The 60,948-nt window shown below is 38.6% G+C and overlaps 6 protein-coding genes across 6 annotated transcripts in view; 5 read left to right on the top strand and 1 right to left on the bottom strand.

Moving 5' to 3' along the window:
• Positions 1–4,487: 4,487 nt before the first annotated feature.
• LOC309512689 (histone H1.5) lies at positions 4,488–5,147 on the top strand. The gene has a single exon (XM_082188403.1). The coding sequence runs from the start codon at positions 4,554–4,556 to the stop codon at positions 5,046–5,048; it is 495 nt and encodes a 164-aa protein (XP_082044529.1). The 5' UTR covers positions 4,488–4,553; the 3' UTR covers positions 5,049–5,147.
• Positions 5,148–6,806: 1,659 nt separating this feature from the next.
• Positions 6,807–11,867, top strand: LOC309512667 (uncharacterized protein). The gene is made up of 9 exons (XM_082188375.1): positions 6,807–7,377; positions 7,472–7,617; positions 8,942–9,118; positions 9,756–10,382; positions 10,482–10,576; positions 10,818–10,865; positions 10,970–11,348; positions 11,439–11,615; positions 11,730–11,867. The coding sequence occupies exons 2-9, from the start codon at positions 7,530–7,532 to the stop codon at positions 11,831–11,833; spliced, it is 1,695 nt and encodes a 564-aa protein (XP_082044501.1). The 5' UTR covers positions 6,807–7,377; positions 7,472–7,529; the 3' UTR covers positions 11,834–11,867.
• Positions 11,868–19,988: 8,121 nt separating this feature from the next.
• On the top strand, positions 19,989–22,704 carry mpeg1.1 (macrophage expressed 1, tandem duplicate 1). The gene is made up of 2 exons (XM_082188360.1): positions 19,989–20,487; positions 20,769–22,704. Exons 1-2 carry the CDS (start codon positions 20,023–20,025, stop codon positions 22,488–22,490), a joined length of 2,187 nt encoding a protein of 728 aa, XP_082044486.1. The 5' UTR covers positions 19,989–20,022; the 3' UTR covers positions 22,491–22,704.
• Positions 22,705–27,127: 4,423 nt separating this feature from the next.
• LOC309512405 (perforin-1-like) lies at positions 27,128–33,610 on the top strand. The gene is made up of 3 exons (XM_082187963.1): positions 27,128–28,144; positions 28,375–28,912; positions 30,937–33,610. The coding sequence occupies exons 2-3, from the start codon at positions 28,383–28,385 to the stop codon at positions 31,958–31,960; spliced, it is 1,554 nt and encodes a 517-aa protein (XP_082044089.1). The 5' UTR covers positions 27,128–28,144; positions 28,375–28,382; the 3' UTR covers positions 31,961–33,610.
• A 14,015-nt stretch (positions 33,611–47,625) lies between these two features.
• On the top strand, positions 47,626–50,291 carry LOC309512664 (macrophage-expressed gene 1 protein-like; the record flags this gene model as incomplete). Its single annotated transcript, XM_082188371.1, has 2 exons — positions 47,626–48,075; positions 48,453–50,291. The coding sequence occupies 2 exons, from the start codon at positions 47,626–47,628 to the stop codon at positions 49,857–49,859; spliced, it is 1,857 nt and encodes a 618-aa protein (XP_082044497.1). The 3' UTR covers positions 49,860–50,291.
• Positions 50,292–56,333: 6,042 nt separating this feature from the next.
• Positions 56,334–60,948, bottom strand: part of smarcad1a (SNF2 related chromatin remodeling ATPase with DExD box 1a) — a 10,801-nt gene continuing 6,186 nt past the window's right edge. Inside the window, exons 14-23 of the mRNA XM_082188356.1 lie at positions 60,848–60,948; positions 60,549–60,680; positions 60,307–60,402; positions 59,920–60,037; positions 59,585–59,700; positions 58,912–59,100; positions 58,184–58,302; positions 57,170–57,352; positions 56,981–57,087; positions 56,334–56,861 (exon numbers count right to left, since the gene is read on the bottom strand). The exon at positions 60,848–60,948 is cut by the window's right edge and continues 35 nt beyond it. Coding sequence (XP_082044482.1) covers positions 56,800–56,861; positions 56,981–57,087; positions 57,170–57,352; positions 58,184–58,302; positions 58,912–59,100; positions 59,585–59,700; positions 59,920–60,037; positions 60,307–60,402; positions 60,549–60,680; positions 60,848–60,948 — 1,223 coding nt within the window. The 3' untranslated portion in view covers positions 56,334–56,799. The remainder of the gene's footprint in view (positions 56,862–56,980; positions 57,088–57,169; positions 57,353–58,183; positions 58,303–58,911; positions 59,101–59,584; positions 59,701–59,919; positions 60,038–60,306; positions 60,403–60,548; positions 60,681–60,847) is intronic.

The raw sequence follows: 60,948 nt of genomic DNA, 5'->3' as shown, positions 1-60,948 counted from the left end.
AAATGATAAAACTCACACACCTTAACAACTGGTAGACATTCTGTATAGCCTACTTGAAGTATTTTCTTCCTCACAATAGTAAGTTTAACAAAAAGTGTTTTCAATATAATACTGAAAAATGTATCAACATAAATAATAATAATACAATATAATCTTTTGGGGGTTTATTTTCCTAATCTACAGAGAATGTCATCATCAGAGGTTATTTTAGCCAAATTCTAGTCGTGTTTGCCGCACGTGCTCACAACCGTCAAACAAATATGTTTGAACGTTCCCTACAGGTTATTTTGGAGTTTATGTTATATAAACTAATTAAAACATTGCATATGATACCAATATGCTACAGAGATTATTCAAATGCTGATATGTGTAATTTATTTATAAATAAAGTATTTATGCTCGGACACATTCGGTCTCTCTCGCGCACTGTCGAGCGCGTTCTCGGACACACTCGGTCTCTCTCGCGCACTGTCGAGCGCGTTCTCGGACACACTCGCGGTCTCTCTCGCGCACTGTCGAGCACGCTCGCGGCATTCGCCTCGCTTTTGTCGAGTCCCGCGCCTCATAAACACTCTCACACACCAGAGAAAAAACTTTGCAGCTCCTATGGCTGAGAGAGAGCCTACTCGGATGAAAACCGCTTCAGTGAGCTCAATTATAGTAGCCGCATTTTTATTGACAGTAACGGTAACGGCGTTGTAATGGAGGAAGCAGTAATTAGTTAGATTACTCGTTACTGAAAAAAATAACGCCGTTAGTAACGCCGTTTATTTATAACGCCGTTATTCCCATCACTGGGGGCAGACATGCTGTCTCGGGGTGGTATGTCTCCAGGAGAGTGGAGGCTCCACCCCCAGATGGTTCAGATGATTTGGAGTGTCTTCAGGAGGGCAGAAATCAACCTCTTTGCCTTAGAAGAAAACTCTCACTGCCCTTTTTTTTTTCAAAAGACAGGGATGCTCTAGCCCACGAGTGCCCCTGTACACCTTTCCCCGATCGCTCTGCTCCCTCACGTCATCAGGCAAGTCAGGGAGGACAGATGCTCAGTCCTTTTGGTGGCTCCCCTCTGGCGGAACCAGTTGTGGTTCCCCGAGATGATACAATTGCTGTCAGCAGCCCCCTGGCCAATTCCTCTGAGGAAGGACCTCCTTTCCTAGGCGAAGGGAATGATTTGGCACCCCCAACCTGAGTTGTGGAGCCTCCACGTATGGCCCCTCGACGGGAGCCTGCGTGCCTTCCCGCAAGGGTCTTGAGCACTATCTCAGAGGCTAAAGCCCTGTCTACTAGACGTCTCTATGCCCTTAAGTGGTCTGTCTTCTCTGACTGGTGCGCAGTCTGGAATGAAGTCTTGACGTCTTGTGACGTTTCACTGATGTTATGCTTCCTTCAAGAGCTGCTGGACAAGAGGTGCACCCCTTTCACACTCAATGTCTACATGGCTGCCATTGCTGCGAATCATGCTCTCAGGCCATGCTGGCCAGGCAGTTGGAAGGAACGATTTAGTAACACGGTTCTTGAAAGGGGCCAGAAGGCTGAACCCACCTTGCCCCCGTTTTCTCCCGATTTGGGACCTATCCACGGTCCTCAGGGCTCTCTGAGGCTTGCCCTTTGAGCAGCTTCTGTCAGCCGAGCTGCGCCCCCTTTTGCTTTAGACCACCCTTTTTCTGGATTCAGTGTTGGTCGAGCGAGTGAGGGACTTGCAGTCGCTCTCGGTGAGAGCGTCCTGCCTTGTATTTGGGCCAAACGACTGCAGAGTATTCCTCAAACCAAGACATGGCTGCATGCCTAAGGTGCTCCCTACTCCATTTAGTGCACAGGTTATTACCCTTTCTGCTCTTCCTGTTTCTGAGGACGAGCAAGGGTTGCACTTACTCTGCCCAATTCGGGCTCTCAGAGTATATGTCGAGTGCTCTAGCCACTTCTGGCAATCAGAGCAGCTTTTTGTATGCTTCGGAGGCCGCACTAAAGGGCACCCGGCCACAAAGCAGAGGTTATCACCCTGGATAGTGGATGCAATTGTGTTAGCTTATGCTTCTGTGGGCCTTCAGAGCCCCGTTGGAGTGAGAGCCCAATTCACCAGGGGCATGGCCTCCTCCTGAACCTGGTCCAGTGGAGTATCCATTGGCGACATTTGTGTGGCGGCCGACTGATCCTCTCCATCCACCTTCGGCAGATTTTATAACTTGGACGTCCTTGCTCTCCAAGCACGGGTCCTGTGTGTCTAAATCGGTCCTCGGCCTCGTTGTAAGTCTAACCGTTAGGGCGCTTGTCGAGGACTCCGGCCTTGTGGCCTGAGCCTTGTGTTTTTGGGCGGATGCTCTTGCCCTAATATTAGCCTTGCTGCCTTTCTGGGCCCTTAACCTTGAGTGCCCTAGGCTGGGGCTCGTAGGACGGTATTTCGTTCTACGCTTGTAGTACGGCTCTTTTGGATTGCGTCCTCATAGCATCAGCTAAAGATTGACGCAATGCGAGTGACCTGTATCAATAAGGGAACATATTGGTTACTGACGTAACCTCGGTTTCCTGAGATAACGAGAACGAGCATTGCGTAGCTGGCTGTGATACCGCGCTGCACTTGAGTAGGCGCTTGCCGCTCCTCAGTCAAAAGATTGTGAGAAAATGGCATTCTCAGCCTGCTTATATAGACGGGTAGCCACAAAGCACCATAGGTTTGTGCAGTTGCAGATATGTGATTCAGTCAGGCTTCAGAATTCTCGGAGGAAAGAGATAGCGTCAGCTAAAGACCGACGCAATACTCGTTCCTGTTATCTCAGGGAACCGAGGTTATATTAGTAAAGAGATGTTTTTCCAATGGTAAGAGGCACATAAGACAATCTCTGGCACGAACTTTGCCAAACAACACAAAATAAATTGGCTTAATGAAGATTTTGTTAAATTTTAGCAAAAGTTTTCATTTTAGTTGGTCACAAAACTTCTCACAATGTGATAATATTTGTATCAAAGTAACAGTAAAATTACTTGACTTAATATGTTGTGAGGGGCGGCTCCCCAAAAACGTATTATATCATTTTCTATTAATTATTAATTTAATATTTAAGGGGTGGTGGCGCAATGGATAAGACACATGCCTTTGGTGTGAGAGACCCGGGTTCGAATCCACTGTGAGACACCAATGTGTCCCTGAGCAAGACACTTAACCCCTAGTTGCTCCAGAGGCGTGCGACCTCTGACATATATAGCAATTGTAAGTTGCTTTGGATAAAAGCGTCAGCTAAATGTAAATATTTGTGAAAACTATTTTTTTTATTATTATTTTTTTTATTAAACAATGAAATACATATACATGTAGCTATTCAAGGTATAAGAAAAATTATTAGGCTACTTTCTGGGCCTGGTTACACTAAAGCACTGGTTTTCAAACAGAAAACTTCTAAGGGGGCTGCAGGATGAATTAAAGGTATTTAAATTAATAAATCATTATTATTGATATAAAAATTTATCTAGCTCAATTCTAAATTAAAATGCTAAAAACACATAAAATCAAGATGTAAACTAAATCATATAACTATTGTTTGTGAAGAACACAACTTGCTCACAAAGTCAGCATGTTTGATTTAAAAGCAGCAAAATCATCTATGCATAAGTAATCCTTTAAAAACTGCCAGAAAATTAAACCTTTGAAACAAGCAAAACAACCAAAAAGGTCCTTTTAGGTCATTTATCTAACAACTGACATGGCATCAAAGATAAGGTTTCAGCGTCTAGGAGACACCCTTCTGGTGTAATAACTCTAGAAGATCAAACTGTAAGAATTGAAATGCTTTTATGAATTAAACTAAAGTTTATTTTAGCACTATAAAGCCATCAGCCAAATATGGACAATGGACAAATGAATGACATCTAATAGCCTTAGATCTCAAACTATCCCACCTGACAGATGTTGGCTACTAAATAAAATAAAAAAGAATAAAAATATTTGATCAGTGTTATTGCATTATTAAATACATTTATTCAATGTGTCATTGTTTTTGTAGGGCCATAATGTATAACTGACTGAAACTGACAGAAAAAGAAAATGTGTTTTAGTAGACTGAAAATATATTATTTGTTCAAAAACTCTGCAAAATATTCGCTTTATTAATTCATGAAAATATTACATATGGTCCACTCTCACTGAACAATGGCACAAAATAAGTAAACAATGTTTTTAAATAATGTAATTAAACAAAGTCCAGAAGCTGTTCAGTCTTAAAACGGCACAGCACATCGATTCTTCACATTTGCGAATAAAAAACTAATTATTACTTTATTGTTTGGATGCTATGTACAAGTCAAATGTCCTTGTGGAACTTTCTTGATTTTCTGATCGACAATCCAAGTCTTTCTATAATTTTTAAAAGTAAAAAATATACATTTTCTGTTAGTCTGAAAACACAAATTATTGCGGCTCATAAAAAGGCGCTGAAATCATAACTACTAGAGTCTACACGGTTCTCATGTTGACTATTTTACTTGCACGCTCCCGCCCTTAAACTCACTCTCATCAGACATCTTCTTCCAGCTGATGTTCCAGCTCAAATAAACTGTCAGTCATGTCAGCTGCCACAGCATCTGCTACTAAAACGCCAAAAAGAAGGTCCAAGGCCAAGAAGTCAGGACCCAGTGTGTCTGATTTGATCCTCAAGGTCTTGTCATCTTCAGAGGAACGCGGTGGTGTCTCTCTGGTCGCTCTGAAGAAAGCGCTGGCTGCCAGTGGTTATGATGTGGTAAGAAACAACTCGCGCATTAAGCTGGCAGTTAGGCGACTGGTGGCCAGCGGTCGCCTGATTCAGACCAAAGGCACTGGAGCATCTGGATCATTTAGGATCGGCTCGAAAGCTGCTACAAAGCCAAAGAAGGCAAAGGCGAAGAGGGCAAAGAGAAAGACGGCCAAGAAACCTGCCGGGGCAAAGAAATCCCCTAAGAAGAGAAGAAGAAATTTAGGAAGTCCTGAAAAGGCCAGCGAGACAGCTGCGGTCAAGAAGACCACAAGACCCAAGAGAGCCAAACGAAGAGCATCCAAATCAAGCAAAGCAAAAACTGCCTAGAAATAATTGATACCATGATAATGGCTATTGTTCATACTTTTAAAGGGATGTTGCACCCTTTGTAAAAAATAAATAAAACAATTCGTAATTCATGAACAACTTTTAGTCTCTTGCTTGAAATTGGCGTTTTGATGATGATGATGATGATGATGAGGATAATAAAAATAAAAATAATTACTATTATTTACACTAATTTGTATTGCGTTTTAACATTTTATTTACAACAGACCAAAGTTCATTTTAGCCTAAATCCCATATTGGGTTATTAATTACTTTTTTCAACAGCTAGGTAGACCGTAGGCTATTTATTATTTTTAACATAAGCAAGAAATGTAAAAGGGCAAATAATACCAACGGATGATAAATGTTAAAAATTACGTGACTGATAGTTTTGTATCGAAAAGTGACGTGTAATTATCACGCACGAGCTTTACACGTTATTCCACTAGATGGTGTTCTCTGAAAAGCAGTAAGTAAAAAAACAACTACAACAACAAAAACATTCCGTTTAGATTCGCTGCTTTTCAGAGAACACCATCTAGTGGAATAACGTGTATAAAGCTCGTGCCTAATTACACACATCACATTCATCAAAACAAGAGATGCTCATCCAAGACTGCAATTAATTTATACAAAACATCACCAATATTTTTTTTACTTAAATTGGAAATTCATAAATGACATTAGACAGTGTTACAGGGTAAAATGAAAAAGACATAAAACATAAAATTATAAATTTGATTTTCTAAAATTCTCACTATCTGGAAACATAGTAACAAAAATGTTTGTCTGAGTAGAAATAAACGTTCCTGTGAGTGTGGATTTATTTTTTTATATTAATATTTTTCATGCTTAGGCCGATATAATTAAAGCACACTCTTTTGATCACAACTAATGAAAGTAGCCTAAGTCAATGTCCTGTCTAACAGCAGAAAAAAAGGATTTTCTCATATGAAGTAGGCTACACACATTGCTTGTAACATTAATAAATGATTACAATCATAACATGAATAATAATAAAAATAATAATACCTTTTGTTAACATATTCACCTTATTATATAAACCAAACAGGAAAACATAATACCATAAATGTACCATAAATATAACACTTTATTTTAAATTTTAAATAAGAATGATTAATTATGAATTAAAATAAGAATTGGATAAAATTGTCTGCCAAATGGATAAATCTAAATTTCCAAATCAAGTTAAAATGACCGAGTCGTACTTTTGAGTAGCCTATACTTTGTTTGCCTGTAAAGTGATTACATTGTCTATCATGTCTCCCATCTGCTTATAACGATTACTGGAAGTGAAAATAAAAACACAATAACAGTATAAAAATAGCAACAAAGCAGTAAAACAGCAGTAAAATATTAGTTAAACATTAGTCTGCAAAATGTATTCATGCTGTGCAACCCGGAAGGGAGTAACTATTTTTGAGCCTTGGGAATTTCCTATGGTCATATATCCCGGGCACTCTCATGATCGATACAAATAAAGCTGCTTTGAAACAATCTGAATTGTATAAATTACTATATAAATAAAGGTGACTTGACTAAATGAGGAATACCAGAGTGTAAATCTCTCTCTCTCTCTCTCTCTCTCTCTCTCTCTCTCTCTCTCTCTCTCTCTCTCTCTCTCTCTCTCTCTCTCTCTCTCTCTCTCTCTCTCTCTCTCTCTCTCACACACACACACACACACACACACACACACACACACACACACACACACACACACACAAGAGTTTACCCGAGTTTGAGCATGTTGATCATGTCGAAGTTGACGACATCAAAAACTTTCATGGCCTGAATCTGATCATCACCCACAGAGCAGAAAAGCGCACCCTCCGCACTGACGGAGATACTCTCGATCACACCTACGCACCAGAGACAAACACAGACAGATTATTTACACAGTTTCTGAAGGAGAAACCCACTACCACAATGCTAGATGTAAGGTGTGTAGTAACAGACACCAACCCAAGTGGCTGCGGAAGTGCTTGACAAACTCCACATCCTCCTTCTTCTTCCAGAATTTCACATGCCCATCTTGACTTGCTGTTATGATAAAATCTGTTCTAGAATGGTATAAAAATGATAATCAGTATATCTGGAGTCAAATTAATTACCTTGGCATTACTAATAAATAAAAAAATCTCTTGAATAATACATATGGAGTTACAATAATTTTAAGCTTCATCATTAAGCATAAAAAACCACCACTGTACTATTTTTAAGACAATAAGATGGCAATGCTTATAGACCATTCTTACCTGTGAATGATGTGACGGACTGAAAATATTACAGTGAAAGATAAGAGTATTGAGTTATAATAGGTACCCCAAAATTATTATTTTTTTTCTCTTTCTTCAGTTTAAGTATTTACAAGAGTCTAAAAAAGTTATTCTAATGTTATATAGATTTAAGTTGATTCTGAAATAGGCCTGTAGGTGGCGCATTGCACTAGAGCGATGAGAAATGAAGTTCTGGTCAAAGGGCAAAGTAATTAAAAGAAAGCGCCAGAACGCTGCAGACACTAATGTGTGTTTCTCATCATTTTATACAGGTTTGTAAAATGTTTTGTATGGATCAATATCGATCAGTAGTGATACTTGAGACATTCATAAATGCTTTTAGACTCTGTTTGTTCAGTTTAACTGATTGTGAGTGTTCAGATGATTATTTTATGTGTGATTCCGTCGATGCAATCTCCAGCTGAGTAAACAGTCCAAATTCACGATGCTCGTAGAAAATGTGATGTGCAAGTAAGAGAATTGAAACAATTATACAACAACAACTATATTTCCTGTGTAATCTTGATAGATTTTCCAGGTTGAGCTGTAGGCCTATGTGCTATATTGAGTTAGTCACACCATTTTGTTTATGTGGAAAAGTGAAATTCAAAATGATGTTTTTCTTTAAAAATGTACACTAGTAAGTGTAAAAAAAACATATCTACATCAAGTGAGACTGTTAATCATTATTGATTGGTTATTCCATCGAAGTTATTCTGTTTGTTTCATAGAATGTATTCTGATTTCTCTTTGTTCAGAACTTTAATATATAAAATAGATAAAGCAAAACTTGAAAGTGTTGAGTGGAAACAGTGTGATGGTATAAGACAAAACACATGTAAAGTTGTATCCAGATGTTTATTGAAGTTGCTTAAAAGTATAATATAGAAGAGAAATGGTCAAATATATTACATTAGCTGACTCAATGGACATACATTTAAATGCTGTGAGTTGAATTATGTATGCATGACCTGTTTTGAATGAGTTATACTTACCTGTACTTTAAAAGGTTAAAAAAAGGGCAAAGTAATTAAAAGAAAGCGCCAGAACGCTGGACACTAATGTGTGTTTCTCATCATAATACAGTTGCCGGTGTTGTGCCGAATTTCGACCCCCGCCAAATTATTACCCCCCTAGTATTGGTAGGTTTAGGATTAGCTGTGGGGGAGGGGTTAGGATTAGGGGTGGGGTTAGGATTAGGCAATCAGGTACTGACTTCAACGAGGGGGGTAATAAGCGAAATAAACCTAAAATTCTCGGGACAGCAGCATGTGTCCACATTTTAATCTTAACCGTTCTATTTCATCAGATACGATCTGTAAACAGGGCTTTAAGTGTAAAATACCGAACTTGTCCTTTAAGACAAAATAGCAAATAACACGATGCTACGAGTTCAGCGTCTACGCAGAAGCCGCGCCCACATGTGAAACTCGTCACTCACTCAGACAACACTGAAACGCGTCATAGAGCATGACGTCACAATCGAACACCTTGATGCACATTCATTAGTTTGCTGAAAGTTTTCTACTGGCATTGTTTTGCTGAGTAATTAGCATTTGAAAATGGGTTTACACAGTTCTTGTTTTAAATGTGTAGATGTTTCTGACAGTGTGTACAATTTACACAACTCTACACCATCACAATCAAGCAGTAATAGAGTGGAATATCATCTACATTCAGTTGGAGGGAGGGATGTAGGTGCAAAAAAAGAGAAATGGTGGAAAAAACTGAAAGGCAAAAGGAAGGAAAAAATTAAAACCAGCTCAAGTCAAGGTGAGAAAGAGGACCAGACATGTCCATGTTATTGTAACAATTGGAATGTTTTTAGTTTGAGTTTTCTGGAGGAAACCATGAAAGTTCAGGTTTTTAAAAAAATTTATACATTTATTAATTGATTATATTTTTCTACAGAATTCAGAAACATAATATACTTGACATATATACACACTACACACCTTAAATGACAGTTGTGTAAATGCATTTATACAGACATTTAAATGTATTACCTCAACATTTTTATTGAATGTATGTTTGAGACTGTCTTTGGTTTACTGCAGTTTTAAGGAGAAAATACTCGCCAATGGTGCTGACTTATGAATTTGCACATGGTTTGTCTTAAAGCATATTAAAAACACCACATAAACATTTAACAATTTTAAAACATTGATAAACTATTTTTAATGTGACACTAACAGAGAACAGAGCATTCCTGCATGTGCACTGACCAACAACTGAGAAAGCAAAATGCACAAATTGGACCTTTGTGAATGCCCCCAAAAACTCGCTTCATAATTTACAACAAGCTTAGATGCAGTAATATGAGTATTCAGTAATATATATAGTTATGCAATCATTTATTAATAGTATTTCATTAATATCATCTTTTGGTTGATATAATTTCCGTCTTTAGATCAGACTTCTCAGCATGTCACCAGTGAGCCTGAAGTCCTCCCCGTTGCAGAGGAACCTGGTCAGGCTGAAGTCAATGACGAGTGGAGTGATGACGTCCTCCAGGATTTAGTCGGAGATTTGTCCGAATGGAGTGCTGACCTCCTCAACATTTTGAGCAGTGTCATCTCCAACTTTAATGACAACACCCTCCAAACTCCAGCCTGTGTTGCGACTGACTTGAGTGTTGACATCCCCCAAGGCACAGTCTTTGGTACATCCGACTATAGAGTACCAGTCCGTGATGTGGCTGACTATAGAGCCAATGTTCCTCGAGTTCTGTTCCGTGATGTGGCTGACTATAGAGCCAATGTTCCTCAAGTTCTGGCCCGTGATGTGGCTGACTGCAGTGTGGACGTCCCCCAAGTCCCAGTCCATGCCATATCAGACTGTAAAGTCGATGTCTCTCAAGGTCCAGTCAGTACCACATCAGCTCCAGTCTTTGATGTGGTTGACTGTAACGGCAATGTCTCTCAAGTTTTAGTCTGTGCCTCGTCAGACTGTATAGTCGACATCCGCCCTGAATCAGTCAGTCTGACAGAGGATACTGTATCACATAAGCGTCAACTGGAGGATTATGAGATTATTGGTAAGTTGACTGTCATGACTCCAACATACCATAATACAGACAAACTTTTGATATAATATTTGTCTTTACTCATGTCAACTCCTATTTTTCCTTTAACAGACATCAATTCATGCAGCTATGAAATCGTCAGGAAGATCGGTGAGGGAGGCTTTGGAGAGGTTTATGCGGGGATTCGCTTGACAGATGGCCTTAAGGTATCACTTATTTTACTTAAAATATATTTTTAGCAAATTGTTCTTGCTCTGTCTGTCTTACACTTTTCTCATTTTCCTTAGTGTATCTTATGTTCTCTATTTAGAGCACTTGACCTCTCAGACCTGTTTATATTGTAAGACATGTCTGTTCAAGGTTAATGGCTGAAATTATATAAACTCTGCACACTTAATAATTGTAAATAATTCTAACACAAATGTATTTTTTTGTTTTGTTGATCAGGTGGCGTTGAAATTTGCTGACAACACGGGTATAAAATGGTTCGACATTGTAAGTACTCTGTTTCTCCTCTCAGTCATTGTTTTCAAAATACAAACTGCTATTATCCGTAGTTTAGGACTGGTCTACATCCTTTGTCATTGTCTTTCTTCTAGGAGGGGTGTGCTGAACCCGTTCCACGGGAGATTGGTCTGCTAATTCTTGCCAACAAAGGCCCCAGAGTTCCCCACATCATCCAGCTTCTGGACTGGGAAAAGCAGGCTGAACAATACATTATGGTTCTAGAGCGGCCTGCACCCTCTGAGGACTTGTTGAGATTTCTAGACCGCCACAGAGGCACCATTGAAGAGGACGTAGCATCGGTTATCATGCAGCAGGCAACACTCGCAGCTCAAACATGCTGCCAACGTGGAGTGCTGCACCGTGACATAAAGCTGGAAAACCTGCTGATTAACCTGAACACACTGGAAGTCAAACTGATTGACTTTGGGTGCGGCGAAATCCTTAAGAACGAAGGATACACGTCCTTTAGTGGTATGTATTATCTCTCAAAGCTGTAAGGTGGGTCTTAAACTTTGGTGATGAGTTAGGGGCCGTTAACAGGACAAAATGTCTTTCTTCCAGGCACAGCAGAGTACTGCCCCCCAGAGTACCATACAAATGGCGAGTATCACGGGGAACCAGCAACAGTTTGGTCACTCGGGATACTCTTGTTCACACTACTGTGCGGGACATTTCCAGAGTCAGAAGACTTGGAGAAGCTCAATGATAACATCTGGACCAAAGATGGCTTGTCACAAGGTGAGATCTTCATTCAGTAAAGGACACTTGTAATTCTAAATCAAACAAAAGAGAACCAAAAATTAAAAGCAAGTTAAAGTAATTATCAGACATCTCTCCCATCTTTCTGCACAGAATGCTGCAAACTACTTTGCTCTTGCCTGCAAACTGACCCAGAGCAGCGGATTGAATTGAAAAACGTCAGTCTCCACAACTGGTTTATATACTTTAATTATTAATTTACCTAAGCAAACATCAGCACCCAGGGACCAGACGGGCCTCCCCAGCATCAGAACTCCATCGCCACACACCAATGCTCAACCTGCATTGATGTACGGGTACTATCCAGACAGTCACAACCTACAGATGCCCAAGAAGAACCTGTGGACCAAACATGGCTTGTCACAAGGTGAAATCTTCATTTCCACAAAGATTACCTGTAATTAAGTATCATACAAAGTAACAAAAGACAGTCATGTGAATAATGCATTCAAAGAGAGCAGGTATTAAGTTTAAGGTAATAATAATAATAATAATACATTTTATTTATTTGGCGCCTTTCTGGACACTCAAGGTCGCCTTACAAAAAAGTACATTAGAACAAACTAAAAACTATGTTAAAAACTAGCATAAAACATGTTAAAATACATCAGTTAAAAAACAGTACAGGAGGATAATGCAATAGTAGTCACAGTGAGTATGCTTGTCTAAACAGATGAGTTTTGAGTGTGGATTGGAAGTGTTTGAGAGAATCGGAGTTGCGGAGGTTAGGGGGGAGAGTGTTCCAGAGCTGGGGAGCAGAGCGACTGAAGGCCCTACTCCCCATAGTGATGAGGCGGGCGGGCGGGACAATGAGATTGAGAGAGGAGGAGGAGCGGAGAGAGCGGGCTGGTGTGGCAATATGAATGAGGTCAGTCAGGTATGAAGGGGCGAGGTTATGGATGGCTTTGAAAGTGAGGAGCAGGATTTTGTAGTGGATACGGTGTGAGATGGGGAGCCAGTGGAGCTGTTGGAGGACTGGGGTGATTTGCTTTATGGAGGGTGTGTGAGTGATGATGCGTGCGGCAGAATTCTGAACAAGTTGGAGTTTATGGAGGGTTTTTTGAGGGAGACCAAACAGGAGAGAGATACAGTAATCAATTCGGGAAGTGACGAGGCTATGGACAAGAACGGCAGTGGAGAGAGGAGTGAGAGCAGGGCGAAGACGGTGGATATTTCTGAGGTGGAAAAAGGCTGAACGAGTGATGTTATTGATGTGTGCATTGAAACTGAGGGTGCTGTTTAGGATGACACCCAGAGTCTTTACCTGAGGGGAGGGGGAAATGGAGGAGCCGTCGAAATTGTTTATTTTACTTAAGGTTGATTTGGTGCCAGTGAGTAGAAGTTCAGTTTTATTGCTGTTAAGTTTGAGAAAGTTTGAGGTGAACCAGGACTTTATTTCATGAAGGCAGTTGGTTAGGGAGGAGGGTGGGAGTATGCTGTTGGGTTTACTGGAGATGTAGAGCTGGGTGTCATCCGCATAGCAATGAAAATGAATGTTGTGTTTCCTGAAAATGTGACCAAGGGGGAGAAGATAGATCAGAAAAAGCATGGAGCCAAGAACAGAACCCTGCGGAACACCAGAAGTGACAGGGAAGGGATGAGAGATGAAGGACTTTAGCTGAATAAACTGGGAGCGGTCGGAAAGGTAGGAACGGAACCAGGTGAGGGGAGTACCAGTGATGCCAATGGAGGAAAGTCTGTCCAGAAGGATAGAGTGTGAGATGGTGTCAAAGGCTGCACTGAGATCAAGCAGAAGGAGGATGGTTAGTGAACCAGAGTCAGCAGAAAGGAGGAGGTCATTGGTAATTTTGAGAAGGGCCGTTTCGGTACTATGGAGAGAGCGAAAGCCAGATTGAAAAAGTTCATAAAGGTTATTGGAGGAAAGGTGGGTGTGGAGTTGAGCAGCAACAGTTTTTTCAAGAAGTTTGGAGATGAATGGAAGGTTCGAGATGGGGCGGAAGTTATTGAGGTCAGTTATAAGTAATAATCAGATGTCTCTCCCATCTTTCATCACAAAATGCAGCCATTTCAATGGCTTTTGTCCCCACACATCAATGCACACCCCACGTTGATGTATAGGTACTATCCAGACAGACAAAACCTGTTCATGCCCAAGAAGAACCTCTGGAACAAAGATGGCTTGTCACAAGGTGACATTTTTTTTTGACAGCAATGGGGCCTAATTTTAATTCACAACCATTCAGAATAGAACAAAGTAACAAAAGGCATGCAGTAATGCATGGTTAATCCAGTAATTCGACTCATGATCAAAAAGAGCAGGTGTGAAGTTTAAGGTAATAATAATCAAGGGCCTCATTTATAAAACTTTGCGTAGGATTTGCGTCAGAAGTGGCGTACGGATGAAACATAGTACGTGCGTACGCACAGAAATATTCGGATTTACAAAACCGTGCGCACGCACATCCTACACAGTTTTCCCTTAATAAATCACAATCAATTCTAAATGTAGCGCAGCTTTTGCGGCTTCATGTCACGCCCATAGTTGCCCATAAATAGTCCGTGAAACGCCCACAAGTTAATATTCATCGATTGCGAAATCATGGCAAACACAGAGAGGAAAAGCAAGAAACGTAACTTCACTCAATGTGAAGTAGAAATTATCGTTTATATACGCTTTTGTCATATCGTTCTGTGTCTTCACATAGAGTGGCCCTGCGAAGTCCACACCAGTGGTCTCAAATGGCGGTGACTCTGTTATTCTGTCTCTTGGCAGTGGCGCGGTAGTCTGCTGTCCAGCCTTTGCATTGAATTTCTTGCAGAGTACACATCTGGACACAACCTTCTTCACTACCTGTCGTGCCCTCAAAATCCAATATCTTTCTCTTGTCTGCACTAAAGTGTCTCATACACCCGCATGCATTATCTTCTCGTGTTCATACTGCACCAACATTTCTGTGTATCGGTGGTTGCTGGGCAAAATCCATGGGTGCTTTTCTCTGTAAGAGAGATCAGCATGCTGGAGCCTTCCTCCCACACTGAGCAGATCATCTTCATCCAGAAATGGCTTTAGCTCTCGAATTCTGGAGTCAGTGTTGGGACATTTCCCTGCTTTCAGCAGATCAATTTCAGAGCCGAAACTCTGGTTCTGAATCACCTTTATCCAGTGTTTTCCTGCTTCATTCAGCTCTTCTGCCGTCAGTTCACCACTGATTTTTGTGCTTGAACGGGTGTTGGTGATGAACCTCTTTATCCAGGCTGTCACCCGGAGCACTGTTTTTAGTTTGCTGTACTGCTCCAGACATAAAACAGGGCTTAAGAAGTCTTGGTCTTGCTAAACAAACTGTACAGCAATCTGGTATTTGGATCTGAGTTCAGACTTTACCTCATCTTCCTGGACATCTTCCTGAGTGCTCTTTGACTGATCAGGTGACATCAGAACACAAGGCCCATTCCACCACAATGTGCTCTGCTTCAGCTCCTGCACAGTTAGGCCTCTGGTGGGGAGGTCAGCTGGATTCATTTTCCCTTTGCAGTGAGACCATGACTGTGGGTCAGTTAGAGACTGGATTTCTGTGACTCTATTTGCTACAAACTGTTTCCACTTATGAGCAGAACCACAAATCCAATGCAGCACTATCATTGAGTCTGTCCATAGTCTGAGTTGTGTCTTGTCCAGCTGCAGTGCTTTCATGAGGGTGGTCCCCAGCCTGGCTGCTATTACAGCACCCATTATCTCCAGGCGTGGCAGTGTCATCCTTTTGAGTGGCGCCACTCTGGACTTGGATGCAACCAGACTTATGGTCACTCCTCCATCCTTTGTTTCCCCTTGAAGATAAGCAACTGCACTATAAGCCCTTTCACTCGAGTCACAGAACACATGTAGCTTTAACTCTTGACCGTCCTGCTGTGGCATGTGTGTTTGGTACCATCGTGGGATTGAGACCTGATGCAGTTGAGGGAGCTCCGAACACCACTGTTGCCACTTCTTCGTCAGATCAGGTGGCAGCTCATCGTCCCACTTGAGCCCTCTCTCCCACATCTCTTGGAACAAGCACTTAATCCTGATGGTGAAGGGAGTCAGGAATCCTAGAGGGTCAAAAATGCGAGCAGAAGACCGTAGAACACTTCGTTTTGTGTTTTCTCTTTCTTTCAGAATATCAAGCAGCCCCCTGAGGTCGAAAACAAAATCATCAGTGGCCGGTCTCCACACCATACCCAGCACCTTCAGCACAGACCCGTGTGATTCTGGTTTCTTTGCCATTTTTCTGCCATTTTTCTTTGAGCTCAGGAGAGTTTGTCATCCATTTACATAGCTCCATGCCTGCAGCAGACATAATGTTCCTGGCTGTTGTTGTCACTGTATGTGCCTCTGTCACCTCACTTGCACTTGAAATAAAATCATCGACATAGAGTGAGGAGCTGAGGACTTCTACCACTTGTGGGTGTTCTAACTCATACTGTCTTAAATGCTTCCTAATTCCTGGCTGCGAGTAAGAATGGGCTTGATGAAGCTCCAAACACCACTCTCGTCATTCTGAGCATGCGCAGCGCCACATCCTTCTCCTCTGTTGGTGGTCCTATGAACCACAGAAATCTTACAGCGTCCCGATCTCTTTCTGCGAGTGAAATCTGCAAAAATGCTTTCTTGATATCTGCCATATATGCGATTTCATGCAGTCTAAATTTGATCAAAATACTCATCAGATCTGGATTCAGATTGGGACCTGTTAAGAGACAGTCATTTAGTGAGGGACTTCTATCTTCGTGGGATGACGCATCAAACACAACCCGCAGTTTCGTTGTCGCCTTATCCTCTCTCAATACAGCGTGATGAGGTAAGTAATATGTCTGACTGCCTTGTGGTGATGCATGCTCCCTTGGCACATCCTCAGCCATTCCTTGTTTTAAGTAGTCCTCCACAACTTCATTGTATCTGCTGTAGAGTGTGACATCCTTGCTTAGTTTCCTTTTCAAACTCTCAAGTCTCTTTTTTGCGATGCGGTAATTGTCTTGAAGTGGAGGATGATGTTGTCGCCATGGCAACTCCACTTGGTAACGCCCATCCTTGAAAATGGAGGTTTCCTCGAACCGCTGCAACGCTTCTACATCCTCTGGGCTCTCAGACTTCTCACTTGTGATGCCCAGGGACTCAAGCTCCCAGAATGCATGCAGCTGTTTATCAATCTGTGCATCCTCGCTAAGCTGAATATGCATGCAGGTTGTCTCTGTCATGCTGGACACTGCTACTGGGCCTTGCACTGCCCATCCGAAAGTGCTCTCCAGTGCCACTAGGCTCCTTGTCAGTCTCTCTACTCTGCCTGATACTATCTGCCAGTAATAATCAGAGCCAATTAGCACAGAAAGTTCAGGTTTATCATCTCCAGCACAGTCTGCTAGTTGAAGACCTCTGCTTTTCATTTCCCTTTGTATATGTTCACCAGGCACTTTCATCAGCGCTGTGCACACTTTGGGGGTGACAACTGCCTCGATTTCAATTCCCTGCTGTTTATCCCATACATTCTCCAAGCTGAGCTTCACTATGTTGCGACTCACCGTTGTTGGAGCAGAGGAGCCAAAAGTGTGAAGAGTAAGTGTCCCTTGTCTAGTAACAGGTAGCTGCAGCTCCTTCACCACATTCTCATGCACAAAACTCCCCTGACTGCCTCCATCTAGCAAGCAACGGACCATCTTCCTGCTTGTGGGTCCTACGACCCATGCCTTGGCAGTTTGTAGCTGCACAGTGTTCTCAATGTCAGGTTTGTCATTTTTCTGCTTGGGGAATTACTGAGGAAATAATAGTGTCAATGTTGGCAGCCGCAGCAGGTGGAGATGACTCATTTTTCTCACAAATGGCTGCATGATGCCTGCCTCCACATGTGGCACATGACATGCCCTTTGACCTGCAAAACCTGGCGATGTGTTTGGACCCCAGACACACAAAGCACCTGCCAAGCTTCTTCAGTTTTTCCTTGCGTGCTGACACCGGGTGGTCTGGACATTTTTCAGATTTGTGTTCAGTGCTATCACAGAACAGGCAGTTTTGCATTTTTCAGCGATTTCTTAGGACTTCCGTTCCTGACGCGCAGACTCAAACAGAGCTTGACGACGTAGATGTGACGTGAGCAACCCGTCTGTCTTCTAGTGGCTGTGGCATGAGAAATCTGAATCATTCCCTTCCGAATCTTGCAGAGACGGAGAGTGTGAGTAGGAGCTGTCCATGAGCTAGGAGTAGGAGAAACTTTTGCTAGGTATTCTGATTAATTATTTTGTCATTTTGCCTCCACGGCTCCCCGATTGACCGCGAGCTTCTCCTCCCGTCCATACGGTAATCTCTCTACTGTGCGACAGAGAGTCGTGTGGTTATGACGCAATCGTTAGCCTACTTTTACAAAAACTGCTTCTACGGGGCCATAACGTAAGATACAAGGTAATGGAGCATTTTATACATTGTCATGTTTCTTTAGAAATAAATAATGGACAAATGGAGTCTTCAAACGCCTCAGATGTAAAGTTATTCGCTGTCAAAGTGACGCCAAAATGAATGGGAGTCAATGGGATGCTAACAGCAGGTGAAGTTCTGCTACAAGATGGTGGCACGCGGCCGGCTTCAACTTTCGGTCGACTTCCTTCCCGCTTGGTTACTCACAATGTGTGTGTGTGTGTGTGTGTGTGTGTGTGTGTGTGTGTGCATTGTGGTTTAACTTAATTCTTCACAGGTGATGAGGCTGTTGGGTGAGACAGCATCTGCCTGGGAAGAAAAACTCAATTGCATTCAATAGTGTGTTTCTTCCATTTCTTTAAGAAAAAGTAATTAATTAAAGCAGCAATTATTTGTTGTACATTTCAATTAAGATTACATTGGGCCTAAACATAAAAGTGCAAATGCTAGCTTGAGCAAAAAAAAAGAAAAAAAAGATGAGCTCTAAATAATCACCATCACCAATAACAGAAAGTAAAATGTTATTGTTGTGATGAAAAAATACAACAAAATAACAAAAATAGCAGCAAAACCAATAAATAGTTATATTTTAGTTACATTTATACATTAATCAAAATTCATGCCAGGCCATTGAATTCAAAAGAGAATTAACGTTTGGAAGCCTCTGGATTTTTTTTTCTATGGGTAAAAATAAATTATAATAAAATATTTGTCAACTACATATGTACAGCATGGTTATCTTTTCAAAGTTTACTCTTGAATGGTACACGACATTATGTTTGTAGTGTGTCTATAGATTTTTAAATAGGGCCCATTTTCAAGATTTCACACCACATATCTATTTGCCAACTATTAGAACTTGAACTGAACATGTCACTGGATGTTTGTGGTTTGAAACTAGTGATGCTAAATATTTAAAGTTGTTTTACCTCTTGGTTCTTTATGAGTTTAATCGAGTACTTTTAAGGGGTTCTTTTAAAGTGTAGTCAGGCTTTGAGCACTGTACTTTGGAGCCTTCAACCAATATCTTCTACTGCATCATTTGGTAAATTATGGCTTGAAAATGTATTTTTGTTAAAAACAGAATGTACACATCACATGTTGATCTCTTGGCTAAATACATACAAACCTCATATAAACATTTGACATTTACTATTTAGTGAAAAACAGAAGTACTTAAGCTTGACATCATATCCAGCTGACCATATGTGTTGCAGCATCTAAGTATTTTTTATATTCACTGAGGTCAAATTTTTACATTATTAGCTAACTATGTGATTTGTATAAGTACATTTCTGAAATACATGACACAGTCACCTCTGATAACAGATCCCGTCTAAATTGTAATGTAGACATGCATTTTAAAGCTGCTTTGAAACAATATGTAAAGCGCTATACAAATAAATGTGAATGGAATACTTTGACATAGTAAAATATAAAATTGTGCTGCCATATGGTACAAAAAGTATGACAAGAAACCTGTTTTCATGACCTGTTTTAGGCTTTCATGATCTACATCCACAGCAGTTTTAGAATGTTTCTCATACTGAAGAGGATTTGAAAATACCTGATAATGCCATACTCTTTTAAAACAAGAAGCAGCAAAGAATCTCACTTCCTTTTCTTAAAAAAAGAGAATATTTAAATAAAACCACACATCCTCCTACATTATCAAAAGTATTGGACATTATGAAGACCCAGAAAAATGTGAGGAACTGAATACATTTACCAAGGAATAGGCCATAATTCACAACAAAAATATTTGTTTCATTCAGCCCATAAAACCGTCCTTCAACTGAACGTTTAAACATAGGTTGAAGGCTCTTTTGTCTGTTTGTGTCTCCAAGGTAGCCAAACCATGAAGAGGAAGTTCATAGTCTCATGACTTTATTTTCTGACAGATGTGAAACTGAGAAGTGGCTTTATTAAGGAACTCAACAAATGTAATAATCTGCCACATACATTTTTATTGAAGTAGTGTGAAACATGCATCTGGAGATCATGGAAGCAAGAGCATTGTGTCTGCTGATTCTCTGCTGTTTTATCAACATCTGCAACCTTCATCCGCTCATTCGTCCCAGTAATGGACTTCGTTTGTGCCGCAAAAACTCAAGTTTGACCGCGCTGGAGGTTCTACCAGGTGGAGGCTGGGATAACCTGCGCAACATAGACATGGGCCGGGTGATGAATCTGAGCTATTCCCAGTGTCAGACCACAGAAGATGGTGCCTATCTCATTCCAGATGAAGTCTTTGTCATACCACAGAAAGTGAGTGGAGTGGAAACAAACTCGGAGATCATCATGTCATGGCTGGAACAAAAAAGCTCCACTTCAAGCTCCATTAATGCTGATATTTCCTTCTTTTCGGTGCTAAATGCAAAATTCTCCACAGAAAACCAGCGCATGAAAAGCCACCAAGTGAGAGAGAGTTCTGTAACAGCACGGGTTCAAGTAAGTACAAAAGTAAAAGTTAAAAACTTCATACTGAGAGTCGTATGGACTGTATTGATAAGCTGGACAAATACAGAAGATTTTGAAGTAATTCTACGTAAACCAGGGAAAAAAAGTAATTTTGAATAACTTACACTATGGTAACATAAAATCTAAATTACAATTCTAACACCAAAATAAATTAAATATACTACATCTAATAAAATCTACAAGTAAAAAAAAAAAATTGTTTAAAACAAAATCAATCCTTCATTTTCTCATATCAAAAATTTGTTTCTCAGGTCCGTAACCATCTGTACACAGTAAAAGCGTATCCCGACTTCACTCTGGACTCCCGATTTGCGAGACAGGCAGAGGAAATTGCAGACGCTATCGAGAACAATCAAACACGTCAAGCAACTTACCTGTCAGAGAAACTCATACTTGATTATGGTACTCATGTCATCACAAGTGTTGATGCTGGTGCTACTTTAGTGCAAGAGGATTATTTAAAAATGTCTTATGTCTCTAACAGTCAGTCAGACACGTCTTCGGTTTCTGCATCAGCAGGCTTTAACTTCTTTGACAAAGTTAAATTTGATATTGGTGCCAGTACATCCCAGGGAACCTCTAAAACCAGTGGTTATCAAGGTAACATCACATATTCTTTAATGCAGAGCCATGGTGGAGCTTTATTCTACCCAGGCATCACTCTACAGAAGTGGCAAGAGAGTACGCTCAATAATCTGGTGGCTATTGACCGCTCTGGGCTGCCGCTGCACTATTTTCTAAACCCATCAACATTCCCAGACCTCCCAACACCAACAGTAAGCAAAATGGCTTCATCAGTTCGTCAGGCTGCAGAGAAATACTATAAAGTAAACACCATTCCAGGTTGTGTAAGTCCAGATTCCCCAAATTTCAACTTTCAGGCAAATGTAGATGATGCATCTTGTGAGGGTCCAGTCACTAATCTTAGCTTTGGAGGCATTTACCAAAAATGTACTCCATTGACATCAGATGGAAGTGCCATCTGTGATGAGACAGCACAGAAAAACCCAGCCACTGGTGATTATTCTTGCCCTCCAAAGTACAACACCACCCTGTTACACTCTGAGACAGTAGAAAGAGGTTATAATCATTATGAATGCCACAGCCACTGTCATTCATGCGGTTTCTTATGGTTGTCTACTTGCTGTGACCAAACATGTGGTGATGCTTACCGTGTCCGTCGTGCAAAAGTTGAAACCTACTGGTGTTCCTCTACTCAGAAAATCCCTGAGTACTCTGGATACCTCTTTGGAGGTCTATTTGGACCAGCTATGCAAAACCCATTGACCAAATCTAATGGCTGTCCACCAAACTACTTTACTCAACACTTTTTGTCTAATGGCATGATGGTTTGTCTGAGCAATGATTATGAGGCCGCAACAAGATTCTCTGTGCCTTTTGCTGGTTTCTTCAGCTGCCAATCTGGCAACCCTCTCTCGAAGGGTCAATCTCGCTGTCCACCTCAGTTCAGTCAACATCTTGCTGCCATTAGTGATGGCTGTCAGGTACTGTACTGTGTCCAGTCCGGTGTGTTCACTGGTGGTCAGTTAATGCCAGTCCGTCTCCCACCATTCACAAGACCACCAATGGTCAGTATGATTGCCACAAATACTGTAGCTGTAATGACAGAAGGTGATCGTTCTTGGGTGAGAGTTGAACAAACAAAGATGTGGCGACTGGCAAAGCCTGGTGAGATTAACCAAATTGCAACAATGTTGAATGCAGAGTCTTCTTCAAAGATGTCCGGAGGAGAAAAGGCTGGCGTAGCCATTGGTGTAATGGTTCTGGTTGCTCTTGTGGTCACAGGAATGGTGATTATAATGAAAAAGAGAAAGAGGTTTTCTGCCATCAGGTTGAGCAAAGGCTATGAAGAGATTCATAGTGAGGGTCAAAGCGAGAGTAGTGTAGAGATTCAGAGAGAACAACAGATTGAGATTGCAAATGATAACCCCACTCAATCCCTTCTTTCATAACAATTTCTTTAAGATGACGATTCAGAGATTTGCAGAAAAGCTTTATAATGTTAGAATGAATATGATTAGTAGTAGTATTAATAGTTTGCAGCAGCAGTAACAGGTACAGCAGTTATATAGAAGTGATCTCAGTCAGTAACCATTCTCTAAAAATAACTAACATTCACATTCAACATGTTACATTCAACTAACAACCCAAGCATTGGAATAAATCTGAAAGAAAATGATTCTGTTAACGCAATGTCATAAAAACAATTCAACGTAATGAAATCTTGAAAATTGTAAAGTGTGTCTTATAGAGAGATATTTGTGAAATAAGAATACTCTGAAATGAATTAGTTATAGAGAAGATGAGTAAAAATACATTCACAGAATTATGGGTTTTATAAAATTATTTTCTAATGCTTTATTATTGTTATTGATGTATGTGTATATCTAAGTTTTTTGCGCTTGTGTGTCTAATAAATGCTTCATTAAAATAAAAAACTGAGCAAATGTCTTTAACTCAGACATGCAACATGATCAGGAATCTCAAACCAGGCAGACTTACTTTGTAAATAAATTTAAGGACATCTTGATGAAAATCCTGATGTCAAGTTAAGTTATTATATTATCTTAATTGTTGTTAGTGAGATTGTAATAGACTGTTTTATTTTTCATAATTAATTACAACTAGTAATAATTCATTATAATTATTTAGATCAGCTGTAAGAATTAACTTGATATAGTAGAATTAATACCACAACCAAACAAACTGTTTCAATAATTCTAAGAAATGTTAATTTCGTAGTTTGATATGCTACTTGTATGTCTCGGCCATTAAAATAAAAGTTTATTTATGCAATTTGTTGACGCTCCATATGATCTTTACTGAAGTTGTCTTGAGAGAAAACCCATTTGAGTCAGAGGATCTTTGATGAATGGAAAGACAAGGCTGCAGCTTAGCACAAACTTGGGGGTCTTTAGAAGACTTCAAGCTCAGCATCATCTTCACGTCAGAGTGTCTCAGAATAGACCCTTTTCACATTTCCAGGTTTCTCAGAAGCGGAACTCGTCACAGTTGGTTGAACTTCTATTGCGGTGAATGAGAGACTATACAAATATTTATTTTTTTTGGGTGCCCAATTGCTCAAATAGCAAAAGAAAAACTACACAATAGTGGTTTCACAACTTTCAAAAAGAGTAACAAAAAATAAATAGAGCTTGATAACAGTCAGAAGAGAGAAAGATGACATCTTTTTACTCACAGCAGCGTTCGTTTTTTGTAATTCGATGCAAAGGTAATACAATACTAAATTTTAAATGTTATAAATTTACATACATTTAAAAAAAAAATTACATATAAAAACCTTTGAAGGTCTGCATTTCACATCTGTCATCACGGTCTGTGAAAAAGGTCCAAGGGGAAGAAGAAGCAAAGGGCTTGATCTTGTGATCAGTGTTGAACCCTTGTGCTGTGTTGAAAAGCTTTTTTCAAAAACCTCTTGAAAAACAAAAATGGTTGATAGTAGATCTCATTGATCCGAGTATAATTTCATCTCTGTGAAAAAGAAAGCCTGTAATAAAAAATAAATACTCATCTCAATACTACATTAAATACTCAAAATAGTTTGTGTACATGAATGTGTGTGTTTGTGTGCCTTGTGGTGTGAGTGTGCACAGGTCCAAGGCCTTTATGCAAGCACACATGTAAATATGTGAACATGAACATGCTCCTGAACACTAAATGTTTATTTTATTTTATTTTTAAATATTCCCCATTCATTTTCAATGGATTTTAATTTTTGACCAATATAAGCTCAGAAGAATGAGACCTACAATCAGTCAGTTTAAAAAATAAATATTGAAAGGAATTTAAAGAATATCTTTCAAAAATTGAAAGAAAACAAGTTGGCAAAAAGACAATCAAATATTTGATGATAATATAGCATGATTTATAAGCTTTTTTTTTGTAGGCTGGTCATTTTGTGAAAGGTAACACCACAAGTGTGGCTTTGTGCGATTTTGAACAGGATAAAAGCATTTCAAAACAAACTTCCTTAAACAAACTTCCTTAAACATTAAAGCACACTGTGATCAATTGTAGAGACTTTTCTTAAACATGAAGATGCCACACCCTCTCAGGAAGCGAGTGAGCTAATAAGAAGTTGTTCCTTTTGAGGGAAACTTTACGATTCTTTGTCTTCTAGCAGGGTGTTTTGCATATTAAATTGGACTGGGTGTTAAGAGAAGAAACCTTTAAGATTCTTATAATAGTAATAGCCTATGTAACGAATGTCCAAAAATACAAAACTTCTGGAAGGAGGTTATAAAATGTTGTCAGACATGTTTAACAATAAAATTCATTTGAATGTAAAACTTTGTATTCTTGGAATGTATCCAATGGACTTTATACAAACATCAAGACAGATTAAACTTGTAAAATTTGGTCTCCTTCAAGCCAGAATAGCTATTGCATTATGCTGGAAGAGTATGGATGCTCCATCCATGAAAATGTGGATAAAGGAGATATCAAACTGTATCAGACTGGAAAGGCTGACTTATACTGCTAAGTGCAAGCGGAAATGGGAGCTATGGGAGCCACACATAAATATCAGGTAAAATGGAAATGTAGACCTTACTGAAAAAGACTTTGTAAACACTGTCTGTAACAAATTCCTTTATTTTTATTTCCTTATTTAAATGTTTTATAATTTGTTATTATTTGCTTTATGCATTTCTTCTTTTTGTGTAAAAGAAGTGTAAATTGAATATGTATAATGTGAAAGGGTGTATGCTTGTGTACTTGTTCTGTGGTTATAAAACAAGAAGTTAGCAAAATGTAATGTAGGCCTAAATTAAAATAAAGAAAATTAAAATTGCAGTTCATAGACACCCAATCATTCCTTCAATAGAGTTTGAATTAAAACATAAGCGAAACAACGTAAAATAACATGATTACATAGAAAAATTGGATGATTGTACATATTTTAAGAGATTATATCGAGGGTATGGGATTAGGATAGACTGTAAAAAAGGGTACATTTGTTTAAAAAGTGAACTTAGAGTGAAACTTTACATTCATTTGAGTTGTATACCAGTCTTATCTTTGGTATCATGTTAAGTGTTAGCTGCATTTGGGGTGTTTAGTTGCTCTTAGAGGCAAAGCCTTAGAACTCTACCTCATGGTTGTTTTGTTAGGTGAGGGGTATTGTAGATTTATTTGTTAAATATAACAAATTATTGTGAGTCTGATATGTCCACCCACTACAAACACTGTAAAAACATTAGACAATTAATTTGTATATAATTAATCTCCCCAAAAAAATCCCAGTTACTTGTCTTCCTCTTAATTTCTCTCTCATCTTTATTCTTCCGAGCAATGTCTTTTTTCACCTAGAGACTCAAGATGGTACCAATTATCTGTTCTAACTTGCTTTGCATGACAAGCATAGTGATACAGATATAACAGTAGCACCACTATGACTGTTTGCCCAGATGAGCAATCAGTTAAACAGTGTTGCCCTGGACAATAGTCAGTTTGTCATTTTTCAAAGATGCCCTGTCTCCCAAGCCACATTTTTTTTAAATAAAATAAAAACAAAACAGGAATTAAGTTTATCTGGCATCTGCCCTATTTATCAACTACCTGTTCACCTATAGCTTGAGACAATTGCTTCCCTTTAAAAAGTTACTGTATTGACTGTATAATCTCTTCCTCTCGTAAAATGAGAAAGCATAAATTTGCTAACATAGTGCATAATCAAAATGAGTAGGTAGAAATGTGTGTGTGTGTGTGTGTGTGTGTGTGTGTGTGTGTGTGTGTGTGTGTGTGTGCGTGTGTGTTTGTTTGTTTGGCAGTATTAAGACCAACTGTCACTATTACACTAACTCTGTGGCTTCTTTGTCTTTTATATAATGTCTTGAAACCATCAACTTTGTAAACAGCAAGCAAGGCAAATTATCAGCGTATTTCTGTGTTTTGTGAACCCGACACTGTTCGCTGTACCAGAAAAACACATCTATAATCAAAAACACGTTGTCACGCAAAAGTTAGACATATTGAAAAGACACTGACAGCTACTTTGGCTGCGTTTAACTCTTTTAGACATACACTCACACACTTCCCTAAGCACTTCACCGGCAACATTTTGAAGTGCTTTCATCTTCGTCAAGTGGGCGAGGGAAGTTTATTTGGACAGATCTGTCCAAATAAACAAGTCTACTCAGTGGGTGCTTCTCATTTCTTATTTTGTGCATCCTTGCTTCCTTTCCTTGCATCTCAGCTCCACCCCCTGTAGGATGCAAGGGAGGGCTGCATGAAAAGAAAATGATTACGGAAGAATCAAAGGAAAGCTTATTTGTATATTCTTCTTGATATTATTTGTCATCAGCTGTTTTCAAAGGATCTGCCCTTATGTTGTTTAAGTTTGGTTATTTAAGAAATTCATAACTAAAAATGATATGTGTGATATATGGTTTATTTAAACTGAAAAGGTATAGCATTTATTGTGACAGATGTGAGGGGGAGGAGAATTTAGCATCTGTGCATCGGGCGCCAATGGCTGCCTGCTGCTCTGGGTGTGTGTCCAGGGTTTGCAGTGTGTGTGTTCAGTACTCACTACTCCTAGTGTGTGTGTATGAGTAAATATTCTGAGCATACTTGGCCTTCACATGTCACTTACTTGCAAACTGAGAGACAGCTCAATGCCAATTGGTGGAGGTTAATGTCCAGCCACACCCTATATCTAAACCTAATTAGGTCAAGCTCCACCCATTATGTCCAAAGAGGGGGAGCTGGACTTCATTTGGCTCTGCAGTGAGCACCACTTGGAAGAATCCCCACCACTGATGCACAAACTGAGTCTGTCCGGAACATACAAACACCAAATCAAAATGGACAATCAAATTTAAGGGTTATTAAACATTAGAATTAATCATGAATTATACAAACACACACAAATAGAGAGATACAATCGAAATGGCCAATCAAATTTGAGGATATTAAACATTAGAATGAACCATGAATTATACAATCTAACAACCCCTCTATGTTTGACATGAAATACATTTTCATTTTTGAGTTAAAGGCTTCTAAATACAGACTTTTTTTTTTTTTTTAAAGTAGTTCTCATTTTTTCAGGCTTTTGTAATGTTAAATTTGGCATTTTATTTCTCTATACATTTTCTATAAAACATAGACAAATCAAAACATGACACAGTGTGTTTCCACATATCCTAAAAAAAATAAAAAAATACTACATATCATAATTCACATGTCCTGCATGATTAAGCTTGACCTTGCACTTCATCCTGAATTCCCTTATGCGAAGTCTCTTGATAACCCTCCCCCACTGCACAGCTGGTATTCACTATAAAAATAAAATCTAAACAAAACCAGCCAGCGGATGAAATCTGTCCAGCAACAGAAGAAAGGGTCTGAAAGGAAGACACTCCCTTCCACAAATGCCACGGGCTCAAGCTTCCACACAATACTCCTTTTCAACATTAGCATTCCAGAAAGTGACTCAACAGCAATAACATTTTATGAGGAAACTGTATTTTTGGAAGAACAAAAAGAAAAAGGCTTTTTCTGAAGTAGGTCAATATGGTGGTGTAACACAGCTGGAACAGACTGTTGCATGAAAGCTACTCGGTGGATGAAATTGAACTTGGTGAGGTGATATTTTTTTATTTACATTTTGGATATTTTAGTAGCTTTCAATGCTATTTCAGCATAAATAACAGAAAACAAAATGTAATCCATACTTTAAGTATAATTTTAGAATAATATTCTTTCAGTATTTTTATTTTCATTTTGCATGCATATTGCTTCATTATTGTTTTTTTTTCCATTCTGGAAGAAATGAAATATTACATGTGAACCCTCTGTATTTCCCTGTAGACATCATCATGGAGACAAATCACTGTGTTTTCCACGGCTTTCTCTGCATTTCTCTGATCTTGACACACTGGGACACAAGTTCAGCTTGCCATACAGGCTCTCAGGTAGAATGTGAGAAAGCCCCATTTGTGCCTGGTTACAACCTGGCGGGCGAAGGCTTCGATGTTGTCAGGATGCGCCGTAAAGGTGCATTTTTGATCAATGTCAAGTCACACATGGACAACGGCACTTGTACGGTCTGCAAGAACCGCTTTCAGGGAGGGCAGATGCAGAAACTTCCCTCAGCCGTGCTGGACTGGCGTCCCTTCAGCCGCTGCAGCAAACAACTTTCTACTGCTCTTCATCATTCTGTGGACTCCCTTATGAAGAGTTCAACATCACTCATCAACAACAACTGGGAAATGGACCTTAGCCTTGATGACATTGCAAAGGTGATATTGGGAGGGAGCCGCTCAGATATAGCTAAATTTGCCAAGTCTCAGAATGCAATGGATAAGGCAACATTTGCCCTTCATGAGATCAGCTGCACATATTATAGGTAAGTTCATAAGAGTTTGATTCATTTGGCACTGTATTTCTCCTGACTTTTTGGTTTAACTTGACACAGAAAGGTAACAATTGGAACTATATGTGTTTCCACTGTCGAGCCAAAGGCTAGTCGCATTTCCACTGTCCCTTCCGGGGCTTGATCTGGCCTCAAATGGGCTTCCTCGGGGGCCAACGGCCAAGGTTTTTGGCACGCCGAATAACTTGGTCCAGGCTTGAGGAGTGGGAATTTCCCAATAACATGGGAAATGAGAAGCAGTGTTGACCCTCTCCTGACTCAGGTAAACTCTGCCTTTGTTCACGACCACTCCTCAAGCCCAAGTTGGTCCAACTTTGGACCAAGGTATTAGGCGGGCCAAAAACCCTGGCAGTTGGCACAGAGGAAGCCCTGAAAGTGACAGTGGAAACCCGACTAGCCCTGGCACACAGACCTAAAAGTGGGAACACGGCTAATCAGTCTCCTAATACCTTTATTTAAAATTTAAGATATCAAAAAACGAGTAATTTCAAATGATATATAAAATTAAATTGTTGTTTTTTGCAACTATATACTTGGAAAATCTTTAGCCAGTGTTGCATGTATGAGGTAGCCTACATTGGCCTCAAAATTATTTGAAGACTTAAAGCTAAACTACGTAAAAATAACAGTGTCATTAATAAGAGAGTGCAAATAAAATCTATCTTACAAACAATTACTTTACCCAAAATAATACACTTTGATTGAAATAGCATACATACCTACGTCATTCGCCCGTATTATGTGCGTGTGTGTCACGTCATATTCATGCACAGAAAAGTTGCTCCAGCTGTGGGTAGTGTGGAGACGAAGGTTTGTTGTCACGACGAACGATAAAAAGTGACCACGGATCATTCAAAACGGCAAGCCTCTGGTGAATCACCGGTTGTAAAAACAAAACAAAATTGTATTTATTTGTCCATCTGATAAGATGGCCTGTATCCACGTGTAGGACTGTCCACCGGTGCCTCTAACCACATTCATCCGCACAGAGGAGTAGAGCCGGAGCACAACCAAAATACTGTTCCTCCGCAAGACACATGCAGTTTCCTTTTTAACCACTAGAGGGCAATTAGTGCAGCTTTAAACCGACACTTAAAGGACAAGTTCGGTATTTTACACTTAAAGCCCTGTTTACAGATCGTATCTGATGAAATAGAACGGTTAAGATTAAAATTTGGACACATGCTCCTGTCCCGAGAATTTTAGGTTTATTTAGCTTTTGTGGACCTATTTTGCCAAACGCGTCACACCCGTGATTCTTCCGTTGAGAGCTTGAATAATAGACACTCCAGCCCAGTTGGTGGCGATAATGCACCTTTGCCAATTGCAAGCAAACCACGGGCATTTCATTGAATACACAGAAGAAGCAGAAGAAGAAGCGGCGGAGTAATACCGTAAAGGTGCTGCGGTCTCACAGCACGTCCTATTAAGTCAATGGAGTTGGACAAAAAGCGAAATAAACCTAAAATTCTCGGGACAGCAGCATGTGTCCCAATTTTAATCTTAACCGTTCTATTTCATCAGATACGATCTGTAAACAGGGCTTTAAGTGTAAAATACCGAACTTGTCCTTTAAAATATCAGAATATTTATTGATTGATAACAAATTTTCAGAGCAGGTCTCAACTACATTAATACACAATCCAAAGCCAGCTACCAAACAGACGTTAAGAATTTTAGTTTATTTTCATTTTCTCATAGTTCATGAGGTGACTTCATCAAAATGATTTGACATTATTAGGTCATATATATATATATTTGCATGCAACCCTCATCTGACCAAACAATTTAGTCATAAAACACTTGAAAATCAAAAAGTTATAAAAAATTAAAATAAAAAAATAAAACCTAAACATGCTTTACCAAGTACTTTCTTATCATGTCCCTTGACCAAATAACTGTCAAAAAAACACTGAAAAACACATCAGGCAAATTTTTATTTAGAAAACACACTCAGAATCTGCTGACAGATTACTTATTTTTTTGTTCATTTACAGTTACAGAGTTACAGATCACCCAGAGATCAGCACCGAATTTGCAAACCATCTCCAGCGACTTCCGGCACAGTATGATGACAAAACAAAACCCCTGTACCGAAGGACTATAGATACGTACGGCACTCACTACATACGTCAAGTCCATCTGGGAGGCAGAGTGAGACGAGTCACGGCTTTTCGAACTTGTCTTGCGACCCTGAAGGGATTCTCTGAGACGGATATCAAGAACTGTCTGAATATTGAGTTAAAGATGAATTTGGGGTTCCTGCCAGCTAATGCCTCTCTCTCCAACAAATGCACTCAAATCCTTAAAGATAACATGAGCATGGGATTCTACCAGGGCTTCATGACACACAAGATAGAGGTGCTGGGAGGTGAGAAATACTTTCCAGACCTTGATTTAAACCAAAGCCCAACTGAAGCATACCTAAACTGGATGAAGAGCTTACATGACAACCCTGATGTTATATCATATGCTATTTTCCCTCTCCATCATCTGGTGGCGGATCCTGAGGTTAGTGCCAATCTGAAAAGTGCAGTAACAGAGTATATTGAAGAGAACATGCTTTCTGTAGATCACAAGGAGAATCAAGGATGTTCTCAGACACCAAATCTGGACAACAACTGCTGCCCCATGCGAGCCAGCCGTGGCAGGTTGGCAGTGTTGGTGCAGAGAGCCACAGGCCTGAAAGCAGATCTCTTCACACGCACTGACGGTTACGTGAAAGTTTGGTACAACCATATGTATGAGGAGACTGAAGTGGTTATGGACAACAATGATCCTGAATGGAACGTCAGCTATGATTTTGGATCAATTGAGTTTGGTCATGAACTCATATTTGAGGTGTGGGACAGCGATGTCTTTTATAATGACATGGCGGGGAGATGTGTGATCAGACCTGAACGTGGGACTCACTCACACAGCTGTAAATTAAAGCGTGGCATCCTTTATTTCACCTACAACGCTTCTTGTGATGCTCACCTGACCGGACCCAGGTGTAGCAGATATTCACCAAAAACATAAGATCTTTTATTTGTATAAAACAAACTATAATTATAAGGAATATTTCTGCATATACATTTTTAGTTAAAGATGAGATGTTATACACAGATCACATGTAGGCTATAGAAAAATTAAGGGCAAATAAAAAATAGTCACATTTTCATTATTATTTTTGTAATATATTTCCAACATTTATAGTGTTCAAATGTAATGACACATTTTGATGTTTCTTGTTTCTGAGACTTTTAGAAGATTTGTTACTGCAATTCAGAAGACAGAAAATAGTTTTGCTTTCGGTGGTCTGATTCCTATGCGTGTTTGTTGTAATTTAACACAAAGTGAAATATGAGGACTTTTCATTTTCTATAACAGATCATTCAATTAAACATGACTGAATATAGGTTCAATGAAGACCATACACAATGACTTTACAATAAATAAGACATGAAATTCTGAGCTGTGTTTACCCCTCCAAGGTCATTGGTTAATTTCCCAGGGAGCACACATATACTTGTTAAATAACACACAGTGTCTTAGGATATAACTTGTATGCACTGAAAGTTGTATTTTAAAAGAAATATCATCATACACTGTTCGTTGGTTGGCTAGAGGAGAACTGGCCCCCCGACTGAGCCTGGTTTCTCCCAAGGTTTTTTTCTCCATTCTGCCACCTGATGGGAGTTTTGGTTCCTTGCCACTGTCGTCTTTTTCACCTTTGATGCCATTGTCTTTTGGCTTGCGTAGTTGGGGACATTAAATTGAACATTTAATTGAATATGTAACAATAATATTGATCTGCCTGCATTGAGACCATTGTATGAGAACTGAACTGAGCTGGGCTGCGTTTCCCAAAAGCATCGTAAGCCTAAGTTGATCGTAAAAACGATCGTACGACTGATCTTAATATTATGGTCTGTTTCCCAAAAGCATCGTAGCTTAAGTAGCACTTGAAAATCTTCGTAGAACTACGAGTGCTCTGGAGTAATCGTACATCCCCAAGTGCATCGTAAGAAGACAGATTTATGAGGACACCTGCAGGACAACTGGCAGATTACACCTTTAACTTTATTCAAATGCAATGTGATTATAATTTAAGGTTTTGATTGTACTTTATTGTACACTTTATTACTCTTTTTTGTTGTTGGTTAAATTAATGTATAAATTATATAATTAAAAAGGTCAGAAAACAAAACAAAAAAATAGAAATAATTTAATCTAATAATTTTAATCAAAATTAAATGAATGAACAAAAAATAAATAAAAGAAATCCTTTAAATCTGTTAAAAATGACATCTTTGTTTCGCTCTATCTCCTCTAAAAGGACATTAATTTCATATTTTTGAAAGGTATATTTTCTTGTTTTTTGTTTTGTTTTGCAGCCATTTTGTCAGTGCCACCACCTGTAGGTGCTTTATATAGACTTGTCTTGATTGCTAATCCACAACAGATGACAATTATTAGGTTAAACGTTCAGAATACGATTCCATATAAGGTTATATTTCAGCACTTCGCGAATGGACAGCGACTCTTAAGTAGCACGTAGAGCGCATTCTCGCGCGTTCATGTTAAGTGCATTTTTGGGAAACGCTCGTGGAATTGCTGCGAGCGTTCGTAACCTTGCACGTAGAAAGCGCTCTTAAGAGCTAAGATACATCGTTATCGGGAAACCCGGCCGGGTTGAATGTACGATCAGTCGTACGATCGTTTTTACGATCAACTTAGGCTTACGATGCTTTTGGGAAACGCAGCCCTGGACGATGACATCACGGTTTTCTCCAGAGCGGCTATATATATAAATTAATATATATATATATATATATATATATATATATATATATATATATATATATATAATATATAAAATTAATAACTTTTTTACAACAAAATTAAACATCACTGAACTTACTTAAGCTGGACTGTGACTCTTTTTTCTTCTGGAAACAAACTTTGTTGCATTATTTTCCTGTTATCTCTGTAAAGCTGCTTTGAAACAATCTGTATTGTAAAAAGCGTTATATAAATAAAAGTGACTTGACAAAAGGACAAGTCTTCAAGTCATTCGTCCTTCGGATGAGACATTAAACCGAGGTCCTGACTCTCTGTGGTCATTAAAAATCCCAATTGGCCCATTGGCATCTGTCCATTATGGCCTCCTAATCCCATATACTGATTGGCTTCATCACTCTGTCTCCTCTCCACCAATAAGCTGGTGTGTGGTGGGTGTTCTGGAACAATATGGCTACCGTCGCATCATCCAGGTGGATGCTGCACATTGGTGGTGGTTGAAGACTTTAAATGACTTAAAGTGTAGTTTTGTGTCTATACTTGTTCAACTGGTTGATATGGGCTATAGAAAGTAGTAAGTAATTAAATATTTTTTAGAGTGAACATTTAGAACAGTAATGTAATTACACTTTATTAGTAGCTAGTAATTACTTTTTTACAGTAACTAACTTACACATCACAGGTCATGAGCACTCCTATAAGATTAGACTATGCCATGACATGCGGTCACCTTTGGTGTTTGCAAATGTAATGCATGGAATAAATATATTGTTTTGTTATTGTTACTCTCCTATTTGTATTATTACAGCTTGATCGGTCAGTGAAAGATGCAATGGCTGGACACAACAGTCAGTTGCAATTATTTTGCTAGTCCTGAAACAGGAAATGTTACATGAACCTGTTAATTTCTGACCCCTTTGTCATATTTACATTCCCTGAAGGTCCAAAAGTCTGCTCATTTGGATAAAAACGTACTGATTATCGTATGTTTACTTCAAATATCTTGTTGTTAAAGCTTATTTAATACTGTTATACTTGACAGTATTTTCTCTCTCCTGGCTATTTCTTATGGGTGTCAAAGAAGACAGAGAAAGCCAATTGGTCTCAATTGGTGTAATTGCTGTATGCAATGGTGTGATTCATTGAATAAAAAAAAGGCAAAACACAAAATAAACAAAGTGAAGATGAATTTGACTGATACATTTTTTTTATATGGTTTCTATAGATGTTGTGATACAGCCTGTACTGTATTAACTACTGTACATGAAATTAACTTAACTGAATTAACTACATATTCAAAAATTGTTCAGATGTATTTTCTTTCTTTCTTTCTTTCTTTCTTTCTTTCTTTCTTTCTTTCTTTCTTTCTTTCTTTCTTTCTTTCTTTCTTTCTTTCTTTCTTTTCTTTCTTTTTCAGAATATCATGCAGCAATAATCATTATTAGTATTCACTGTATGCCAAAGATTATAAAATAATGTTTCTTGTGTTTTTTTTAGATAAAGAATCATGATAAAGGTACATAATGTTTTTTTAATCTTGATGTCTATTTGCACTCATAATCATCTCATACGTTAACAGTGAAAAACAAAACAAAAACTTGTATCGGTTCTTCACAGTGGGACTGAGGACATTGCTTTTCAAGGTGTTGGCCCAGATACCAGACAGACATTATGTGTGCTGTCATGTGTTAAATGTGTATTCTTTTATTTGAAGACACAATTTCTGTACTACAAGGGCTGTTACACACCTTCTCAAAACATATGGAAAACAATAGGATTCCTTTTTGGAATTGAAATTGGAATTTCCTTTCAAAATTGTGTCTAATGGTGTGATGCCTTGTCTAAAAAATGAGGTAGATGTTTTTGTCTTATACTCACTTAAACTGTTGGTTTTTAAAATGACCCATCAGATAACCCAATGATGGGCTAATATAGCACTGACCTGTTGTGTTATTTTAACCCAATAAACTGGAAAATAACTCAAATAAATACAATAAAACAATAAGGCTGCGTTCAAAACCGCATACTTCCCTACTATATAGTAGGGGAAAAAGTACGAATCCTCTGTATTCATAAAAGAGTAGGTGAGAATTACCTGGGTGACGTACTAATTATCGCGAGATTCGGACGTATGTATACTTATAGTGCATTAGAATATGCCTACTTTCCTACTATATAGTAGGCGAAAACAGTAGCCTGCGTGAAAGAAGCAGTACGTTCGAAACATCAATATTCATAAAAGAGTAGGCGAGAAGTTCCCAGATGGCTTACTGCTTCCGCACAGATTTTTGCAGTAGGCTCAACCAATGGATACTTTTCTGTCCCAGGAGGCCACGCGAGAGGATACGTCATAAAAAAGAGGATACGTCATAAAAAAGTAGAAGAAGAAGAGGATACGTCATACTCGAACATGACGGAAAGGATGGACGAGAGTGTTTTCAAATGTGAGTATTACAAACCAAATCGCATGTGTTGAACTACTGTACAGTAAACTGTTGAATTGTTGAAGGTGTAAAGATGCTATATAGTATGGTAAATTTGTGATTTTGCTGTAAATCACATTTTAGGAGCTCCAGTAAGGACACATACGTCTCCAAAGTGGATTTGCATACATTTTAAACCGTATACATCTTAAATACAATTACTAAATGTCTATTTAATATCTGGCAAGAAAATCTTCTATAAGAATTGCAGATTACTACGTCTAATAGATATGAAATAGACAACTGAGTGATGTATGTGTACTATTGTTTAGGAGAATTCACTGCTGTCAACACTGCTTTCATTAGACGAATGTTTAATACATTTACATAAAGTAACTAAACATAAGTAATCTATTTCATTTGTCCATTAGTACTGTTGAAAAATTGTGGAACATTTATGATGGATAAAAAGCTACTTATCAGCAACAACCTCAACATGTAAATGTAGTGTTGAGCTCATAAATCACAGAGGTAACGTGAATCTTGTCTGGATGTTATAGGGACAGATGAGCACACACATCTGCTTATCCAGTGGAGAGTGGCTCATGAAGCCCTCTTCACCTGAAAGCGGAATGCTGCCATCAAAGGCTTTGAGTGAGTATACAGAAATAATTAAAAATCGATTTAATTGTTTAGTTGTAGTATATTTCAATTATTGTATTTTCAAACAGAGATATTACAGCACTTTTTTGATTCTTGATTTCTCTGCATTTGCTGCAGATCTTTTGTGGTGGAGCAGGACCTGCAAGGCAGAGTGACGATCATTTTGTTACTTCTAATACAGAAATTAAATTATATATTGTGCTGTTAAAATGACTGCTTTTGTATCATGCTTGTGCATTTTTGCAGGATCTGAAATGTCCACTGACTGGGGTGAGCACTGAGGATGGAGGAGCCACAGTAGCATCCTGGAAGTGTTGCGCTACCATGGATGAGACCCTCCATCACTCCTCCTGCCCTCGTTGCCTCATGTGGGCCGGATGTTGCTGTGGCCTCTTCATCTTCATTGAGGCCAGAGCCATCTAGAGCCAGGAAAAGGCCTAAAGATATAGAGGACTTTATCCGGGAGATGGAGGAGAGAGAAGAGGAGAGAGAGCGGAAGGCAGCTGAGAGGGAGGAGAGACTATGGAGAGAAATGGAGGAGAAGGAGGACAGAAGAGAACGGGAGAGATGAGAGAGAGAGGAAAGACAAGAAAGAGAAGTAAGAGAAAGAGAAGAGAGATGACACCGGGAGGCAAGCGAGAAAGAGGAAAGGAGAGAAAAAGAAACAAAAGAAAGGGATGAAAGATTCCTTAAAGATTCATATAAATTATATGACAAAAACATCTTATGATCATTTACACATTTGGGTTAATGTGAATTAAATTATAAATATATATACACATACATACACAGTACTGTGCAACAACAACAAATGGTAGCCTAAGACTTTTATACAATACTATGTATATAAAACAAACAATTTCTAGGCATTCACAGTACATTATAGACTTCTAGAAATGTAGTGATACTTTAAGATTGTGATAAAATTCATAAATTAAATATTTATGAAGTGATGAATAATTAGTAAATGTGTGGTGTAATGTAAAAAAACAAAAAAACACACACTTTAAAACAACAGTTTTATTGGAGTGTATTATATGACTTCTAAATGCATGCAGAGCTCATGCAGGGATTTTCAAGGCAGGTCATGGAGGGTTCAGTTCCAACACACCTGTCTGTAATTTTCAAGTAGTCAGTGCTGTGGCAAAAACAATAATTAAACAATCATCATCTCTGCATAAGAGACACCAAGAATCAAATTGTATTTTAAAAGATATTTATTCTCTTGCAAAAGACTTAGTCACAAAATCACAGCAGCTACCCCATGACGTGAGCAAGACCTGACACCCAGCCCAGGAAATTCCCTTTTTCAAGGTCTTTCCTCTGTAGTTTTCCACTCACCCAGCATGGCCAAATCTAGCTGAACCATTTGTCTTACTGTGTGTGTCTTGCTTACGCCAGGTGCACAAACATAAATATATCCTGTTCACATTCCACAATATAGACATGTGACACATTACTTGGCAATATATGTTGAAGATCAATGGAAATCAAATTTTTCCATTACATCAGTTATTAATTGGTTTAAATTGATTCAGGTGTGTATAATTAGAGTTGGAAAAACTCTGCAGGACAATAGCCCACCATGACCTAAGCTGAACTTGAGACTTTATTTGGTCACTATTTACTCACCGTCATGTTGTTTGATCCCTCTGTTTTTTTGTTTTGTTTTCCTGAACACAAAAGGTGATTTTGGTCAGGTTTGTACTGTTGGTTTAATACAATACAAGTCAATGGACTTTCAGAAGCTTCAAAAGCATCATCAAATAATGCCAGGAAGCTTCTGAAAGTTGGGCTCCATTGACTGATATTGTATGAAACCAGCAGAACAAACTTGACAAAAATCCCCTTTTGTGTTTAAACAATAAAAAAACAGAGGGATCTAACAGCATGAAAGCAAGTAAATAATGGCTGTATTTATATGTTGAGGTGAACTAACCCGTTCACCCACCAAATAGAAATTGTAGTAAATGTATGTATGCATTTACTATTACTACATTACTACTATTACTATTACTATTATATTATAGTAATACCTTGACGAAATAAGCAGCTTTGAGCGTTTCAAAAAAAAATATGCCCGAGACCGTTTCAAAAAAAGCTTTACAAAAATCAATCACATTTATGCATTTGGCAGATGTTTTTATCCAAAGTGACTAAATGTATTTATTACAGGGACAATGACCCTGGACAAACCTGGAGTAAAGAGCTTTGCTGATTGACCAGCAATCTTCTGCTAACCAGTTCAGTGGTTTAGCCCACTACACCACAAAGGTAGTAAAGCTCTAACAAATTTTTGCATGTAATTGTAAACCTAAATGACATTTGGCAAGAAACGGAATGCTGACAACATGAATTGTAAAACATTTTAATCTTCTTAAATATTTTAAAGGTAGTCAAGCTCATGGAGAGCAGGCACAGCAGCAGCCAGATTGTCCCGCAACATGTTCTCCCACTCTTGCTGCAAGGTTGTGAGGATCAGGGAGGCCGTCATCAAGGTCTTCCTCATCCTCTGGCTCAACAATGTCCCCATTGACTAGAGCGAGATTGTGAAGCACAGCGCAGCACGCAACAACCTCCAAATTCCCATGATGGCCTTGCTCACTCTGTGCACAATGTCATGCACAGAGGTCTTTGGGGATGTCGAAGGTCTGCAACACCACCCTGTAAGATGCTGCATGGGCCAGCCAGTGCAGGAACACAAGCACCTCGATGTCCCTTTCCCATCCATGGTCAGATCCCAGTCTGACTGCAGCAATCAGGGACATGATGGACGGCAGAGACAGGTGAAGGTGGGCACGGTGGTCAGCTGCTTCATCAGAATAAAGCCGCAGAATGGGAACAGCTCTGTTGAGATGGCAGTGAGATGTGGGGTTCACCGCCTGTAAATACATGATAGTTTGTTAGAACAATTGAATAAAGCGATGTTTCATGTGGTATTTACTTGTATATGTATTTATTTATTGTGGTGATTTCTTTTATTCATTCATTTACTTATTTTTATTCATGTTTCATATTGTTGTCAGTAAATAAAATATAATCATTTCATTAATTCATGCATTAATCTTTGCTTGAATAAAAATGTATGTATTCACATCAGCTGCATTTGTCTAGTGTGTATTCATGCATAGCTATGTCATATGACAATACAAAAGTTTGCTTGTTTTACCAAAATATATCATTTTCATTAAGAAAATGTTATATAATTGAGTGTTGGTCAGCATTTGTCATTATTATTGTGCATAAGTGTTGGGGTGGGCTAGTAATGCAGTTCATTCTGGGATAATCTTAATTTAAGTAGTAACACTTGCTTTGTTTGAGTATAAAATCATCAGTCTTCTCCAAAGGCGAGATATTCGGGCAGCTGCCCGACGCCTCCTTTGTGCACACATTCGTCTAACTATTGCAGACATGCCAACCATTTCAGACGCTGATGAAAACCGTTCTAATTAGATTGTACTGATGCAATCACATGTCGGTGCACCTGTCGCTCATAACTTTTAAATTGTTGCGCTTGTGATAACGTCATAGGTCACATGATAACGTCAACATGGCGGATGATGTCTGGACAGAGCCATCTCATTGGAACTCAATTGAGACAAGTGAAGCCCATTTTTAGCGATTTTTTAGGACTTCCGTTCCTGACGCACAGACTCAAACCGAGCTTGACGACGTAGATGTGACATGAGCAACCCGTCTGTCTTCTAGTGGCTGTGGCATGAGAAATCTGAATCATTCCCTTCCGAATCTTGCAGAGACGGAGAGTGTGAGTAGGAGGTATCCACGAGCTAGGAGCAGGAGAAACTTTTGCTAGGTATTCTGATAAATTATTTAGTCATTTTGCCTCCACGTCTCCCTGATTGCCCACGAGCTTCTCCTCCTGACCATACGGTAATCTCTCTGCTGTGCGACAGAGAGTCGCGTGGTTATGACGCAATCGTTAGCCTACTTTTACAAAAACTGCTTCTACGGGGCCATAACATACGCTACAAGGTAATGGAGCATTTTATACATTGTCGTGTTTCTTTAGAAATAAATAATGGACAAATGGAGTCTTTAAACGCCTCAGATGTGAAGTTATTCACTGTCAAAGTGACGCCAAAATGAATGGGAGTCAATGGGATGCTAACAGCAGGTGAAGTTCTGCTACAAGATGGTGGCACGCGGCCGGCTTCAACTTCCGGTCGACTTCCTTCGCGCTTGTGTCTGGATCGCATTCATACTCAACGAGATTTGGGTATAAAGTACCTACTCTTTTAGTGCTCGTTAAGTAAGTACCCAGCTAACACAGTAGCCTACGTTGTGACGACGACAACGTCAGTTAGTCGTCATTTGGTCAGCATGACATTACTTTATGACAACGTTGTGAGGACGTCATGGTAAAGTTCCATTTTTTATAATCTTGGCTAACGTTCCAGAAACGTTGTGGGAATGTCCTCAAAAGAAAAGTAAGTATACTTATTGAAATTAAGTCCCTACTCATTGAGTATGCGAACGCAGCCTAGGATTCCTTTTTGGAAGCTTGTTTAAAGTATTTATATAAAACCCAATGACAATCACATGGCTTTCTTTTCAAAATTCAAATTTTAGTCTAGTCTAATGGTATGATGCCTTGTCTAAAAAATGAGGTAGATATTTTTGTCTTATACTCACTTAAAAAAAAGTTGGTTTTAAAATGACCCATCAGATAACCCAATGATGGGTTGATATAGCACCAACCTATTGTTTCCCAATAAATTGGAAAATAACTAATTTGTTGGTTTATTTGGCCAAACTGTTGCTTTAACCATTCTGGTATTATTATTATTATTGCTGCTATGTAAATAATGTACAGCATACAAATATATTGAAAATATGTTTTTTTGGTGATTTCGTTTTTAATTACACTGCCTTATCACATTAGGTTACTTGCAATTATGTTTCAATTTACAAGAATCACAAATTAAAAAACACAACAAATCTAGTAGCTACAATGTAGGGCTTTATTTATGCTATTGCAAAAGGCTGATGTAGGCCTAGGCCTTTGTTTGATAGCTTTTGGTGCTCTTGTGGTGGTAGGAATTATTTTTTTATTGAAAAGGAGGAGGTTTTCTGAGTAAAAGGTACAAAGAGGTTCAGAATGAGTATCAACATATGGGTGGTGTCAACATTTTGGGTTGTAACACTTTCACTTCAATGAGCCACAAAGAGTATTAGAGTTGTTAGTGTCAGGGCCGGTTGCAGGTAATGATGAGAAATGTCTGGATCTAGGTGCTAGATACTCAAGAAACTAAATGGCAAAACAGAACAGCCCAACCATATCTAAAGTAAAGACAGACATTATACTGAGGAAAACACATAACTTAAATACAGACCAAACCAATAGATGTAATGAATACCAGGTGTGCCAATCAATCAAACAATGAAAAACCATAGAAACAGATAAAAAAGATTAAAAAAAGACAGTAATAGTTACAGCAATATTTGTTTGTATTTGATTTGCTTTAAATGTTTAAAATTAAATGAGGATGATGATGGCACTGTGGGAACCCACGCCGCCGTAATGACCAGTGACTGTCAATTGTGAATTGAGAAAGCACTAAGACGAGAGCACCTGAGCCCCAGGTGTGGAGCCCAAATCTTGGTAGTAGAAGCTTACTAATGTGTGCGGTGAGGACCAGCCTGCCGCGTCACAAACATCTTGAAGTGAAACTCCTTATTTCTTTCCTAGTCGGAATCCTGGAATGGAGGAGGACAGAAGGCTTGCAGAACAATAGATCTGGCCACATTAGTGGAAACTTTAGGATTAGGAATGTACCCTGGTCTAGGGTGAAGCAACGCCTTTACCATGCTGGGCGCAAAATCCAAGCACAAAGAGGAAACCGATAAAGCTTGTAAATCTCCTATCCTTTTAAAAGAAGTGATAGCTAAGAGGAACAACGTCTTGAGTCAGAAACTTGACTGGAACCGTAGTACCCTTACCGCCTGGTAAGGGGAGATATATCAGTCAATAAAGACACAGGACACGGAGCTGCTGCAACATCTTCTGAGTCTCTGTATTGTCTGAGCTTAATGCAAATATTTATGCATTCTCATATATCAATAAACATATAACAGATGATCTCTTTAGAAAAAGTCACAATATACAGAAAAATACAGAATTACTCACATACAGCTTCTCATCAGGTACTCTTTCCACAAATTAAACAAATAATTTCAATAGAAACTTGGATTACAATGCACATTAATAATACTATGTAGCTACTGTATATTGCATACAATATCATACCTGATACTCTATGATAATTTAAACATATGTACCGTTTCCCATGTCTTTAACTCTCTTAAACTTCTTAAATTAGATCTGTAATTATTGCATGTCAGCAAAAATAATTATCTCTCTTTACACACCCTTAGCATGAACACGTTCATTACACTTTCTCTTGAACCAACAGATTCATTTTTTAAGCACTGTCACCTGTAACTTCTGACCCTTGACTGTTACATTAGTTATCAAAAACAAATAATGTTGTATAAACTCATTTCTGTAACTACATGGTCTCTGCCATCAGTTTAGCATTCACCAGTTGCACGCGTGAATTAATCGTGATACATGCATGGTTAACTTGAACCAAACTTTTAGACATTTATTTACAAACAATTAATACACTTCAAAGAATAACATTTGCCACTTTTCACAGCCTTGACTTATACAAAATGTATTTCCACGACAATTTACTCATGTCATACCTGGTATGGGGAGATATATCAGTCAATAAAGACACAGGACACGGGGCTGCTGCAACATCTTCTGTATTGTCTGAACAGTGGTGAACAGGTGAACAACAGGTGAACCCCCAACAGGTGAACAAGTCCCAAGGCAAAAGTAATCAAATGATCGATGGTCCATAGGCAAGGAATATCAATCGTCATCATACAGTATGCATTAATGACATCCAATTTCTTTTTCAATGACAACAACATATTCTGATGACACTAATTATAATTTTTTTTCTCTTTTTCTTTATATATTTTTGTAACCACCACTGAACCTCCTCAATAGGCTGAAAGGGAGCCAGGGATAGGCCTTGGAGCAACACAACCAAATCCCATGCCGGTACCCTAGTGAAATTGATGAGAAGACAAAGAGAAAACTGGTCAGGGAAGCGGTCAAGACGCTTACAGCAACATGGCTATGGGGAAGGGTGGCAAGACGCAAGCCTTTTCTGACTAAAAAACAAACAAACAAACAAAACAACATCCAAGCCTGGCTAAACTTTACAAAAATGTATAAGTCTCCCAAAACCATGTTGGAAAATGTGTTATGGTTATGGTTTCAAGATTTAACTTTTTGGCCAAAATTGTAAAAGGTATGTTTGGAGCAAAAACAACACAGGAATGAACAAAAGAACACATACAGTGAAGCCTGGTGGAGGCAGCATCATGATTTGGGCTGCTTTTCTTCAGCGGGAACTGCGGCTTTAGTGCAGTTGGAGGAAATCACTAATAGCTCCAAGTACCGGTCAATTTTGGCACTGAACCTTCTGGTGCCTGCTAGAAATCTGAAAAAAGAAGGGGACTTTCACCTTTCAACACAATGATCCCAAACACACATCTAAATCAACAAAAGAATGGCTTCAGCTTGGAAAGATTGTTTTGGAATGGCTCAACCAGAGCCCAAACTTGAATCCAAATAAATCTGTTAGGTAACATGTACATAGGTACATTTTACATTAAAGTGCAAAAGTTCGGATTATTTATCTTTGTTTTATATTGTACATCACAAAAACCAAATGTTTTAAATGGGTTGTGTAGACTTATGTACACTGTATTAACTACTGTACATGAAACAAACTTAACTGACTTAACTACATATTAAAAAATTGTCCAGATGTATTCTTTCTTTTTCTTTCTTTCTTTCTTTCTTTCTTTCTTTCTTTCTTTCTTTCTTTCTTTCTTTCTTTCTTTCTTTCTTTCTTTCTTTCTTTCTTTCTTTCTTTCTTTCTTTCTTTCTTTCTTTCTTTTTCAGAATATCATGCAGCAAGAATCATTATTAGTATTCACTGTATGTCAAAGATTATAAACCAATGTTTCATGTGTTTTTTTTATATAAAGAACCATGATAAAGGTACATATTATGTTTTTTTGTATATTTGCACTCTTAATAATCTCATACGTTAACAGTGAAAAACAAAACAAAAACTTGTATCGGTTCTTCACAGTGGGACTGAGGACATTGCTTTCCAAGGTGTTGGCCCAGATACCAGACAGACATTATGTGTGCTGTCATGTGTTAAATGTGTATTCTTTTATTTGAAGACACAATTTCTGTACTACAAGGGCTTTTCCACACTTTCTCAAAACATCTGTAAAACAATAGGATTCCTTTTTGGAATCTTGTTTATAGTATTTATACAAAACCCAATGACTAAATCGAATGGATTTCCTTTCAAAATTGTGTCTAATGGTGTGATGCCTTGTCTAAAAAATGAGGTAGATGTTTTTGTCTTATACTCACTTAAACTGTTGGTTTTTAAAATGACCCATCAGATAACCCAATGATGGGCTGATATAGCACCGACCTGTTGTGTTATTTTAACCCAATAAATTGGAAAATAACTAATTTGTTGGTTTATTTGGCCAAACTGTTGCTTTAACCATTGTGGTATTATCAGGTGTGGAGCACAAGTCGATGAGAGTAAGGGCCACATGCGGTAAGGACCAGCCTGCCGCATCACAGACATCTTGAAGTGAAACTCCTGACACTAAGGCCTTAGAGGCAGCCATTCTCCTAGTCGAATGGGCCCATACTGCCAAAGGGGTAGGCAGTCCGGCCGATTCATAGGCAAGAGAGATAGCCTCGACTATCCATTTGCTCATTCTCTGCTTAGATGCTGGAGACTCTTTATTAGGAGGTACAAAACACACAAACAGTTGTTCTGATTTACGCCACAGGGTAGCTCTGTGGACATAGGCATCCAATGCCCTAACTGGACAAAACAGATTATTTCTTTTCTGGTCGGAATCCTGGAATGGTGGAGGACAGAAGGCCTGCAGAACAATAGATCTGGACACATTAGTGGAAACTTTAGGAATGTACCCCGGTCTAGGGTGAAGGGACGCCTTTACCATGCTGGGTGCAAAATCCAAGTCCTTTAATTGTACTCTGGGTTCGGGCCAAATTCCAAGCTCGGAGCCCTCCCATCGGAAAGCACGCCAAATACGCACATCCTTTACTCAATTTAATTATATGTAAGTGTTAACTCATGAAAGCTTATAAATCTCCTATCCTTTTAAGAGAAGTGATAGCTAAGAGGAACAACATCTTGAGAGTCAGAAACTTGACTGGAACCTCCTCAATAGGCTCAAAGGAAGCCAGGGATAGGCCTTGGAGCACCACGGCCAAATCCCATGCCGGTACCCTAGTGCGTACTGCAGGCCTCAGCCTCAAAGTGCCAAGGAGGAAACGTGTTACCAATGGGTCTCTCCCTAAAGACATACCACCCAAAGGAACGTGGTAGGCAGCTATGGCCGCCACGTAGACCTTTAAAGTGGACAGGGATAACCCTGCAGCATATCGCTCTTGCAAGAACTCCAGCACTGTACCAACAGGGCAGTTAACTGGGTCCAGCTGATGACCACTGCACCAAAAAAGTGAACACTCTCCACTTCAAGGCATACAGGTTCCTCGTGGAGGGAGCTCTGGAGTGAATGAATGAGCTGGGCCCTCATTGAGCCCCCTGCCTGGGACAGAAGGTCCCCCCTGACCAGAATCTCTCATGGAGAGCCGTTGAGGAGAGACACTAGATCCGAGAACCACACTCTGCCCGGCCATCGAGGGCGATCAAGGTGAGCCAAATCTTGTCCCGACGAACCCCGATGAACTGAGATGTGTGAGGGAGAACCAGAGTGGACAGTGAGACGTTTCTTCTGTCTCCTCTTTGAAGATACTTCAAGTCCTTGAAGCGTGGGTCCAGTGCTGAAGCTATGTTGAGCCATCCATCGTTGAGGTTTGCTTGCCCTTCAGACAGGTCCTTTTTAAAGGCAGTTAATCTGCGTTATTCTTTTTAACACATTATTTTTGCTGTTATTTTGACAGCCCTAATATATATATATATATTATATATATGAATGACAGACACCTAATAAGACACATGATTCACATAGAGCGCTTGCTGAAGACACAGAAGCTAGCCTTACACTGTTTGGGCAGGCTTTATAGTTTCCTGGTTGGTGACGTCACCTGCATCTGACGTCTCGTCACACCATTGGACTGATTTTACTCGTGCCCCCCTCACTTGGAGCTCTGGTGCCCACCCTTCTGTACTTTAATCTATTCTAAAGCATAAAATATGGGTTCAAAAAGGCTGTTTTCACAGCAATGCCATTTTCAACTATAAAGAACAATGGAAAGCCTCCATGGATGCTAAAGGTTCGTCATGGAACCATAAATGCCAATAAAGAACCTTTTTATAAGTGCTGTTTCTCTTACTATTATTTATTACTTTATAGGGTAATTTAGTCAAATACAGAGCTTTGACTTTGAAGTTTAAGTAATACTTTAATTTAAATAAGATAAATATGGGAATATTATTTCAAAGTTCTACTTAGGGTGGAGGTATTATCAGCAGTGTTTTCAAGTAAAATATTTTTGAGCAGCAAATAGTTTCATTTTCTATTGTCTGAAATTGTATTGATTCTGTTGACTGATTGTTTGTATGTTAGACATACAATACTGCCTAAACTGGTTCAATGAAGATCACACGCCCTGGTATCCTGCATCCTTACTATAAAAGATGCAATTCAAATGATTTTTACACCACAAACCAGACAATCATGGAGTCGAGAGCCTTCTGTCTGCTGATATTCTGCTGTTGCATCAATATCTGCTACCTTTATCCACTCATTCATCCTAGTAATGGACTCAATGCATGCCTGAAAAACCCATCTTCAGTAGCGCTGGAGGTTCTTCCAGGGGGAGGCTGGGATAACCTGCGCAACATAGACATGGGCCGGGTGATGAATCTGAGCTATTCCCAGTGTCAGACCACAGAAGATGGTGTCTATCTCATTCCAGATGAAGTCTTTGTCATTCCACAGAAAGTGAGTGGAGTGGAAACAAACTCTGAGATCATCATGTCATGGATGGACCAGACTAGCTCCACTTCAAGCTCCATCAATGCAGAAGTTTCCTATCTTCATTTGCTCAATGGAAAATTCTCTAAAGAAAACCAACGTATTAAAACTCACCAAGTGAGAGATAGTGCTGTAACAGCACGGGTTCAAGTAAGTCACAACAACATTTTATCAAATTAACAAATAATTGTATATGGCTTGAATTACAGAAACACATAACTAAAATGTTATATATATATGAAGATTATATATATAATAATATATATTATTATATATATTTACTCTTGTTATATATATATATGCTATTAATGCTAGTATTCAATATTACCTATTTTTCTTTCTTTTTTTTCCACTTATTGACTGTGCTGAAAATTGAAAAATATTCATTTTTCATTATGATTGATCATTTAATGTCAGTATTTATTATTTTTTATATATATTTGATTTGTAAATGTATAAAAGGTTTTAAAATAAACATTTTTATTTAGTCGGTCTGTCTTTTCTCTTTTGTTCGGACTCTTTTTCAGGTCCGTAACCATCTGTACACAGTAAAGGCCTATCCGGACTTTGCTCTGGACTCCCGCTTTGCTCAACAGGCAGAGGAAATCGCAGATGCTATTAATAACAATCAAACACGTCAAGCAACTTACCTGTCAGAGAAACTAATCCTTGATTATGGTACTCATGTCATCATAAGTGTTGATGCTGGTGCTACTTTAGTGCAAGAGGAATATTTAAAAACATCTTATATCCAGAAAAATCAGTTAGAATTGTCTTCTATTTCTGCATCAGCAGGCTTTAACTTCTTTGACAAAGTTAAATTTGATATTGGTGCCAGTACATCCCAGGGAACCTCTAAAACCAGTGGTTATCAAGGTAACATCACATATTCGTTAGTTCAGAGCCATGGTGGAGCTTTATTCTACCCAGGCATCACTCTACAGAAGTGGCAAGAGAGTACGCTCAATAATCTGGTGGCTATTGACCGCTCTGGGCTGCCGCTGCACTATTTTCTTAATCCTTCAACATTCCCAGACCTCCCAACAGCAACTTTAAATCAATTAGCATTGTTAGTTTCTCAGGCTGCAGAGAAATACTATAAAGTAAACACCATTCCAGGGTGTGTAAATCCAGATTCCAAAAACTTCAACTTTCAGGCAAATGTAGATGATGCTTCTTGTGAGGGTCCAGTCACTAATCTTAGCTTTGGTGGCATTTACCAACGATGCACTTCATTGACAACTGATGCAAATACTATCTGCGATGAGACAGCACAGAAAAACCCAGCCACTGGTGATTATTCTTGCCCTCCACAGTACAACACCACCCTGTTACACTCTGAGACAGTAGAAAGAGGTTATACTCGTAACGAGTGCGGAAAGTCCTGTCGTTCATGTGGTTTCTTATGGTTGTCTACTTGTTGTGACACAACATGTAGTGATGTTTTTTATATCCGTCGTGCAAAAGTAGACACCTACTGGTGTTCCACAACTCAGAAAACACCTTTGAATTCTGGATACCTCTTTGGAGGTCTATATGGACCATCTTTGCAAAACCCATTTACCAAATCTTACAGCTGTCCTCCAAATTTCTTTGTCCAGAAATTTTTGTGTAGTGACATGAAGGTTTGTCTGAGCAATGATTATGTGACAGCAACAAAATCCTCTGTGCCTTTTGGTGGTTTCTTCAGCTGCCAGTCTGGCAATCCTTTTGCAATGGGTCAATCTCGCTGTCCACCTCAGTTCAGCCAAAATGTTGCTGCCATTAGTGATGGCTGTCAGATATTGTACTGTGTCCAGTCTGGTGTGTTCAATGGTGGTCAGATAAAACCTGTCCTCCTCCCACCATTCACAAGCCCACCACTTGTTGGCATGACTGCGACAAACTCTGTAGCTATAGTGCCAGAAGGTAATCTATCCTCGGTGAGAGTCTGAGAAACAAAGACTTGGCAACTGGCAAATCCTGTTGAAATTAATCAAATGTTTGGTAAAGGTCTGGAGGAGAACAGGCTGCTGTAACCTGTGGTCTGACAGCTTTGATTGCTCTGGTGTCAGGAACTCTGTATTCAAATTAGGTGTTCTTCCTTTGAGATGTGCTTTGGAGTATGGCCCAAATTGAGAGTTGCAGAAAGAGTCAGAAAGATCAAAAAGTGAGAATACTCATTTCATTATTTTACACTTTTATTCAAAGCTACTTACGAATGAGGAAATTGTGTACTGTATCTGTAATCAAATCACATTAATTGGCATGTGGTGATGGGTATCAGGAATGTGTGTTTTTCCCCCTTCTCTGTATTATCATTATCCTAAGCAATATTTATTTAAATTTCCTGAATGAACAAACAAATCAATAAATATATGTCCTGCTGCATGACTTCCTGGTTGAACTGGTTTTTGTGCATTTTCTAAAAGCATTTTTTTTTCCCTCCAGAACACTTTCATCACACGTTTATTTTTCTTCTGTGCTCTCAGGCCATATTACAGCCCATTTATTTAGTGTAAACATGTACTATCGAAAATATTTTGAGATGGATGAACTCTAGAACTTACAGCAAGTGGTTCTGATACAAACTGATAACAGGTCACATTTATTTTTTGTAAGTGAACATGATTAATGGCAAACTTTAGGCAAGGCAAGGCAAGGCAAGTTTATTTATATAGCACATTTCATACACAATGGCAATTCAAAGTGCTTTACATAGAAGAAATTAAAATAATGAAAAGAAATAAGAATAATTAAAACAGTTTAGAAAAATAAAATAAAATACAGTACTTTTAAAAAATAAAAAAAGAATATTATTATAGATCTTTCTTTCAAAGGATTCCCTTAAGACTTAAATCTTTCAACCTTCTTTTAACCTTCAATCTTCTTACGACTTCCATCTATCAACTTTCCTTTAACTTTCTTTTCTCCCTCATTTACTGTAAAGAATAACTTTAAGTAATTCTAATGTTTTTTTAAGCAGTAATAGTGCTTTTGTCAGTGAATTATACAAAAATATGGGAACTATACGGTTTTCCAGACCACTCGTGTGTCTTTTAGTCCCGTATAGTCCGTATAGTCATCCCTGATTGGTCTTAACCCCAGTGACGGGTAGGTTTAGGGGCGGGGTTAGGGGTAGGCCATCGTGTGGTCCGGATAACCGTATAGTACCAAAATATGCTTGTAAGGAACTTTATTTCTTTAAAAAAAACTTTTGAGTATGAGTAAGAGTAAGCGATAGCCAAGACGTCTGTTATATATGTGTTGTGTTGCATATGGTAAAATTGAAAATTAAAAAAATAGAAAAGGAGTGTGGCTCATTCTGTCATAACATGCTTTTTTTTGGTATAATTCATCTTTGACCAAATGTAAAATGGTTAGAACAAATGTTTTAAAAGCAATCTTTATTTATTTTGATAAAATCACATGCACCAGACAGACAAAAAAAAATGTAAAAAAAAAATTAAGATTTCAATAGAATTTTTTGTTTGTATGATCCTGTTTTCTATTGTTTTAGTTCCTGTTTCCTTTGCCCACATGAAAGTTTTTGATTAGGTCTTGTCTGTTTCCATGGTATGTGATATAGCAAATTAGCTCAAAAGGGGGATATATGAAATATGAATTTGCAATTATAACTTGTTTAATTACAGATATTTGGATCAGTTAATAGAATTTAACCTGATGTAGCTGAATTAATATTATAATCAATTAACATGTTTGTCCATTTAACACTCAGTAAGCTATTAATCATCTATTAACTCAAAAAAAAAAAAAGGATATTTTTCGTGGCCACAGAAAAATAACTTTCTTACAGGGCATCCTTAAAGGGTCTTTGTTTTGCAAGAAGTGACCACAGAATCCTCACTCACGTGAATGTGCACAAAAGTTTGAACTAAATCACGAACACATAGCTAGTCTAAACATACTCATATACACAATCACGCATACATGGGTAAATGGAGAGTGAAAGTGAATGAATGAAACCAAAAAAGAAACAGTGGAATGAAGCTATGGAAACACGTCAGTTAACCACTTGAACAGAACCATCAAGACCATCAGGTAACAAGGGGTTATACAAGCTTATTACACCTCTGTTTTTAGTTAGATACATTTTCTCAGAAGAAAGTCATGATGGCTCAGTAGTTCGATGGTGGTAAGGTAAAGTTACAATCATCCAGGTTGAGTGGAGGATGATGAACTTCAATGATGTTAGTCTGACTAGGTTGAGGTCAGGGAAATTACCTACTTTGAGGCCCCTCCGGCTGCGCACCAGGGCAGAAGATTTGTTTCCACATGAACAGCAACCAGAAGAAGAAGAGGAGAAGGTCACTGAGATACCCTTTTAACTTCTGTGGAGGTCACACCTCTTAAGTTTGGCTTTACCAATGAGAAAAGTGTAATTTTCAAGCGGGAAAGGTTTCTTCGTTTAGAAGGTCATATAAAGAGCTAAATACCATTTTGTAAGCTGCAGTATAAAACTGTAATGTAACAGCATATAGCTGTTGCTGACAAAACGGTATTTAGCTGTTAATTTCAAAACAGCATCATAACGTATTGTTACGGTATCATGCTGGCAACCACAGCTGCCAGTAGTTAACCTTTTATTTTTTTTTATTTTTTTTTCAGTGTGGCTTGAACAATGCTGTTAAATGAAATATCTCTCAAACAGCGTGCATGTTTTTTTTTTATCAAAACAAATAGCTCAAGTGTAGTGCCAGATGTTGTTGTATCAGGTGAAATGTTAGTAAAGTAAGTAACCTTGGAGTTGTGATTGATTTCAGACTTCTTTAAGGCTCAAATTAATAATGTCTGTAACCAGGTCAAAATTTAAGTTCTATTCGATTATATGTCAACAGAGGCAGCTATGTTATATGTACATTCAATGATTATCTCTCATATCACTTATTGTCTAACAACCTGGTCACAAGCGAGCACAAATCGAGTTCAGCTGTCAAATCGCTCCAACCACTACCATTTTCCTATTAGACGGGAGGATATATATACACGACGTGGCATTATTGCTCAGTAAGCATGCTCAAGCTGCTCGCTCCTCACCACTTTAAGTATCAAGCATATTACTGTGCTCCTTCTGGCTGCCATCTTCTTTTGTTTCAGGTTACCAAGGCTTTCAAGTCCTAGCTATCACGGACATCACTGCTGAGAGACACTCATCCTCATAGCCAAGCTACAGTACAGACGTCCCGCCACGTCTACCTGTGAACACTGTTTGGCTTTAAAGACATTACTAAAGTGTCTTAATCATCTGTATATCACTCTAGCTGATGTTTCTATGGGGGGGTTAATATATGCCATTAATAATGTAGCAAGAACCCCCATAAGGAACCATACCACCAAAGATAAATTGTGTTTAATAAACTCAAGTAACTTGCCAAAGTGGTCCTGTCTGAACTACTCTAAAACCATTGGAGTCTCTGTATAAACAATCACTAACAAATTCTGTGTAGCACAATATATGTTTAGACAAAATTTTCCGTGTATAGCATGATTTCCGTGTGGAATCATGTACTTGTTTTTTTAACTTGATAATATGCTTCTTTTTTTTTCTTTTCTTCTTTCTCTTTTGTGCGTGTGTATTAATATAAGATGCTTTACCTTTTTAACATTCTGTCAAGGGTCTACAGTTGAAAAATAAACATGAGAGACTGCAAGACTGGAAAGAAGTCATCAAGTCATCACAGCCATATTTGCTTTGTTTTAAAAGTTTGATTACATTTTTTGTATAGTATGATTTTAGTGTACTATATTTTCTTTATTCTCCCCTTTATTATTTGTACTTGTGTGTGTGTGTGTGTATGTCATTGGTCTCTTACTTTGTAGAAGCAGCTGTGTCTTGTTAATAAAAAAAAGGTATAAAATAAAAGCAAATTTAGTTTTTAACAGTTAAGACAATCATCTTTATTTATATAGCACCTTATACAATACAGATCGTTTCAAAGCAGCTTTACAGTGATAAACTGGAAGATAATGATCAATGATACAAACACAATTCAATTCAGTAAGACAGTAGTGTCATTATAAGTCAGTTCAGTAATTGTGATTGTATTAATCAATTATGATATGAGTTCAATTCAGCTGTAAAGCAGCTCTGCAGAAAACAGTGATGTCATTATTCAGCTCAATAAAAATCTTGACAAACATTATAAGTGATCCTGGTATTATAAAAAAGTATGACATGATCCCTTTAAATAAATGCTTTCAAAGAATAGAAAAATTAGGTGCATGATAGCCCTCTCCATGGTTGTTTAAAAAAAATGTGGGCATGTGGAACAAATCAGCCAGTTTTCATTTCCTTTCTTGTATTATTAGAAAGATTCAGGTCTCAAATCTTGAAAATTGAGGGAATAGTTACCCAAAAACAAATTCTATCAGTTAAAAATATTATATCAGCATTATTTACTCAGCCTTATGTTGTTCCAAACTCATATAGTCATTTTTTGTCAGTTTGAATTGAAAAGGCAAAGCCCTATTTTTGTGCTTCCTGAAATAAAACTCTTTAAAATCTCAATATTCATGCTGCAAACTTCAGTCTACAGTAGAATATCTAAAACATAACCCTATAATAAATGAGACTACAGCCTGTGGACAAAAATAGTAGTAATAAAAGATTTGGTGCATGACACTCCCATTGGTTATTTAGGGTAAAGAAGCTATTATTGTATAATTAGAAAGATTTAGGTTGATCTTGAAGCTTATAGGAAAAATTCCCCAAAAATCTTTTCTATCATCAAAAAAAGAAAGAAAAAATCAGCCCACTGATATGAAAACAAACAAACAATCCCCACAGACAAACATCAATATGGCCTTCATACATCTCCAGGATCATAAGATGATTCATCATTCATCCCTTACCGAGACTAGTTGTTGGGCTGAGTGAGCATGGACATGTCATAGGGGTTATGAAGTGGGCCTCCTCTTTCAAAGGTTTCGGCCAGTTAGTATATTATACATGTATACAATGGGTGTGTGTGTGTGTGTGTGTGTGCGCGTTTGTAGGTCATATTTAAAGTATATATTTGTTTGTGCTCAGAGAACATCATTATGATAATCGTTGTAGATGGAATTAAGAACCTAGACAGAGTATACTGAATATATATTTCATCCTTCCCCAATTGCATTTGTAAAAGGTATACTATTTTACAAATTAATTTGTAGTGCACTAAGTTTGTGAACTTGATCAATGAAATAACTACGTTAACAGTGTATTTTTAGTTAGTACATAGATATGTCAATCTATTTTTAGTATACTTACGAAATAAATGTATTTTAAATACAATTCAGTATATTTATTTTTCACAGGCCTGCCGCTGCACTATTTTCTAAATCCATCTACAGTCCCAGACCACCAACAGTAAGCAAAATGGCTTCATCAGTTCGTCAGGCTGCAGAGAAATACTATAAAGTAAACACCATTCCAGGTTGTGTAAGTCCAGATTCCCCAAATTTCAACTTTCAGGCAAATGTAGATGATGCATCTTGTGAGGGTCCAGTCACCAATCTTAGCTTTGGTGGCATTTACCAAAAATGCACTCCATTGACATCAGATGGAAGTGCCATCTGTGATGAGACAGCACAGAAAAACCCAGCCACTGGTGATTATTCTTGCCCTCCAGTTTACTATCCCACCTTATTACGCTCATAGACAGTAGAACGAGCCCACCATTCACAAGACCACCAATGGTCAGTATGATTGCCACAAATACTGTATCTGTAATGACAGAAGGTGATCGTTCTTGGGTGAGAGTTGGACAAACTAAGATGTGGCGACTGGCAAAACCTGGTGAGATTAACTAAATGGAATTAGCATCAGAGTAGGGAGAAGAGGCTGGTGTAGCTGTTGGTGTAATGGTTCATGTTGCTCTTGTGGTTGCAGGAAACGTGTTTTTAAAGAAAAAAAAGGCAATCTTCTGGCCTCAGGGTAAGCAGAGAGTATGAAGAGCTTTAGAATATGGCCAAAATTAGGTGGTGTAGAGTGAGCAGTATGGGGAATTAAAACAATCAATTATCATGTTTTCTAGATAAGTGTTTGGTGTACATCACTTGTACATCCAAGTGATGTAAGCAAAATTGTAATCAATTTAGACAGTGACTGCAAAAAATAAAAGTGTAATACAATTTCATATTTTCTTTATCATCTTACTGTTGACAGGGGTGTAGTGTCTTTAAAGTTTTTTAATTTAAACCAAATTTAAATGTTTTTACTGCATAAATATTAATAAATATTTCTCCCTTTTACTAGTGCCTCTTTTTAAACTTTTCAGGAACGAGTTTATTTTTATTGAAGTGATCTAAATTTCTGTTCAAATGTTCAATGGCTTAGACTACTTTTTCAATTTGTTTTTATGGATACATATGCAGATATTTTAGATTTTAAAGAATAATTTTAATCTAAAACAATTTAAACTAAGTAAATTGAAATATTTTTATTTAGAAAAACATAATATAAGGGGACAAACGCAGAACAACAAATCAGATAAGTGTAACCATTTTAACAGAAATATGTTATTTACAGCAGTGCCTTTCAGCAGGTCTGCAATCTGGAACCAACTCGCCAGTCCTGTGGGGGCTAAACACACTGGTAGGTTAAGTACAGTCATTCAGATGGCATATAAGACATAGTGTGGAAGATTAGGTATTTCAGGTGATCCCCGAATAATACAGTCTCCTCTATGGCCAGAACATTTTTCCAAGATTTGTGTGTATTTAATAACTGACCACAAATATTTGAACATCGGAAAAAGGGCCAGTCTTCACCAAATCCCCCATGAAGTAAGCTGGTAATTCAAAGGTCAGGTTTATGGTTTCAGGTTGCTGTTCGCACTTGATGAGTAGAGGGAAATCCATAAGCAGCAATTGCTCCATGTTCTTTAGGTTTCAAAGGCCAAGTGAAACTTTGAGCAGCTCTGCCATTTGTTCAGTCATATCACCGTCCTCACCTGAACATAGCGACAAAAGTTTATTGAAGAGCCTTCTATAGTAGTTAATGAACTAACATTTTTTACATTTTCAAATTTGTGACCTGTGGGTCTGATAGAGTTTGTGTGCAGACACTCACCTTCATCAGTGGTCATGTCCTGTTCCAATTTTAGCTTCTCCTGTCCAACGCGGAGCATGCTGGCCTCAATCGAGTCCCTGCTGATGAGCTTGATCACCTGCACTGTTCTGCAATGAAAAAAAACATGCTCAGGAACTAAATTTCCTCCTTTGTTCATGGTGATCTCCATTTTATTGTGTTGACACTAACCTGGTTTGACCCATTCGGTGACAGCGGTCCTCTGCTTGTTTATCATTAAATGGATTGCAATCAATATCATGCAGTATGACTGTGTTAGCCGAGGCCAGGTTGATTCCCTGGCCACCAGCCCGGGTCGACAGAAGGAACACAAAGATCTCAGGACTTGTATTGTATTTGTCAATGAGACCAATCCTAGAGAAACAAAGAGGGTTGAATTAGATTTAACATTAGTTCAGATAGGCAGCAAAATAGGCGATATGGCCAAAAATAGTCAAAATATTTTTTCTGTATCATACGTTATCGATATTTTTCACAATATTAAATTTACAATTAACGGGGAAGGTAATGCTTTCCACATATTTGTTAGACCTTGAGAATGAGTGTAAATATATAAACTTGTTTGTTCATAATTACACTCCACAGAGTAGCTATAGCTATGAAATCCATCTCATTTCCCCTAAATTCTGTTTACTTTTCTTTTTTTTAGGGGGATTGTGTTTTATGATTTAATACAAATTTACATAAACTTTAACAACTTAATGAAGCTTAAAATGTAATCAAATGAAAATATAACAATTAATTTTCAACAAAACATTGCATTTTAATTTGTTGCTTGGTCAAATAAGATGCTGCACATGAATGAAAAAAGATCTTGGTAGTATGATATTCCTTAGACATAATAATAATAATAATAATAATATTCAACATCACATGTTGCTTTCACTATGAACTGACTGGTTAGTAGTAGTAGTAGTAGTAGTAGTAGTAGTAGTAGTATTATTGGAGTTTATTGCCATATCAGCGACTGGTGAGCGAGTAAACATTTTCAATTTGCCTCTTTTTGTCATGACCAAGTTATGGCTGCCACAGTAAATGTAGATACAAAATATATTTAATTACAATTTACTGTATGAACGATCACATTTTATTACTTGCCAAGTGACAGCGAGGATGGTCAGTCCTGAAGATCAAATCTAAATTGAGTGCAATGCAAAAAAAGTGACATAAGGTACTAAAGCCCACCTTTCCGCCATGGGAGTAGAACCATCTAGTCGAACAAACTGATGATCAAGGTTCTTAAGCAGAATCTCCACAATGTCCAGCATCATGGTGAATTGACTGAAAAGCACAACCCTGTCACCCTTGGGGTAAAATAAAGTTATTTTAAACACATTAGCAGCAATAAACCACAAACTACACCTTTGAGTGACACCTCAAATGGCGCTTTTCCATTACCAGTACCAGCTCAACTCGACTCGACTCGCTTTTCGCTCCGTTTTCCATTGCAGATAGTACCTCCACAATAGTACCTGGTCGTCATAGCGACGCCGCAGGATACTGCCGTGACTTAATCTTTTACGCGAGACACACCCGCTACCCACACACACAGGACAATGGAGGAAATCGAGTGTATGCTGTTTTTGGATGTTTTTGTTTTTGCTGTTTTTTATTCAGGATACTCCGTCTGGCGCGTGCAATGATGACGCAGTGAATAGTGACGATTCTCTCTGACCAATCAGCAGTCTGCTGTGTTTTCACGTCACATTTTAGTATCGCCTCAGCTCGCTCAGAACCTCGCCGGAGGTGGTACGAAAAAAAGTACCTGGAAGCAGGTACAGGTACAACTTTTACACAGTGGAAAACCAAACAGAGCCGAGTCGAGTCGAGCCGAGCCGAGGCGAGCTGGTACTGTGTAGTGGAAAAGCGCCAAAAGTGAACTATGAGACTGTTTAAACAGCATCAAGACATACCTTTTCTTTGAGCTCGGCGAGCGTCTTGGTTAACAGCGCAAACTTCCCAGAGTCTAAGATGAGCTCTTTATTCAGCTGAAAATTGCTAATGGAGCTATACTGCTTACATAAATTATGCAGCTCAAAATCAGACATCACTTCCATGTCCTGCTGGATCAGCGCAGGGTCGGCATCATTATGTGACGGCTCCTAACATAATCAGAACCATGTCAGCTCAACGACAGTATGCAATACATCAGTGTTCTCAACCTCTTTGACTCCAAGGTACAAAATTCAAAGGCCCCATAACTTCAAGGATTTAAAAAAATGTTTTATTCACTTTCTAGCCAATTAAACATTTTATAGCTTAGCATATCTAGAAATATATGTATATGATATATATGTGTATAAGTTGAGGGAGTGATAAAAAAAACAAAAAAAAAATTGTATGTAGTTTTAACCTATTGTAACGTTCGTTTCATCTAATTTTAAATAATTTTAAGTCCCCTTGAGGCCCCCTTGGATGTTTGCTAAGGGCCCCCCTCCAGGTTAAGAACCACTACAATACAGCTACGTGCTACATTAAAAAACCAATAAGCTCCCAGAGCTGAATCCATGGTGAAATATGTTTTTAGACGCACAGTTCAATCTTTATTATTCAGCCTCCCTTACACATTAATCTCCCAGTCCTCACCTTAAGCATGGCTTTGCTCATGGCAGCCAATGTGTCACTGGTGTAGTACTGGCGGTGCAGCAACGGATGATTAGCCATCTTTCGCAGCTGCATCATCACATTGCAAAGCTCCCGCTCTGAGGACAAAGAGATGAGAGGAAGTGTGAGACAGGTGCTCAGAGATAGGAAAACAGTTCAGTTCAACATTCCCATTTTGTTTTACAGATCCTCCAGCTGAGAGGGAACCAGTGTATTAACAGCCAGATAAATAAATCTGAATACAATATAGCCAAACTAAAATACATTGTGTAGTACTTATAGACAGAATGTTGGCATAAAATCTGAATAACACATACTGTCTCCATTTGGAGTCTTCTTGAGGCTTTTGAAAAGTTTTTCATACAGCTTCTGCTGGGCGTCACTCATGGGACACATTTCAATTTTCTCCACTTTTGGTGTAAGCTGTTTCAACACCTAGAATGACATTTGCAAAGTCACACAATCAGGGAGAGTAAAAAATAAATATACTGGTCATATAAAATTCTATCAACATTTTCACCAAAGAGGACAATAATGTAGATAAATTTTATTTTGATGGATGACCAATTCTGTGAGATTTTCTCAGTAATGAATCAGTCCTGCAATGCATGTATCTCTGTGCCAAGATATAGTAACTTATACTTATATATTAAAAGATATCAAAGATCTGATTATAAATCACACCGGGGAAAAAAAGGGTCTACCTCACGCTTGACTCGTCTCAGGATGAATGGCTTCATGATAAGTCTGGCCTGTGCAATTCTCTCCTTGTGAAAACGGCTTTCCTCTTCTGACGACCTCTGAAAAAGCAGATTGTCTGCGTGAGAGTGTGTTCCTTCTAGGTATATAATTACTTTTTTCCTTAGACTGGGCAGCATTTAGATACATTTTTGAAAGAGATGGCACATATGGTATTACTTAAACATAATCGGTGTACTGTCTTTACCGTAGAGAACATTTTGGAGATCTGTGAGGTGCTGCTAGAGAACAAAGAGGGCATGATGAAGTTCAACAGGGACATGAGCTCCAGCAGGTTGTTTTGTAAAGGTGTTCCAGTCAGCAGCAATCTGTGCTCAGCCTGTAGAAGAAGACAGACACAAATTACCATGTACAACTAAGAGATATACACAAACCACTCTTCTACCCTCCTCTTCATAAAGCAATTCCTAAACTACACCAAGAGGGAGAATGGTGTCAAATGTATTTACAATAATATTTACAGCACAGAAGACTGCTTGTACTGACATTGATGGCCATTAGGTGGCGGTAGCGCAGCGAGTTCATATTCTTTAGCATGTGGCCTTCATCAAACACTGCATACTTCAGCTTCAGCTTGCGGAACAGAC

Source organism: Leuciscus leuciscus, assembly GCF_965113295.1.
Source record: "Leuciscus leuciscus genome assembly, chromosome: 13".
NCBI lineage: Eukaryota > Metazoa > Chordata > Actinopteri > Cypriniformes > Leuciscidae > Leuciscus > Leuciscus leuciscus.
Note: the sequence above shows the minus strand (reverse complement) of the source record. Positions and strands in the feature narration are given on the sequence as shown.

Coding starts and splice junctions, on each gene's coding strand:
- LOC309512689 (XM_082188403.1), top strand. CDS start 4,554: ATGTCAGCTGCCACAGCATCTGCTACTAAAACGCCAAAAAGAAGGTCC.
- LOC309512667 (XM_082188375.1), top strand. CDS start 7,530: ATGAAGTTCTGGTCAAAGGGCAAAGTAATTAAAAGAAAGCGCCAGAAC. Junction 10,383..10,481: donor GGAGGATTATGAGATTATTG/GTAAGTTGACTG, acceptor TTCCTTTAACAG/ACATCAATTCATGCAGCTAT. Junction 10,866..10,969: donor GTATAAAATGGTTCGACATT/GTAAGTACTCTG, acceptor TCTTTCTTCTAG/GAGGGGTGTGCTGAACCCGT.
- mpeg1.1 (XM_082188360.1), top strand. CDS start 20,023: ATGCATCTGGAGATCATGGAAGCAAGAGCATTGTGTCTGCTGATTCTC. Junction 20,488..20,768: donor CTGTAACAGCACGGGTTCAA/GTAAGTACAAAA, acceptor TTTGTTTCTCAG/GTCCGTAACCATCTGTACAC.
- LOC309512405 (XM_082187963.1), top strand. CDS start 28,383: ATGGAGACAAATCACTGTGTTTTCCACGGCTTTCTCTGCATTTCTCTG. Junction 28,913..30,936: donor ATCAGCTGCACATATTATAG/GTAAGTTCATAA, acceptor GTTCATTTACAG/TTACAGAGTTACAGATCACC.